Below are 72,089 nucleotides of genomic sequence, written 5' to 3' on the forward strand. Positions count from 1 at the left end.
CAGATGAAATATGTTCAAAGGCAAGTTTTATGAAATTTTGTTTGTTGCATTGGGTCCTACACACCTTGTCTCAGTATGAGTCTACTACTATATTTCATGCTTTACATGCTCAGTACATATTCCGTACTGACCCCCTTTTCTTCGGGGGGCTGCGTTCATGCCCGCAGGTACAGACGCTCGTTTCGGAGATCCGCCAGCCTAGGATATCTATTCAGCTACTTTGAAGTGCTCCTTTGTTCCGGAGCCTAGCTTGTGGTATAACTCCCTTTTGTTGTATATGTATGTGTTTATTTGGGGTACGGTGGGGCCCTGTCCCATCATATGATACTGTCATTACTCTTAGAGGTCTGTGGACACATGTGTGGGTCTGTATATAGTTGTTGTTGCATTGTATGAATATGACTTATGTTATGTTTGGGGCGTACCCATTCGTAATGGCAGCCTTGTCGGCTTGCATATATATATATATATATGTTTGGGATGTTGCGTGTAGTGGCAGCCTTGTCGGCCTGCGTAAACATATATATGTTGTTGTTGATGATCGTAACTCCTCAGGAGACAGGTGCCTACAACATACAGATCGTAACTCCTGTCTTTGTTTTATACAAATAAGTTCATAATATGCTGGTTATAAAAATTATGGTTAACAGGTGATATAAGTGTCCAATTCGGACACTAGTCACGGCCTACGGGGTTGGGTCGTGACAAAAGTGGTATCAGAGCGGTTCAATCCTCGGAGTGTCTACAGATCGTGTCGAGTAGAGTCTTGTTTATCGATGTGTTGTGCACCACATTTATAAACAGGAAGCTACAGGACATTTAGGATGTCATCTTTCCTTCTCATTCTAGATCGTGCGATAGAGCTGTATTATCAGGATAATCTTTCCCTAACAGATTGTTATGTTTACAGCGATGCCTCCAAAGAAGGCGACAGCCGCCCAGAAGGGCAAGGCGGTAGTTGGAGAGACCAGTGAGACCCGGAGGATTACTAGGGCTTATTCCCAATATGTGCCTGAGATTAGGCTTCAGTCAGCGAGCTCCGCTACACCACCATTATCAGAGGATCCTAGGGCAGCAGCAACTGCAGGTCAGGAGACAGATTTACCACCAGCTCCTGAGGTTCCAGCACCTGAGCCTCCAGCTCCCCAGTCAGGGGCGGAGGATAGGGCTATGCGTGACGCAGTACAGTTATTGACCAGGTTGGTATCGGGACAGGCTCGCAGACGCGGGTTAGGAGGTGATTATGCGGACAAACACGATAGTTTGAGGGTTCGTGATTTCTTGACTTGTAACCCCCCAGAATTTTATGGGTCGAAGCCCGCGGAGGATCCACAGGATTTTATTCGACAGATGCTGCGTACGTTGCGGGTGACTAAAGCTTCCGAGACTGAGTCGGTTGAATTGGCTTCATATCGGTTGCGTGACGTAGCGATTAATTGGTATGAGTCCTGGGAGTTGTCCAGAGGTGAGGATGCTCCACCAGCAGTATGGGATGAGTTCGTGGAGGCTTTTCTGGGTCACTTTCTGCCTCCGGAGATGAGGCGAGCCAGAGTTGACAGATTTCTACACCTGAGGCAGAATGGTAGAAGTGTTCGAGATTATAGCCTCGAGTTTGATTCACTGGCTAAGTACGCACCCACTATTGTAGCTGACATGGCAGATAGGGTGCATCGTTACTGTTACACCTCGGAAAATTTCCCGGTGGTACGCAAGTAAATGAACTAATGATGTGTGCGAGGAGTGCGAGTGTATAATGTTTCATGGGAAAAGTATGTAAAGGGATGTGGATGATTAGAATGAAAAGTCGAGAAATGAGAAAAATTGAAAGTTGGCAAAACTGCCCAGTGGTCGTATATTGCAAAATACGGGTCGTAAAGTGCAATACGGTCCGTAAACTGGCAGACGTAAACTGCCATGCAAAGGCTTCAGCTTTGTGCCAGTGGTCGTAAAGTGCAAATACGGACCGTAAACTGGTATACGGTCCGTAAACTGCCAGGTCGTAAACTGGCATGCCAAACTTCAACTTTCTGCCAGCTGAGGAAAAGGTATAATACGACCTGGTGGACGGACCGTAAAGTGATTTATGGCCCGTAAACCATGGTCGTAAATCACCATGCATGCAGGCCAAAGTCTCTAGTCCTGCTTAAGCTTAAAGACGACCACGAGGGACGGTCCGTAAAGTGGAATACGGACCGTAAACCTCCATGGACGACCACTGTTCACCCAGCATAGATTTTCCAATTCATTAAATATGAGGATCAAGACTTATTTTATTTCATTACAACATTACACCACTTCTCTCTAAAACTTCTCTCTACATTTATTATATGAGTTTTCAAGGATTATGAGCCATCAATAACATTAAGACAAGTAAATCAAGGGTAAGGGAATCATCAAGGATCATCCAAGTCAAGAAATCTAAATGGAGAAAAACTAGGGTTTTGCTCAAAGAGGAGTATTATCAACCAAAGCTTGTTCCTACAACTTCTAAGGTAAGATTCATGATTTTTACAAGATGTTTAAGGTATTGGAGAGTTAAAATACATGGATTGTAGAAAATGTGGTCAACTAGGTCATGAATGATGAATAGTGACATTTTGAGAAATAGTTTGAATTGAGTTATGAATGTTGTTGTGTTGTGATATGAATGTGTTATAAATGGTATTAAGATCATGAACTAAACACTTTAGACGAATGGACGAAGATGGGTGTTATAATCATGAATGTGGGTGAATTAGAGGCAAATTGAGGGATCTAGATAATGTGGATAATGTGAATGACTAATGGCCATTGTTATGATATTAATGAAGGTATAAATGCTAGCATTGGAAGGGAACGTGCAAGTGTAGAATAGTTCGACGGAAAGGTATGTAAGGCTAACCCTTCTTTCATAAGGCATGGTTCTTGGCCAAATTCCTAATTCCTCTATATGAGTATGTTGTCTTCACATGGTTGACATTCCGAGCTCATAAGCTCACGACCCTTGATATGTACTATGATTATACTATGTTCCTCGTATGACGAGTAATTCTATAATGTAAATGTAACGATTATGATGATGAGAGTAAAATGAGACTAGAGATGCTTACGAGCTATGATATATGTATATGTATGCCTATGAAGGGCTATGATAAGACCCCGAGCTTATGATTCCGGGTAAGACTATATGTATATAACTATGTATAAAGTATGTATATGATTACGTAACGCGCGCGCACTTCTGCAGAAGGTACGGATAACCCTGATGCCTTGGTAGGTCCAGGTATGCATGATCTTGAGCCTTGGTTGGCCAAGTATATATATATAAAACACCGATCCTATAAGGTCGGGTATGCTATGTAAATGCTATGTATATGAAATGACTATGTATATAATATGAATATGAATGTGATAAGACTATGCATAAGAATACGAATAAGGACATGTATACGAATATGAGCACAAGTATGGTACGAGTATTATTATGGGATACGAATGACGATGTATGCAAGTAAGCGATATGATGATGATGATATTACTGTCTCCCCTCCTATGCTATCTTCATATGATATCTATTATGCTTCTATATTGATGTTGATCATGCTTTACATACTCAGTACATTCTTCGTACTGACGTCCTTTTGTTTGTGGACGCTGCGTCATGCCCGCAGGTGCATAGGGAGACAGACTTGATCCATAACTGCTTATTCAGAGATTGCATAGCAGAGCTCCATTTCTTTCGGAGCCGTAGCTTTGGGGTACTTATTCTTTTGTGTATATAATTATGGGCATAGCGGGGTCGTGTCCCGCTCATACGATATGTCATACTCTTAGAGGCTCGTAGTCATGTGTATGTGGGTAGAGATGTTCGGCCATGCCGGCCCATGTTTTGTATATCTTTTGTTAGCCACGTCGGCCTTGTACTTATGGTGTGGCCTAGATGCCTATGATATGTTAAATGATGATGGTCGTCTAATGGGATCAATATGATTAACGATAACAAAAGCACGAATTGACTTATGGCTCACCTAGATGTTATGTTATGTACGATAAGGGGGTGCTCGGGTGGGGTAGCACCGGGTGCTCGTCGCAGCCCCCTAGCTAGGTCGTGACAGTTACGTAATGGGGCTGGATAATTACTTGATTGCTAGCTGTATGGCAATGGCTTCTAAACCCGGTATGGATGTCGCTCGAGTGCAGGCATATGCACAGGGGGTTGAGGAACGACAGAGAGGGCGTCGATTTGATAGGGAGCAGGACAGGGGTCAGCGTAAGAGAGTTAGATCAGCTGGGTACTTTTCTGGTGACTTTCGGGGTAGGCAGCCCCAACAGCAGTATAGTAGATATCCTTCCCAGCCGGTACAGAGTGCACCTCCATAATTTACCGGTAGGAGGTTTGACAGCACGGGGTATTCAGGAGCTGGTCAAAGCTCCATGACTTCAGGTTCCCAGATGCACAGGAATACAGGCCAGATGAGACCACCTATACCTCTGTGTCCTTGATGTGGCAGACGCCATCCAGGGGAATGCCGTTTCATTACTGGTGCTTGTTTCTCTTGCGGCCGTCAGGGCCATACTATGAGGGAGTGTCGATTTGGGGGTGGTGCAGGTGGCGCAGCTCAGCCTATGGGATCAGTTGCTGGTTCTTCCTCTTCGGTGGCTATGCGCCCTATGGGGCAAGGTATTCCGACACCAGTAGGCCGTGGCAGAGGCCGTGGAGGGGCTTCCAGTTCTGGCGGTCCTTCAAACCGCATATATGCTTTAGCCAGCACACAGGATTAGGAGGCGTCGCCAAATGTGGTTACAGGTAAACTATCGATTTTCTCCCGAGATGTATATGCATTGATAGACCCAGGCTCCACATTATCATATATTTCCCCTTTTGTTGCTAGTAAAATTGGGATAAAATCTGAATCTATAGAGCCATTCGAGGCCGTCAAGACTTGGCCTAGACCTACGACGCCTACTGAGGTACGTAGCTTTCTGGGGCTAACAGGATATTACAGGAGATTTGCAGAAACGTTTGCCTCAATTTCAGCGCCTTTAACAAGGCTAACACAGAAGGCAGCTAAGTTCCAGTGGACCGATGCTTGTGAACGAAGCTTCCAATTATTGAAGGACAAGTTGACTACAGCTCCAGTTCTAACTCTTCCTGAGGGGCCAGATGGCTATGTTGTTTATTGTGACGCTTCAGGTGTTGGGCTAGGTTGTGTATTAATGCAGCATGGAAGAGTTATAGCCTATGCCTCCCGGCAACTCAGGAAGCACGAAAGAAATTATCCTACCCATGACCTGGAGTTGGCGGCGGTGATACATGCCTTGAAGATATGGAGACATTATCTATATGGCGTGCATGTTGATATTTATACAGATCATAAGAGTCTCCAGTATATCTTTAAGCAGAAAGAGCTGAATTTGCGGCAAAGAAGGTGGCTAGAGTTGCTGAAAGATTATGATGTCGATATTCTGTATCACCCAGGAAAGGCTAACGTTGTAACAGATGCACTCAGCCGTAAATCTATGGGTAGTTTGGCAGGTGTACAGCCAGGAAGGAAAGAATTAGTCCATGAGATTCATCAGCTAGCTAGCCTTGGAGTTCGTTTGGCTGATTCTGATGATGGCAGAATTTTTATGCGAGGTGTTGCTGAGTCCTCTATTGTAGAAGAAGTGAAGAGACGTCAATATGAGGATCCTATTCTTGTACATTACAGAGACATAGCACTTCAGAAGGACGAGACCCCACCCATTCAAGATGTCATCTGATGGAGTACTACAATACAGAAACATATTATGTGTACCTGAGGTTGCAGGATTAAGGCAACAGGTTATGGGGGAGGCACACTATGCTCGTTATTCTGTTCACCCAGGATCAACAAAAATGTATCATGACCTTAGGTGTTTGTATTGGTGGAATGGTATGAAAAAGGACATAGCAAAATTCGTGGCCCGGTGTCCGAATTGCCAGCAGGTCAAGATAGAGCACCAGAAGCCTGGAGGACTACTGCAGGAGATGGAGATTCCGACCTGGAAATAGGAGGTAATTAACATGGATTTCGTCACAGGTCTACCTCGCACTCCACAGAAATATGACTCTGTCTGGGTTATTGTTGATAGACTGACGAAATCAGCCCACTTACTTCCAGTCAGGACTACGTATTCAGCTGAAGATTATGCCAGATTGTATCTTAAGGAGATAGTGAGACTTCATGGAGTTCCCACAGCTATCACTCTGATAGAGGGGCCCAGTTTACAGCTAATTTCTGGAGATCCTTCCAGGAGGGATTGGGGACACAGGTGAGTCTCAGCACAGCATTTCACCCTCAGACTGACGGACAGGCCGAGCGTACCATTCAGATGCTACAAGATATGTTACAGGCCTGTGTCATTGATTTTAGGGGCAGCTGGGATGATCACTTGCCGCTGATCGAGTTTTCTTATAACAATAGCTACCATTCTAGCATTCTGATGGCACCATACGAAGCTCTATATGGCAGGAAGTGTAGATCCCCTATAGGCTGGTTTGAAGTTGGTGAGACTAAGCTAATAGGCCCAGATATGGTTCAGCAGGCTGTCGATAAGGTGAAGCTTATTCAGGAAAGGTTACTGGCAGCCCAGAGTCGGCAGAAGTCATATGCAGATAATCGACGTCGACACTTGGAATTTCAGGTTGACGATTGGGTGTTCTTGAAGGTGTCACCCATGAAGGGTGTTATGAGATTCGGCAAGAAAGGGAAGTTGAGCCCGAGATACATTGGACCTTACCAGATTATCCGTAGGGTAGGCCAAGTTGCCTATGAGTTAGATCTACCAGCGGATTTAGAAGCAGTACATCCGGTCTTCCATGTATCAATGCTTCGGAAGTATATAGGCGATCCTTCCAGGGTGTTTCCGGCAGATGATATCCAGGTAACAGAGGAGCTATCATACGAAGAGCAGCCTATAGCCATACTTGATCGACAAATCAGAGGGTTGTGAACAAAAGATATGGCGTCGGTTAAAGTGTTGTGGCGGAACAATAATAGGGAGGAGATGACTTGGGAGGCTGAAGAGGAGATGGAAAAGAAATATCCACACTTGTTTTCCACGCCTACAGGTAATCTAAACCCCCTTTCTTGATTGTGTTAATTGTCTGCTCAATCTATATGTTAGCGATAAGGAAAACCATTCCCAAGACTCTTATAGAACCCGACGGGATAAAATTTTCATTCGAGGACGAATGTTCTAAAGGGGAGGAGAGGATGTTATACCCCATATTTTCATACTTTGGGACGTTTTAAACTAAACGCGACAAGTTAAAGACAAGACTATTTTAAGATACGAAGTAGAGACTTTAACTTCCGGTTTCGTTTCAAGTCATAAGTTACCTACAAATTTCGTTTGGCATAGAAGCATTAATGGATAATTGGGATTAAATTAACCATGATTAGATTATTAAGTGGGATTGGAAAACTAAATCAGTCCATTAAAAATAGCCATAGTTGGCCGTGTAGTTTAGTGGGATGGTCAAAGAATATTTGACCCAAATATTGAGTGGGACACTTGTCCAACTCTTGCAACTCATATATAAGGTAAAATGCTGATTCACTATCAACTAGCTAGCTCATTTCAACATTTCAAAGTGTAGAAAATATAGTGATAGAGAGAGAGGTTGTCGGCTACAAGCTGGCCGAGAACACCCTCCTCCAAATTGCTCCAAAAAAATCAGTTTCTTGGACAATTTAACTCCCCTAAAGGTGTATTAACGTATAGCATTCATTGGAATAGCAAGATCAAGTGTTAAAATTCAAGAAGTGAAAGTGAAGGGCTAGCCGATTGAAGTGTTTAGTTACAAGGTAAGAATGATCATTTTTCTTGTTTTGTATGATGATTTGAATGTATAATTCGTGCATGTTGTTGTTGTTTTGTTGTTGTGGTTGAAGTTGAGGTGAGCCGTGAGCTTGGGTGAAGCCATGTTGGTCTCATTTTGCATGTATTGTTGATGGGTTGGACGTGTGTCAACATATGTAAATGAACTAAGATTGTAGAAGTATGTTTATGATGTTGCATGTTGGTATTGGACTGTTTTTCTTGAAGTTGAAGTGGGCCGTGTGTTGTAGACATAAATGGAATCATGCTTAATCTTCTTGTACATGTATTGAGAAGGAATTGAATGTGTTGTAGTGTGGATAAATGGATAAAAATCATGAAGTTGTTGTGGTTGTGTTGAAGCCGTGTAGGGGGCTGTTTTAGAGGAATTTATGGACTGTTTTGTGTCATGTTTTGATTGTTGTTGTTATGTACATTGTGGTGTATTGTATGCATTATGAATATGTGAATTGAGGTGTTAAAGAAATGAATCATGTTGAAGGGGGAAAACAGTCCAAACCGTGGACTGTTTTAATGTTAGGAGTGAATTAGTGTATGTTGAATGTTGGTTATTGTTATGAACGTATAGTGAAAGTGAAGTTTAATGATTCAAGTTGAAATTGAAATGGTTTGTGGGCTGTTGTAAGAGTTAATATGATGCTAAAACAGTTCCAATAATCGTATAAGTAATGTTGTAAACGTGTTGTTGTCGTTGTAGTTGAAGTTGGAAAATTGCGAAGCGAAAATGGTAATGTTGTGTGTGCTGTTTGGCCGTGGATAAGGGCCTGTTTTAAATGATGTACGGACTGTCCAAAGTTCCCTTAAGTCATGTTTAAACAAGTTCGGATTTATACATGAAAGAATGACTAACAATATTAGCTTGTAGTACTAGTTGGTTTGAATGCGAACGAAACGTCGTCTAAATGTTGGAAAGGGATTGTTAACGTTAAAATACATTTTAAATTCCCTCGTAGACTAATTGTAGCTCTTGATATCTTGATATAGGATAAGTACTATTGGGCAGCAAGTACAAGTTATATTACGACTAAACGCTAAAGGTATGTAAAGCCTATTCCTTCTTTCTTTTGGCATGTCCTAGACGTAAGTAAGAAATGATATGAACCTTGGGGTAAATTCTACTCTCTAGTTTCAAGCATGACTTATGATTCTATTCATTCCGTAATGTTATGGTCACGAGCCTACTATATGATTGACTAATGAATGATGTATAGAAGTTCCTACTTTTAAAGAATTGCATAATTAAAGGCATACTTGACTATCAAAAGTTACACCATGTCAAATTGATACATGTACATGAAATCTGAAACGTTCCTTGCTATAACTTGTAATGAGATTTGAAAAGAACTGAATATGATTATTATCCTGACACTTTAGAGCTGGTTAGTTACTTATCTATTGAGTCTCAAAAGATGAATTGCATATATGTGGTTGCTTATTATTCTGCTCGTGCTTACCGATATATCCTTCACTGAGTCCCGGGCCAGGACACGTTTTCGTGCGCATATTTACTATATTACTCACCGAGCCCCTCACTAGAGGGTCGGGACACGTTATATATATATATGGTGATATGATGATATGATGATATGATGATGATATGATTATATGATGACATGATGATATGGAGATGGCGGCCAGGAGGGCATATATTCCTTATTACCGAGTCCCTCACTAGAGGGCCGGGACACGTATATGTTTATGTTATGATGCTATGATTATAATTACCGAGTCCCTCACTAAAGGGCCGGGACACGTTATATATGTTATATACAGAATGATTATTCAGCCTTGGTTACAAAACTCTATATTGATATGAGAACGATACAGATGAAATATGTTCAAAGGCAAGTTTTATGAAATTCTGTTTGTTGCATTGGGTCCTACACACCTTGGCTCAGTATGAGTCTACTACTATATTTCATGCTTTACATGCTCAGTACATATTCCGTATTGACCCCCTTTTCTTTGGGGGCTGCGTTTATGCCCGCAGGTACAGACGCTCGTTTCGGAGATCCGCCAGCCTAGGATATCTATTCAGCTACTTTGAAGTGCTCCTTTGTTCCGGAGCCTAGCTTGTGGTATAACTCCCTTTTGTTATATATGTATGTGTTTATTTGGGGTACGGCGGGGCCCTGTCCGTCATATGATACTGTCATTACTCTTAGAGGTCTGTGGACACATGTGTGGGTCTGTATATAGTTGTTGTTGCATTGTATGAATATGACTTATGTTTGGGGCGTACCCATTCGTAATGGCAGCCGAGTCGGCTTGCATATATATATATGTTTGGGATGTTGCGTGTAGTGGCAGCCTTGTCGGCTTGCGTAAACATATATGTGTTGTTGTTGAAGATCGTAACTCCTCAGGAGACAGGTGCCTACGACATACAGAATTGTGACAGCTTTAGAATAACGTCCTGTCTTTTTTTTATACAAATAAGTTCATAATATGCTGGTTGTAAAAGATTATGGTTAACAGGTGATATGAGTGTCCAATTCGGACACTAGTCACGGCCTACGGAGTTGGGTCGTGACACATGATTCAAGAATACTTCAAACAATTCGCATAATATTCAAAACAACCCATTCAACATACTACTTCACCCGAAACCTTCCAAATTCAACAAAAACAATGACAACACATTTCCTTCCTTCAATTCATGAACTATACCAATGATTCACACACTAACAACATTATTCTTATAATTACAAGAAACCATGTTAGAATCACATTAATTCCTCCAATAATTTCTCGACGATTACAACTTCATTTCAATTCATCCAACCTTTATTTTCATCATGGAATTCACAACCACAACAATCAAATTACTAAATAAAATCAATTCATTTGTTCTACACAACACAACTATATTCGGCCACCACCAACATACCCATATTTCATGAATTTCATCCATTTCTACATACTACAACATACATAACCATCCATAACATACAAAAAGAAGATTAATTCTTACCTTTTCCCTTTGATTTCCCTCTTGTCTAGAATTATGGACTTGCAAAAAAGAGAGGTTTTCTTGCTCCAACAATTATACCACGTTAAAGAGGACCTTTGAATTAGTAGGAATACTAGAAGAAAATATTTTTTTAGAACAAAATTGAAGGCTCCAATTTTTTTCCTTCTTTGGCCGAATGGCCCTTATTTTTTCTCTTCTTCAAAGTTCTTGAAAATTCTAAGTGTAGAAATGAAATATGAGCTCTCTTTTTCATATTTTATGCATTAGTATTGGGCTACCTTGTGGGCCTTGGCCCACTTCATGTTGGCCGGCCACTTGGCCATTTTTTCTCAAGCCCAAATCTTTTTTTTTTTTTGCAATTCATGTAAAATTTATTTTTCAAATTCCAAATTTGCCCTTAGCCTTCCTCCATATTTCTATGAGTCATCTTGCGAATTTCTCTTTTTACCCTTAGCCTTTCTTAATATTTCCATACTAGTAAACAACTTATTCATCGAAATAATTTTGGAAAATAGTCTTGCCTTTGACTTTTCGCAATTGTCTCGAATTATCCGAACGTACAAAATACGGGCTATAACATCCTCCCCCCCTTTAGAACATTCGTCCTCGAATGTTCAACTGATCTTATGTGGTCTTATAACACCCGCGGGGGGGGGGGGGGGGGGGGGGGGGTCCCTCTCATAGTTGTTCTTTTCTTCAAGCCTATTCCTTATCTTTCACCCTATTTCTTTTATAATCGAACCTGTCGGTATTTACATGAATCCTCATTCCGTGTCATGGGTTTTCTAACCCACCATACCAAGTTAGTATCATTGTCCTTCCCAAGTCATCTCTTCTCTGTTATTGTTTCATCACGATACCTTAACAAAAGCCACATCTTTGGTACGTAATCTCCACTTGACGATCCGATATGGCCACAGGTTGTTTCTTGTTTTTATCTAATCTACAGTATTGCAGTCTCGCTTATCATGCTATAAATATTCGTTGGCTTTTGGTGTTCTCCTTTCTTCGCTCCTTGTTTCTTTATGTCTTTGTCACTACCCTTTTTAATCTTTCATTCCAAATATTTACCCAAAAACATATGTACGTAATGTTTCTTTGCCAATTATTATCCTTCGCAGTCCAGTTGCTCTTATAGTGACTTATGATTCGAATTTGCCTAACTTCTTAGTTCGCAACATCTTTGAGTTCTTACTACAACTTTTCTTTATTTCCTTCCCTCACATTTCTCGACACAAGTATACTTGTCTTTGATTTCTTTATATTGGCGCTCATTTCATCCTTCGTTATTCCTTGTTGGCTCTCCGGTGGGGATTCCTTACAAATATGATCGAACATCGCTTCACATCGATGATCCATATAAGTTCATAGTGTATATTCTCATGCTCCGTATAATTAATGGTCCATGAACTATTTTCTAGTATCCGATGAACTCTTTTATTTCACTCATAGGCACTGCGTCCTTTCTTTTCCTTCAAAAATTTCCAAACTACCCATCGTTGGTATTTTTGTTTAATAGTCGTTGTTGTCCGAAATATCCCTTGAGTCTTATCATTCTCTCCATTATCCTTTATGAACTTAGCTTGTAGCCCTTTCTTGCCCTTTTTGTTACTCTTTAAAACATGTCGCTGCGTACTTAGGTACGACGCAAATTTGCCCGATATGAGGGATTCAAATCATGTTCTGAACATATCATAATTCATGTTAGCATGAAGCATTCTCTTAAGGCGTCTTCCATCCTTTCCCTTCATGCTGACCTCATGGTACCCTCATTGTCAATTTGTTTTCTACTTCTTTCATGTATTCTCTTGGTATGCCGATATGTTTTGAATTCTAGCCCCGAGCTAATAAATTTCCTTTTCTGGCGCTTGAAATTGTTGTGATTCCTTTTAAGCCTAATATAATATGTCCTCCCCCCCCCCCCCCCCCTTTAAGGGGCTCTTTATATGCCAACAGTCCTTTTGTGAAGTCTTCGTTTATACCTTACTCCTCGTCTTTCCTTCCAACTCTGTGCACAACATATCGAAACTTCTTACCATAAGCTTTCCTTTTCATTTTCTGTCTACATTATCATTCTTGTCAACATTCCCATATCTTCCTATCCACTATTAATTCTTTTCACCTATTTAGCTTACTTACTCGTAGTGCTTCTTAACTACGCGCTTGTGTTGGGACAGTGCATCCATGTTGTCTCGAGCGTCCTGCTACTTTGACCTTAGCATAATATCCTTATAGATTACATTCCCTCTATCCTTGCTCATCGAACCTTTAACCATGTTTATGATGCTGTGACCGAGCGGTCTCCCATGCACGTCCCTTGGATTGCATTCCATTTCCTTTGAGATCAAATCTTCCAGACCTCACATGAATTTTCGCTCCACACCATTAATCTCCCAATCAACAATGTCGACCCATTAGTATACTTTTCCTACTTTCATCGTTAACCTTCCCTAGGTTCCTTCCTCCTTGGACACTTTTCTTCTCTTGCCATTTGTGGCATCGGCTCTGTAGTTCGTGAAATTTTTACCTTAAACGCGCAAATTCGTATTATTTCCAAGTCATCCTTTCAGGAAAGCATTTCCATGTCCGAGGCAACCACATTAATATAGCTGCACATTTTATTCCTTTATATACCTTTCAAGGACCTAAATCTCCTAGCATCGTCGCAAGGCCTAATCATTCTTTTCTTGCTTCATATCCCTCGTCATAGTCACTATTCCTTCAGTCCCACCTATTGAAATTGGTTTTCGAACTCCACACATTCCTCTTTTGTTCTATGTTACCATACTTTATCCTTTTCACGTGCCTACCTTTGAATTTTTATCCAAATAGTCTCGTACTTTTACCGGTAATTTCTCTCGAGGGCTTCATTCACTAAGGTTTCTTACCTTTCACCTTTTTCCAACATTTTAATCTCCTTGTCTTCCATTTACTCACACTCTTTCTTTTCCAAATATCGTTGTGTTAAAATTTCCAATCTTAAACTGTAGTAAAACTAATAGCAGCTTACCTTGTAACACTTATACCATTTATTTTTGTTGTCACTTGAACTTCGGTACCCTTACTCGATTGATGCCTTCCATACCGTAGCTTCGGTTGCTGGGACTCACATGTCCACCGATACAATCACATATGAGATATCATACGCATTTATATATATATATATATATATATATATATATATAATTACTATCAACTAGCAAACGCTATTCAAGCCTATCCTAATTCCAGAGCTGTGATGTACTTTCTGTCTCTTCACCAGTCTAGCCTGCCTCGTCCTGCGCGACCTCTTATGGTCTCCAACTATCCCGCACCCTCTAGTTCCCCTTAGGTTACTCTAGCTTCTCGTTTGCCTCTTATGTCTTAATTTATAGAACTTTTAGTTCAGTTCCCAGGGGGTCACCCATCCTAAAATTTCTCTCACCTCAGCACGCTTAACCTCGAAACTTTGATGAAATCCGGTGCCTTAATGCTGATATTATCGCGTCCACTTCCTCGCATGACCTTCATTACATGATCTGGAGCAAGTCGAGGTCTTACGGATTTCGAGACATTTTCGTAACACGTCTTTCTCCTTTATAATTACTATTTTACCCTTTTCAATCCTCAATATTCACTTTTCACTTATATGTGTACTACTTTTCGTCCTAGATTCCTAGATTCCCGATGGTCACAAATATACCTTCGTCGCCGTTACTTGTAAGTACTCGGATATCAGTCTGTTCGGATTCCCATTCACCATTCTTGCATAATAATTTATAGCAAAACTGATTGTCGACTTTCTGAATCCTCCAACAAACCTTGTTCCTACTAAGCCTCGAATGTTATCCATTGCAATCCTTCGGACTGCTAATCGTCCTTCTCGCTATTATTCTTCATGTCACGCCAAATCCATAGCTCCTCTAAAATATCACGTCCCACTAATGGTCTGTTTACGATATTCCCTTTCCACACTTCTTCCTGTTAGGCGTACTTAACTAAATGACCTGATTTTTGAACAATTCTGGCAGAATCTTCTTTTACCGTTCTTACTATTCAGAATCCACACACAGCAAATACCAACAATGCCTCACAGGGCATACAGTCATACGACATATTTCAGCCACCCAGAGCTTCCAATTTCCAGATAACAGAACAAATATATCAAGGCTTACTTCTATAACTTTCCATATCATTACTTACCTCCTTCCGTCGTATATAAAGCTTATATAAGGAATTCTCATTTCCTATGACTTGGCTCTATCGCACGGTCTAAGACAGAAAGAAGGTCAACAATCCCTAGATGCCCTGTAGCCTCCTGTTTATAAATGTGGCCGGCTTCACACCCATAAACAGGACTCTATTGGACACGACTTTGCAGACAGCCCCTAGGACAACCTGCTCTGATACCACTTTGTCACACCCTAATCTCCCTAGGGTGTGATGGGCACCCGACCCTTACTTAGGGCCGAGCGAACCCTCAGACCCTTAGTGCACACATAATCTTCTTAGACTTTTAAATCAAATAAAGATGAAATACATAGTACAGCTTTCAGAAATATTCTTTTTCATCGTTACTCTCAAATCAAACAAAATCTGTAATCATGTAGAATTTATCACATAACACAGAATGACATATCGGCTGATGGAGCCGCTTACAAAACTGACATTCTATACCCACGACTCTGTCTGCAAAGTCTCTAACATTAATCAGAAATCATAGCACATATACTCTGACTCGGCAGCACTCCAGGAGCAAATGGAGCTTGCCAACGCCGCTGGAACATCTTCTATAATGACTTCTACTCATCTGGGTGTACCTGCGCGGCATGAAACGCAGCCCCCGAAGAAAAGGGGGTCAGTACGGAATATGTACTGAGTATGTAAAGCATGGAATACAGAAAACAGAACCATAATCAAAACAAGCAGTACAAAAGTAAGTACATTTTCAGAATACCAAAATGCTTATTTTTCAGAACGCAAATCGTGTATACCGACGTCATATGTCAGAAGAAGTACAGAAAATAGATAGATCATCCAGAGTGCCAAAATGCTTACTTTCCAAACACAGACCATGCGTGCCAACATCGTATGTCATCATATGCATATACATATAACCGATTCATATGTAACATAATAGTGTCGAGGAACGTACGGCCCGATCCATATATAACATATTAGTGCCGAGGAACGTTCGGCCCGATCCATATATAACATATTAGTGCCGAGGAACGTTCGGCCCGATTCATATATAACATATTAGTGTCGAGGAACGTTCGGTCCGATCCATATATAACATATTATTATATTGCTGCGGAACGTGCAGAAGATTAGTACAGACAATAAGCACGATATGCAGAATAATAAAGACAACTTACTGGAAACACGAATCATGCATGCCAGGAACGGTATCCGGCCCCATGGGGGACCCGGGGAACGTGGCGCCACCCTGCCTTTGGTGCCACACACATCATACTCCAGAAGATTTGCTCCGTAATCTCCGTCACACATCATAATATCACATCACAAGATCAAAAATATACATATACACATATATGGTTCGGCGAACCATGAACACATCATAACACCGTAACACATCCTACTCCGGAATACATATATGGCACACGGCCCTCAAGCAAGGGACCCGGCGAACCATGCGCATGATATATACCGGCCCGGGACTCGGCGAAAGAGGTAATGACACATGCACGAGCAGAGTAGTGAGAAACTATATGCATATAAATCAAGACTCGATAGATAAGTATACTTGCCAACACCTGAAGGCTCAGAAACAAGTTTCGGGTCAATCCGACTTAGTATAAGAAATTTATGAGCGTTTGAAGTACAGAACCTTCTACGAACGTTTTAGAAGCCTTTTTTGGAAAATCAAAGCAACAATCATATCAAGTACCTTTCGAATATCGTTATGGATCAAATCAAATAGAGCTTTTGGGACCATATGTACGTATCAATGTATATCAACGTCTCAATGGAATAATCGAACGTGCTAGCATTTGAAAATCAAGACTTTAGTCATATCGATTATCTTTCGAATGCCATTCGGAAACATATCAAATACAACTTCGAACATCACGGATACGCATCAAAACCATATGAAATAGCTTATGGAAGTCAAGAATATTAGCCATCTTAGTGACTCTAAGAATAGGAGTTTCTTTGGAATCATATACATATCGTCTGTTCGTTTCACAAAGATCATGCCAAAAGAAAGAAAGGGTAAGCCTTACATACCTTGTCTGCTTCCTTAGCTAATCCGAACTTAAGTCTTGGCCTTTCCAAAATCTATAACAATATTAGTGAATAACAAATGTCCAAGAACCTTATCCTGAACTAACACTTTATCTACAAAAATTTTGGCAGCATTTCCCCTGTAAATACACCATCCCCGAGAATCCAACACGCCAAATCAACAATCCGAGAATTCAACTCGGCCAAATTATTAACAACATTACCGACAATCATACTAACAACTTCAACAATCAATCCCAAAATATATTCTAACATTAACAACTCTTGTCACACAATTCACGGCATTTCATTTATATCCAATTTAATCACATATATTCAAGCTAACACCAAGGATCCTACATTCAAATATAAATCCGAAATCATTCTAACATGATTCAAGAATACTTCAAACAATTCGCATAATATTCGAAACAACCCATTCAACATACTACTTCACCCGAAACCTTCCAAATTCAACAAAAACAATGACAACTCATTTCCTTCCTTCAATTCATGAACTATACCAATGATTCACACACTAACAGCATTATTCTTATAATTACAAGAAACCATGTTAGAATCACATTAATTCCTCTAATAATTTCTCGACGATTACAACTTCATTTCAATTCATCCAACCTTCATTTTCATCATGGAATTCACAACCACAACAATCAAATTACTAAATAAAATCAATTCATTTTTTCTACACAACACAACTATATTCGGCCACCACCAACATACCCATATTTCATGAATTTCATCCATTTCTACATACTACAACATACATAACCATCCATAACATACAAAAAGAAGATTAATTCTTACCTTTTTCCTTTGATTTCCCTCTTGTCTAGAATTATAGACTTGCAACAAAGAGAGGTTTTCTTGCTCTAACAATTATACCACGTTAAAGAGGACCTTTGAATTAGTAGGAATACTAGAAGAAAATATTTTTTTAGATCAAAATTGAAGGCTCCAATTTTTTTCCTTCTTTGGCTGAATGGCCCTTATTTTTGCTCTTCTTCAAAGTTCTTGAAAATTCTAAGTGTAGAAATGAAATATGAGCTCTCTTTTTCATCTTTTATGCATTAGTATTGGGCTACCTTGTGGGCCTTGGCCCACTTCATGTTGGCCGGCCACTTGGCCATTTTTCTGAAGCCCAAATCTTTTTTTTTTTTTGCAATTCATGTAAAATTTATTTTTCAAATTCCAAATTTGCCCTTAGCCTGCCTCCATATTTCTATGAGTCATCTTGCGAATTTTCCTTTTTACCCTTAGCCTTTCTTAATATTTCCATACTAGTAAACAACTTGTTCATCGAAATAATTTTGGAAAATAGTCTTGCCTTTGACTTTTCGCAATTGTCTCGAATTATCCGAACGTACAAAATACGGGCTATAACACATGATTCTCTTCATCTTTAAGACTTGCTAAAACTCTTAATCAACTCAACATAAGTAATAGGATGAAGAACATACCTTATACTTGAAGAACTTCAACTCACAAAACTTGCTCCAAAGCTTGGTCACCACAACTCCAACTAGAAGCAAGAAGAAACACTTTCTATGAACTAATTGAGGATTTTAGAGTTTGATCTTCTCTTAATATGATTTGGGCTGTTTATGGATGGTCGAGAGAACTTAAAGAGTCACTAGGGATCTGTTTTGGTGAAACAAATGAGCTCCAAACCGTGCCAATCAATTTATAACAAAAGGGCAAAACTCCCCAGTCCGTGGAAGTGACCGTGAAACACTTCCAGTGTCTCCATCCCACTGCCACCATTCTACAGTGGCCAACCATCACTTTCACGGTCGGTGACGTTATTCACGGTCCGTGGAAGTGGCCGTGAAATGGTCTCAATCTAAATTTTCTGACGAAACATATTCTTTCTGATTCGTTTAACATCTAACCTTCATACTCTTTTCCAAACACGTTTAAGAACTTATACATCTCTGAGATACACCCATAGTCCTCATGCAAAACTTCCCAAATGGTTCCCAATATGAACCTACGACAATCATCTTAAAACGAAACTTTGACATATGTAAAAAACGAGGTGTAACATTTTCATAACTTGAAATACAACCTTTTATCGAATAGGAATGAGCCAATATTTCTTTTCTCCCAGTTGGCATGAAATTTCTCTTTGACAGTCTACAGTGTTGCATAATAGGGATCAGTTCCTTTGCGTAGTTCCTCTGATATTGTGTTACACCTCGAAAATTTTCCGTTGACGCACAGTGAATAGACTAATGGAGGGCACGAAGTATATGATGTTTCAATAAGTAAGAAATAGCATTTGATGATCCTAATTGAGATTTCAAAGACATTCGAGGTAAGAGAAGAAAGTTGGCCAAGAAATGCAAGGTATACGTTATGTATCGGAAGAGACTTACGAGTAACAAGTCAATGGTGACTTAATTATGTCTCGGAGAAGAGTTATAATGTCCCTTAGGTTGTTAATGAGGTGTTAAACAAGTGTTAAGAAGGTTCCATAAGGATTGGAGATCAAACGAGTCGACGAGAACGAGTTCGGAAAAGCTGGGCATTATACGGTCCAACATACTGGCCGTATGTTAGGCCATATATCCCGCCCAGAATGGCAGCCCTCACTGGACCAAATGTACGGACAAATATATGGTCCATATAAATTATACGGACCGTATGTTGGTCTGTAGAACTGAGCGGGACAGATTTTTTTAAGTTATTAAAAAGGGGACCAAGTTCATTCCATTCATTCATTTTCTCACTCCACATTTCAAGAAATCTCTAGAAAGCTCTACACACTTCTTCCACAAGAACTCAAGAGAAATTCATGATCAACTCCATCAAACCAAGAGAATCAAGTGTAAGAAACTCATTAGGGTTCATCCAAGTCAAGAAATCTCATTGGACGTGAACTAGGGTTTTGGCTCAAGTGAAGTTTTTCCACTCAAAGCTCATTCCCACACTATCTAAGTTAAGTTTCATAATCATTCCATGTTGTTTCAGGTATTGAGAGGTTGAAAGACATAGACTATGAAAGGAGATAGAAGATGGGTTACAAAGATGAGAATAATCAGATTTTGAGTAGTAGTTGGGAATGAGTCATGATTCTTGATATGTTGTGATTATAAATATGTTATAAATGACATTAAGAACATGGGATAAGAATTATATGTGAGAAAACGTACTAGTGTACTATGACGATGATTATGGATGAATTGAAGTGAAATTGTGAAATGTGGATAATGTAGATGAATGAAGATTGTTGGTTATAATATTGTGAATGTATTATAGACGTTTGGGAGTTGATACATGATATGGGGAAATTTGCATAAACAAAGGAAATGCTGCCCAATTTTCTATAGCCTTAGTTGAACATGTTCATATGATCGATTAACTAATATTAATACAAATTCTCTTGAATGTAGAATCGTGAACATTGGAAGGAAGCGTTGAATTGAGAAGGTTAAACAGACAAAGAGGTATGTAAGGCAAACCCTTCTTTCTAAAGGCATGTTTCCCTCATTTTGTGTCTATACGAGATGTTCACGCCATTCCTATTCTTATAAAGGCTGTAAGCTCATGACCCTCGAGATTCTCTTGATATTGTTGTCAACGTTTCTTGTGATGATAATGATAATGATTATGATGATGAGATCAATTCTAGAGATGCCATCTAAGATAGTCAAAATGTCCAAATCTTTGAGACGCTAGGAGTTCATAAATTATAATATTCTTGAGATACTTTGGCAGAAGCTCCTAGTAGTGATAATCATAATGATGATGATGATAATAGTGATGATGATAATGATGACGATGGTAATAGTGATGATAATAACGATAATAGTGATGATGATAATGATGACGATGGTAATAGTGATGATGATAACGATAATAATGATGATGATAATGATGACGATGATAATAGTGATGACGATAAAGATGATGGTGATTTAATAATAAAAATCAGGAGTTTATAGACTTTGTGTCACCCCGATAGTGTTGAAATGCTTCTCTTGGGTACATATGTATGCTATAAATCTATGAATGTTATGTTGTGACACCGAGCCTACATGGTCCGGTATGATATCTATTGCACGCACACCACTGCAGTTGCGTACGTATAACACTGAGCCTTGGTAGGGCCAGGTACGGATAACACTGAGCCTTGGTAGGGCCAGGTACGTATAACACCAAGCTTTATTATGGTTGGGTACTGTTACACCTCGGAAATTTTTTGTGAGCCAACAATGAATAGACCAACGAAGGGCATGACTGTGCGATGTTTTATTATGTAGGGAATGACTATTTATGAACTTTGGAATTAAGAAAGTTGTAGAATTCCATTTCAGCCAGTGGTCGTAAAATGGAATACGGCCCGTAAAGTGATTTACGGACCGTAAAGTGCCATCGTCCTTCAACATTTCAAAAATTTCAATTTTCTGTCAAATGCTTCAAATGGTTAAAAACGACTTGGAATACGGTGGTAAATTGAATACGGCTCGTAAACTGAGTCGTAAACTGCCATGATCTTCCACCAACCTTTCTGTTTCTGATATGCTTAAATACGGTCGCGAAGGACGGACCGTAAACCAGTATACGGCCCGTAAAGTGGGGTTTACGACCACTGTGCATTTCGACCACTGTTCATAAAAATCAGATTTTAGCTATTAAAAAGGAGGGACCCAAGTTCATTTTCTCATTTCATCTTCACGAAATTCCTCCCTAGAAATCTCTAGAACACTTCAACCACAAGAATACCAAGGAAATCAATGATAATCAACACCAAATCTATGAAACAAAGTGTATGAAACCTAATTGGAAGTCATCTCCTTCAAGAAATTCCAAAAGAGGTGAAGAAGGGTTTTGGTGCTAAAGAAGTGATTCCACTCTAGGCTTGTTCCACCACCATCTAAGGTAAGTTTTATGACTTTAGCATGTTGTTTAAGGTATTGGAAAGCTAAGATGCTTGAATTATAGAAAGACATGGAAAATGGGTCTTAAATGGGAGAATAGTATCATAATTGAATAGTAGTTGAATGGAACCATAAACGTTAATGTGCCATTATTATGAATATGTTGTAAATGATGTTTAGACCAGGAAATAAGCATTATATATAAGAAAACACGATAATGAACTACAACTATAAATGTGGAGAAAATAGAGAAAAATAGTGGATTTTGCTCAAAGTATATGAATGACGATTGTTGATACGATATTGTGAAGTGCTGTTATAAATGTTTGGGAGTTGATATAGACTATGAGAAAAGTAGTATAAATACAGGAAGTGCTGCCCAATTTTCTCTAGAAATAATGACACATTCCCGTAGTCGATTAACTAACGTCAATACGAATTCTTTCGTGAAGGTAGCGACATGACATCAAAGGAGGGCAAGTGAACGATACCTTAGCTAAACGAACAAAGGTATGTGAGACTAATCCTTTTCTTTCTATGGCATAAATCCCATGATATGATTCTTCTTCCTTTCCATGATTCTCCTATAACCCGGAAAGCCAAGAGCCTAAGATCATGAATAGCTATATGAGTTAAGAGATATGATATGGCATTCTTATAAAGTAAATGATGTTGTTCCTTGTATACACTCACCTTATATACTAATCCCTTCAAGGTGAGGCAGAATGTTCATATATGTTCATAATGAAATCGAGGGTTCATGACCTTATGTCACCTCGATAGAATGCAGCTGTTCTAGAGTCTTTATGCATGTACGATGACAAGTATATTTTGATAAGCATAATTATTACAAGTATTTTATGATGAGCATGTCACGATTGCATCACACCGGGCCTAGTTGGCCGGGCAATTATCGCGAAAGCGGGCAGCTATACGATACACCATGGCCAGTTGGCATGGGCACACCACTAGTGGGCGGCATGAGAAGGTACCCCGGACGCGGGAGGCCTGGACGCGGGCTAATGTTACTGATTATCACACCGCACCTATATGGTCGGGTAGTTTATATATATGTACATATGACATGCATACATGAGATGATGATAAGCATAAAAGTAAGTCAGCATGCAGTACTTTTCATATGATTCCTAGTCAGGTACAGTTGCTCCATACTTGATGCCTCATTTACTTTCTTGATGTGTTGTTTTTGTTCATACCTCTCATACTCAGTATAACATTCGTACTGACGTCTGTTTTCTTTGGACGCTGTGTTTATGCCCACAGGTAGACAGGGAGGCGAGCTCGATCTGGATTCTTAGGAGCTGTCAGCTGATTGAAAGCACTCCATTGTCCGGAGGTGCTTATGATTATCCTTTTGGTACATATGGATATTTTGGGCATGACGGAGTCTTGTTCCGTCTACATGTATAGTATGTCAGTAGAGGATCGTAGATGCGTAGTGTGGGTTAGATGGTCTCACAAGTTTATTACAGCATGCATGTATATATTATATATATTATTTTGATGGCCTAATGAGTCATTTGTATATATATATATATATATATATATATATAGACTAATTGTGTTTTCCAGCCAAAAATGATTTTCGTACAATCTGGAATGATAAAGAAGCGTAAATGACTATGACAAGTGAGGAAATAAGGGGTGCTCGGTGGTCAGCCTCGGGTACTCGTCGCGGCCCCTAGCTGGGTCGTGACAGAAGTGGTATCAGAGCAGTTCGTCCTAGGAAGTGTCTACGAGCCGTGTCTAGTAGAGTATTGTTTATGGTGTGTTGCACGCCACATCAATAAACAGGAGGCTACCGGGCATTTAGGAAAAATGACCATTCTTCTTCTATGAGATCGTGCGATAGAGCCATGTGTAAGATTTTATCCTCCCTAATAGTGCGTTATGATTTCAGAATGCCGCCAAAGGGAAAAGCTATAGCCGCCCAAAGGGTAATACTACGACAAATAGGCGGGCAGAAAGAGAGCCTCCGATGAATGCAGAGGAGGGCGAATCACAAAATGAGGCCTCGCCCGATGTGGGAGAGCAAGGAGGAGCTCCAGCTCCAATCCCTCCGCCGGCTGCTTCGGGTCAACAAATGACCGAAGCTATTCATCTATTGACGCAATTGGTTGCCGCCCAGGCACAGTGACAGAGTGCGGGCCCGAGTGATCGTTCCGCCAATATGAGAGCCCGTGATTTCCTGACTTTAAATCCTCCGGAATTTTTCGGGTCGAAGCCAGATGAGGACCCACAAGGCTTCATTGAAGAGATGTTGAGGACGTTGAAACTTATGCATGCGTTTGAGACCGAATTGGTAGAGTTGGCTTCTTATAGACTTCGTGATGTGGCGGTATTGTGGTACAACAACTGAATAGCATCGAGGACAGAAAATGCACCTCCCCCCGTTTGGAAAGAGTTTGCTGATGCTTTCATTCGCCATTATTTGCCGCCCGAGGTCCGCCGAGCTAGAGCGGACAGGTTCATGAATCTGAAGCAAGGAAGCATGAGTGCTCGGGAGTATAGCATGCAGTTTAATTCTCTGGCCAGGTATGCCCCAACTATGGTGGCCGATATGGGCGATCGTGTACACAGATTTGTGAGTGGTTTGGGGCCACATTTGTTTAGAGATTGTCTGACGGCCTCTTTGCAAGACGGGATGGATATTTCCCGAATACTGGCACATGCTCAGAATCTTGAGGAACGACAACGGCTGCAGAGAAGGGATCGTGATAATGACAGAAGGCAAGGTAAGAGAGCTAGATCTATGGGAGCGAGCAGTGAATATAGAAGGGGACCGAGACAGATGCATTCTAGGCACTCAGGTCAGTCAGCGACTAGTGCGCCTCCCAGATTCTCAGATAGGAAGTTTGATCGTTCTTTTCAGACAGGACAGGGCCAGAGTTCGAGGGCCTCAGATTCTCAGTTTAGGGGAGATTCTAGTCAAAGGAGACCCTCAGTACCGCGGTGCAGCCAGTGCGGTAGAATGCATTCCGGATAGTGCCGTCAGGGTTCGGATGCTTGCTACGCCTACGGGCAGGTTGGTCATATGATGAGAGATTGCCCTTCAGCTAGGGGTAGAGTTGGAACTCAGCCTACGGGATCAGCAGCTGGGTCTTCTTCAGTACGTTCGATAGCACAGACTCCTCAGACTACTACAGGTAGAGGCAGAGGCAGAGGGGGAGCATCTACCTCAGGTGCCATTTAGCCCCGCTGTCACGACCCAACCCCGTAGGCCGTGACTGGTGCCCGAACTGGACACCCGTATACATGTTCTTTAGCTATATGTTCTTTTCACAACAAACTCAATATGGATCATATAACAGCCAAACCATGGTCTCAGAACTGTCGCATAAATATTCATATAAATGCAAGTCGACAAGGCTGCTACCACAACATGATAATATTTGCAAGCCGGCGAGGCTGCTGCCATGATAGAATAATCATACTGATAACACACACGCAACTGATCACGTCTGAATACGACCCACACACATGTCCACAGACCTCTAAGAGTTTCAACAGTAAAATATGACGGGACAGGGCCCCGTCGTACCCTTAGCCAACATATGCATAAATTTAGATCAAGAAGGATCTGTACCAAAGTCTGGGCTCCGGAACAACGGAACTCTCCAAAATAGCAGAAGGTAAATCTTAAGCTGTCGGATCACCAAAGCGAGTATCTGCACCTGCGGGCATGAAACGCAGCCCCCCGAAGAAAGGGGTCAGTATGGAATATGTACCGAGCATGTAAAGCGTGAAATATAGTAAAAGGATCATAACTGAAATATGGAGTACAGTAAATGTGTACAATATCCAGAATGCCAAAACACTTTCCTTTGTAACATAATCATGTATCATATGCACGTATATATCGTACCCGGCCCTTTAATGAGGGACTCGGTGAATAAGGTCATCATATGCCCTCCTGGCCACCATATCATATCATCATTTCATGATATCATCACATCATCATACCATCATATCATCATATCATCATATCGTCATATCATCATAGCATCATATACATATATATACCGTACCCGGCCCTTTAATGAGGGACTCGGTGAGTAATGCAGTGAACTGTGCACGATAACATAACATTCCCGGCCCGGGACTCGGTGAAAGATATATTGAGACATGCACGAGCAGGGTAATGAGAAACTATATGCAATTCAAAACATTTTTAAGGACTCAATGGAATAGTCAACACGAACCATCGTTCGCAATTTCAAATAATAATCATATCATATACCTTTCGGATGTCCCTGTGGATTATATCAAAATGGAACTTTGAAATCATGTGTACATATCAATATGTATAAAACATAACATAAGTTATGGGAATCAAGATCAATAGCCATCCTAGTGGCTCTAGGAATAGGAGTTCCCTTGGAATCGTATATATATATATATCGTATATTCATTTCACAACGATCATGCCAAAAAGAAAGAAGGGTTAGCTTCACATACCTTTAGCGCTTATTCGTCACACAATATGTATATGCTGCCCAATAATACTTCAACCTATATTAAGATGCCAACAACTACGTTTAAGTTACGGGGAGATTCAAAACGTATTCTAACGTTAGTAACTCCTTTCTAGATGTTTAGACGACGTTTTCTCTTGTATCCAAACCAACCACATACAACCAATCCAACATCAATAATTATGCGTTCAATACCAATCCGGACAGCCCACACAATATTCTAAACAGCCCACATTCACAACATGCAATAATGATTCACATACGGCTACTACATTTTCAAGTTACTTCTAATAGTTCGTAGCCTTAACGTTTGCATGTAAAATCTTATAATAGCCCATCCAACATACAACATGATGTATACTCTTAAATTATAATTAGTCTTTCCAACTTAATTAAAACACAAGTCCAAAACAGTCCCTAACCAACAACACATCCAAAACAGTCCCTAACCGACAACATAACAATGTTCGGAATTCTTGCAAACGTTTACGAACATACTAAGCCAACCACATACGATTTTTACACATTATTTCATGTCTTCTTTTCATATAATTTCAGTAAGTTATGACCAGCTATCCACACGACAAGTACAACATCAATTCATACGCAACTAAGCTATATCGTCATTTCTATAATCCTTACAGCAACTCACAAACGACTTTAGTTCCAACTCCACCCATTAAACACCTTTATTTCCATCATAAAATTCATGAAAATAACAATCAAAATATCAAGTAAAATCAGTTCTCTAACTTCCACACAAAACAGTCCATACACGGTTTCAACATGCTTCAACATCACTCACATAAAATCATAGATTCAATTATTTTCATACTAACACAACTTCACCTTTAACCTTCCAATTCTTTTCATTGTTTTTACCATGAGATCTATGATAGTAACAACCCTATTTATTAAATAAAATTAGTTCATTACTTCCACCAAAACAGTCCCCTCGGCCACATAGTCATTCCAACACCAACATTCATGATTTTATGCATGCGATTCATGTTCTTCAAGTTACAACCATACTTCAACATCAACACCTATAACCTCATGGTTACTATCATGTTCCAACATCAACACACCTTATTTCATGCATACAACTTATATTTACACATCTACATCACCCTTAATACATGAAAAAGAAAGTTAGATCTTACCTTGACAACTTGACTTCTCAACTTGGCTAGAGTTTGTGAAATGAACCAATACTTGTTCTTGCTGCTCCAATAACTATCTTCAAGTTTCTAGGGACCTTCTAAAGGGTTGAAACACCTTGGAAAATAATTTTTGTATCAAGACTCAAGGAGCTCAAAATCAGCCAAGCTTGGCCGAGAGCTTTCTCTCTCTAGGTTTAGGTTTTCTTTCTTTGTGTTGTGTAGTTGAAATGAATGTATTTTCTGATCTCCTTAGTCCTTATTTTGTTAAATTATGATTCCTAAAAGTTGGACACAACACATGCTCCACTCTTGACCTTGAGCACTCAATTAACTTTGCATTAAATTCTATTTCTTTCCTACAACTTTCGGCTACCTTGTTGGCCGACCCTCCCTCTTGTTTCCTTTCTTCTTCTTTTCTTTCAATTGTTTACAAGACATATGCATGTGTAGTGGATGATTCATACACTACTCTTTGTCCATTGTAATCATACAAGATGAATGGTCATTATTTAATGTGAAATGATTCCTCCACCATGTTATGTCTTCATAGAATAATGCATGCTTTCATAAAGTAATGGATGCTTCAATATTCAATTGCATGCTTCAACTTTTTGTCCTCCAATTTCAGCCACCTTGGCTGAAATACTACATGTATATTTCTTCCAATTTAATTTTCCACATTATAATGAAAGTGTAGTGGATGAATCAACATTAAATGCATATTTGTATGTCTTCCATAATAGCCTTGTTTTAGATGACTTTGAGTCATCTTTTGTGTATTGCACGTTGGTGTTCCTTCTTGGTTCATGGTTGTCACAAAATTTTAATTAACACCACAATTAAGTAGTTCCTAATCTCCAATTACATTTTTATACTAAGTAAAATTTATAACCGATTAGTTCTAGTTTAGAAATTAAAAATCCGAGGTTTCTATCTCACGTCGATTCCTTCGCGAATAACTCGACGTATAAAATACGGGGTCTAACATTCTCCCCCCCCCCCCCCTTTAGAACATTCATCCTCGAATGTTGAATTGGTCCCATAAGGTCCTATAAGAATTTTTGGAAAAGTTTCCCTTATCATCATAACATAGAGTCTTATCGGACAATCAATATAATCAAGTGAGGAGTCGAAGTTACCTATTGGCGTAGAGAACAAGTAAGGATACTTGTATTTCATCTCCTTCTCGGCTTCCCAGGTCATCTCTTCTCTATTGTTGTTTCGCCATAATACTTTGCGGAAGCCACGTCCTTAGTTCGTAACCTCCTAACCTGCCGATCAAGTATGGCTATAGGCTGCTCCTCGTAGGATAATTCCTCTGTCACTTGGACATCATCTACGGGGAATACTCTGGAAGAATCGCCTATACATTTGCGAAGCATTGACACGTGGAAGACTGGATGCACTGCTTCCAAATCAGCCGGTAGGTCTAACTCGTAGGCAACCTGTCCTACTCTACGGACAATCTGATAAGGTCCAATATATCTCGGGCTTAGCTTCCCTTTCCTGCCAAATCTCATGACACCTTTCATGGGCGACACCTTCAGGAACACGCAATCACCAACCTGAAACTCTAAGTGTCGACGTCGATTATCTACATATGATTTCTGCCGACTCTGGGCTGCCAGTAATCTCTCCTGGATAAGCTTCACTTTATCAACAGCCTGCTGAATCATATCCGGGCCTATAAACTTGGTCTCACCAACATCAAACCAGCCAATAGGTGATCTGCACTTCCTCCCATACAAGGCCTCATACGGTGCCATCTGAATACTCGAATGGTAGCTGTTATTATAAACGAACTCAATAAGTGGAAAATGATCATCCCAGCTACCCCGGAAATCCATAACACAGGCTCGTAACATATCTTGTAATGTCTGAATGGTACGCTCGGCCTGTCCATCAGTCTGAGGGTGAAACGCCGTGCTGAGACTCACTTGTGTCCCCAATCCCTCCTGGAAGGATCTCCAGAAGTTAGCTGTGAACTGGGTTCCTCTATCAGAGATAATAGATGTGGGAACCCCGTGAAGTCTCACTATCTCCTTGATATACAACTTCGTATAGTTCTCAACTGAATGGGTAGTCCTGACTGGAGGAAAGTGGGATGATTTTGTTAGCCTATCCACAATAATCCATATAGAGTTATACTCCCTTGAAGTGCGAGGTAAGCCTGTAATGAAGTCTACATTCTGGAATCTTCAACCTCATGTATTATCTTTAAAAAGCTTTTAACTGGCACTCTACCTTTTGGCTTTTAACCTCAATCCTTAGAGTTGGCTATCGAGTAGCGCTGGAGTTCCCTCATATAATAACTTACATAGCCGCTCTGTGCTCTGTCTATCATTAACTGGTATAATTCTGAAAGAATTTGACATATGAATTCACCATCTTTTAGTAATCAGCTAATTTTGATTGTCTTGCTTAAATCATCTTATAATTCTCTTAATCCAACTTGTAACACTCTAGGCACATTATCTCGTGTCACTCCTTTATCTTTAATTCAAACTTCTTCTATTGCCTCTTTACTTAGATTTTTACTCTTGGTTCTCCTCTCACGCGCCTTATTGCAATTTTTACACGAATAGGCATAGGTACTCAAATTAGCCCCAGAAATACCTTAGCGTCGTCTCACCAGTCTTTGTGCTTTACCCTGCCTTCTTCTCTCTTAGCTTACAATCGATGTCAGGATAAATCTTTGGCTCAACCATGGCCATGTCCCATTTGCCCTCAGCACTAATTCTATTTCGGTAATTTAGCTTAAACCATCTTTACATCTTTCTGTAACGTACCCAACATACCACAACTGCATTGTTATTACTGAATCCTTACTCCTCTTATCAAGTACTCACTCACTTGGTCTTACGCTTAACATACAAATATTCGTAGGTTGCATAACTATTCTTGTACAATTTGTATAAGGTATATTCAATCTTAGACATAGTTTTTCCATTTCCTGGTTCATTCTGCCTTACATATCTCATTCATACTAACACTCGTTTGTCCTATTTTGTCATACTACTTTCCTTTCCTTTATTTACTCGTTGGTTTTCTCATTTCCTACCATAGGAGATTTTCTATTCCTTCTCCTTTGTTACTTATAAGTCGTAACGTCATTAGCGAACAACCCTATAGCCAACATCTTAACCTTTAATTCAGTATAGCATGGCTATCCTTTATAATATCTCTTAAATTACTCGTTACCATTCTCTTGTCATATTCTTCCTTTTTATACGCATCCACCTTCTGATGTCATTTTATCCAAGATCTTTACCAATAATTCTCAGCACTGTCTCAAACACCATCCTGACTTCTATCCGTTTATCGCTGGCTTTCAAATCTTACTAACCTGCTTCAGCAAGGGATCTCACTTGAAGTTTAAGCATCCATACCAAATATATTGCAGGATCAATTGCTTCCATCTCATACTTGCATCTCTCTCACCCGCTTCCCCCCTTAAGGGTGTACTTATACCGTTATCTGCTTATATTCTATTCTATGTCCCATTTCCAAACTCAATTTCATATGATCCCCCCTTTTTTTTCCAATTCGCTTGATATACTGTACAATATCTATGTCTTTTCTTTATAATTTATAACTTTGATAACCGGGGTACGGAACCTTAACAAAATCACGAAGCGACGAGAACCTTTCTATCTCTAGTACAAAATTTTATATGACCATCTGTACTCGAGTAATGCAACCCATGTAGCAACTCATCCAAGGCCACATTCCACTTACTCCAATCAGTAATTAATTAGTACTTATAGTCGTTCCAAATTCTCAATTAGGTAGCACTTATGTTCCGACGATAAGTGTCCAAAGTTTTCTTGAAATATTATCTTTATCCCAACCTATATCATTTGTTTCCTTTGATGAATTTATAATACACCATTTGTTCTTCAAGCCTACCGTCTTTGTCCCTTAAGGATTTCCGCTATTTTAGAGGTGAAGTCGTGTACAAGCAGTATTCCTTTATGCGTTATGCCCCTTTTTTTTTGTTGTGTGCTCAGTACCGACTTCCAACTTACCTAAAATCATATCAAATTCATTTTAATGATAGCCTTATCTTATCACTTTGTCATCGTACTACACCTTTATGTTCATAACTATATATTCCCCTTTCGTTCCCTGCTCGTACTCAATTAATTACGTCTATCTTGGATGCTTCCTTTAGAATTCCCTTATCATTTCTCCCGTTTATGTCTATCTTTTATTCTGTACACGAGGAATCTTATGCTACCTCTGTATCCTTCAGAACACATTACTTCCGCATAATCTTTTTCTTATTTTCAGAGCGTATTTTGTTCCTCCACGTCTATTCTTATTATATCAGTCATTTTCTAGCACTCATTCTACCCCGTTACTCCTCTTTCTATAACTTGGCCTTTCACAGTTCCGTCACTTATAATACTCGTGTTCTCGGCTGTACATGTCATAACCTATTGCTACACTGTCATCTCGCTTTCTTCTTATTTCCTCCCTTTCAATTACTCTTTCTTTTCTCGTACTCGCTATCATTTCTGTTATCGTGTACCCTTTATTTTAAACTTTCCCTATAGAACTTGATAAGTCTTTCTTATTTGTACTATAGCTCGCTTTTCCGTTTTACACTTACCTTTATATTCTAGTCACACGGATCACGTCATGTCTTTGGCCACTTCCTCACTAGGCTTTACTTATTTTCATAACAATCCTCCTTATTATACCCTGTTCGTATTCGATCCCCTAGCGCAACACTTTTTAATCTTATTCACAATTCTTATTATGGTTTAATTACACTCTGTGGAGTAGGCGTACTTAACCCTTTTTACCCTTTCTGATTAATCTTTTATTATCACAAGCCCTTCCAGATTGTCTTTACATTTCCTTTTTTTTTTACCATATTGATCTTGACCTCATAATTACTATTACCATCTATTCAGCAGTTAACGTATTTCTCGAGGTCAGCCGTACTCGCAACTTAGTCAAATCCTGTCATTACTATTGACAGGACCTTTCAGGACATATTACAAACCTACATCTCATTCTTTTTTTATTTCTAGGAAAATTTTGGCAGAGTTTCCTCTGTATTTCTTATTATCTCAAAACCTGCACGCAGGAAATACCAACAATGCCTCACAGGGCCAACATATATACACATATATCATTTCGTATCTTAGCCACACATGACTCCCAACTTCAAGTGAAAGGCATAAAGGTGTCGGGACTTACTTCACATATCGCACCTCGAGACGTACCTGATCCTTTAACGATCTGTTCTGTTATACTTTCCTACCCACCTTCTCTTTCGTCCTCCAATTTTACATTTCAATCATATTTCAACATTCTTACCTTATCCGACATGCCTCTTTCGTACCGTTACTTACCTGTGTACTTTGTAATTTCCAATATCGTCAATCGCTTCTTTCTGTCGATGTTGTTCTTTAGCTGAAATCAAAGGTTAGTACAAGGAATTTCATTTCCTATGGCTGGGCTCTATCGTACGATCTGAGATATGAAAGAAAGATAACATCCTAAATGTCCTGTAGCTTCCTGTTTATAGATGTGGTGCACAACACACCGATAAACAAGACTCTACTAGACACGGTCTGTAGACACTCCGAGGATAAACCGCTCAGATACCACTTTTGTCACGACCCAACCCCGTAGGCCGTGACTGGTGCCCGAACTGGACACCCGTATACATGTTCTTTAGCTATATGTTTTTTTCACAACAAACTCAATATGGATCATATAACAGCCAAACCATGGTCTCAAAACTGTCGCATAAATATTCATATAAATGCAAGCCGACAAGGCTGCTACCACAACATGATAATATTTGCAAGCGGGCGAGGCTGCTGCCACGATAGAATAATCATACTGATAACACACACGCAACTGATCACGTCTGAATACGACCCACACACATGTCCACAGACCTCTAAGAGTTTCAACAGTAAAATATGACGGGACAGGGCCCCGTCGTACCCTTAGCCAACATATGCATAAATTTAGATCAAGAAGGATCTGTACCAAAGTCTGGGCTCCGGAACAACAGAACTCTCCAAAATAGCAGAAGGGAAATCTTAAGCTGTCGGATCACCAAAGCGAGTATCTGCACCTGCGGGCATGAAACGCAGCCCCCCGAAGAAAGGGGGTCAGTACGAAATATGTACCGAGCATGTAAAGCGTGAAATATAGTAAAAGGATCATAACTGAAATATGGAGTACAGTAAATGTGTACAATATCCAGAATGCCAAAACAGTTGCCTTTGTAACACAATCATATTTGTCAATATCATATATCATATGCATGTATATATCGTACCCGACCCTGTAATGAGGGACTCGGTGAATAAGGTCATCATATGCCCTCCTGGCCACCATATCATATCATCATTTCATGATATCATCACATCATCATACAATCATATCATCATATCATCATATCGTCATATCATCATATCATCATATACATATATATACCGTACCCGGCCCTTTAATGAGGGACTCGGTGAGTAATGCAGTGAACTGTGCATGATAACATAACATTCCCGGCCCGGGACTCGGTGAAAGATATATTGAGACATGCACGAGCAGGGTAATGAGAAACTATATGCAATTCAAAACATTTTTAAGGACTCAATGGAATAGTCAACACGAACCATCGTTCGCAATTTCAAATAATAATCATATCATATACCTTTCGGATGTCCCTGTGGATTATATCAAAATGGAACTTTGAAAACATGTGTACATATCAATATGTATAAAACAAAACATAAGTTATGGGAATCAAGATCAATAGCCATCCTAGTGGCTCTAGGAATAGGAGTTCCCTTGGAATCGTATATATATCGTATATTCATTTCACAACGATCATGCCAAAAAGAAAGAAGGGTTAGCTTCACATACCTTTAGCGCTTATTCGTCACACAATATGTATACGCTGCCCAATAATACTTCAACCTATATTAAGATGCCAACAACTACGTTTAAGTTACGGGGAGATTCAAAACGTATTCTAACGTTAGTAACTCCTTTCTAGATGTTTAGACGACGTTTTCTCTTGTATCCAAACCAACCACATACAACCAATCCAACATCAATAATTATGCGTTCAATACCACTCCGGACAGCCCACACAATATTCTAAACAGCCCACATTCACAACATGCAATAACGATTCACATACGGCTACTACATTCTCAAGTTACTTCTAATAGTTCGTAGCCTTAACGTTTGCATGTAACAACTTATAATAGCCCATCCAACATAAAACATGATGTTTACTTTTAACTTATAATTAGTCTTTCCAACTTAATGAAAACACAAGTCCAAAACAGTCCCTAACCAACAACACATCCAAAACAGTCCCTAACCGACAACATAACAATGTTCGGAATTCTTTCAAACGTTTACGAACATACTAAGCCAACCACATACGATTTTTACACATTATTTCATGTCTTCTTTTCATATAATTTCAGTAAGTTATGACCAGCTATCCACACGACAAGTACAACATCAATTCATACGCAACTAAGCTATATCGTCATTTCTATAATCCTTACAACAACTCACAAACGACTTTAGTTCCAACTCCACCCATTAAACACCTTTATTTCCATCATAAAATTCATGAAAATAACAATCAAAATATCAAGTAAAATCAGTTCTCTAACTTCCACACAAAACAGTCCATACACGGTTTCAACATGCTTCAACATCACTCACATAAAATCATAGATTCAATTATTTTCATACTAACACAACTTCACCTTTAACCTTCCAATTCTTTTCATTCTTTTTACCATGAGATCTATGATAGTAACAACCCTATTTATTAAAGAAAATTAGTTCATTACTTCCACCAAAACAGTCCCCTCGGTCACATAGTCATTCCAACACCAACATTCATGATTTTATGCATGCGATTCATGTTCTTCAAGTTACAACCATACTTCAACATCAACACCTATAACCTCATGGTTACTATCATGTTCCAACATCAACACAACTTATTTCATGCATACAACTTATATTTACACATCTACATCACCCTTAATACATGAAAAAGAAAGTTAGATCTTACCTTGACAACTTGACTTCTCAACTTGGCTAGAGTTTGTGAAATGAACCAATACTTGTTCTTGCTGATCCAATAACTATGTTCACGTTTATAGGGACCTTATAAAGGGTTGAAACACCTTGGAAAATAATTTTTGGATCAAGACTCAAGGAGCTCAAAATCAGCCAAGCTTGGCCGAGAGCTTTCTCTCTCTAGGTTTAGGTTTTCTTTCTTTGTGTTGTGTAGTTGAAATGAATGTATTTGCTGATCTCCTTAGTCCTTATTTTGTTAAAATATGATGCCTACAAGTTTGAAAAAACACATGCTCCACTCCTGACCTTGAGCACTCAATTAACTTTGCATTAAATTCTATTTCTTTCCTACAACTTTCGGCTACCTTGTTGGCCGACCCTCTCTCTTGTTTCCTTTCTTCTTCTTTTCTTTCAATTGTTTACAAGACATATGCATGTGTAGTGGATGATTCATACACTACTCTTTGTCCATTGTAATCATACAAGATGAATGGTCATTATTTAATGTGAAATGATTCCTCCACCATGTTATGTCTTCATAGAATAATGCATGTTTTCATAAAGTAATGGATGCTTCAATATTCAATTGCATGCTTCAACTTTTTCTCCTCCAATTTCAGCCACCTTGGCCGAAATACTACATGTATATTTCTTCCAATTTAATTTTCCACATTATAATGAAAGTGTAGTCGATGAATCAACATTAAGTGCATATTTGTATGTCTTCCATAATAGCCTTGTTTTAGATGACTTTGAGTCATCTTTTGTGTATTGCACGTTGGTGTTCCTTCTTGGTTCATGGTTGTCACAAAATTTTAATTAACACCACAATTAAGTAGTTCCTAATCTCCAATAACATTTTTATACTAAGTAAAATTTATAACCGATTAGTTCTAGTTTAGAAATTAAAAATCTGAGGTTTCTATCTCACGTCGATTCCTTCGTGAATAACTCGACGTATAAAATACGGGGTCTAACACCCGCGTATATGCTTTAGCTGGGCGACAGGAGCTTGAGTCTTCCCCAGATGTTGTCACAGGTACATTGACTATATTTTCCCGTGATGTATATGCTTTGATCGATCCGGGTTCTACTTTCTCTTACATTACTCCATATGTCGCGAATTGTATTGGGGTGAAATCCGAGCCCATTAAAACTTTTGAGGTATTCACTCCGGTTGGTGATCCGGTAATAGCGAGGAAAGTATACAAAAATTGTGTCATTGTGATATGTGATCGCCATACTAAAGCCGATTTGATTGAGCTTGAAATGGTAGATTTTGATGTAATTATGGGTATGGATTGGTTGGCCTCATGTTTTGCTAATGTCGATTGCCGAACGAAAATGGTTCGATTTCAATTTCTGGGAGAGCCCGTACTTGAATGGAAGGGTAATACGGCATCCCCAAAGGGTAGGTTTATTTCCTACCTTAAGGCAAGAAAGATGATAGCTAAAGGCTATATTTATCATCTAGTTCGGGTTCATGACACCGAGGCAAATTCGCCAGCGTTCCAATCTGTTCCGGTAGTGAATGAATTCCCAGATGTATTTCCAGACGAACTACCAGGTCTTCCCTCTGAGAGGGAAATTGACTTCACTATTGATGTATTGCCGGACACTGAGCCCATTTCTATTCCTCCTTATCGAATGGCTCTGGCAGAATTGAAAGAGCTGAAGGCACAGTTGAAGGACTTTCTCGAAAAGGGGTTTATAAGGCCCAGTTCATCGCCGTGGGGAGCACCAGTATTGTTCGTGAGAAAGAAGGACGGATCTCCACGGATGTGCATCGATTATAGACAGTTGAACAAGGTAACAATAAAGAACAAGTATCCCCTCCCCAGAATTGACGATTTGTTTGACTAATTACAGGGTGCTAAGTGGTTCTCCAAGATAGATCTGAGATCTGGTTATCATCAAGTGAGAATTAGAGAAGTAGATATTCCCAAAACAGCCTTCAGAACGAGGTATGGCCACTATGAGTTCCGAGTGATGTCATTTGGGTTGACAAATGCCCCGGCAGTGTTCATGAATCTAATGAATAATGTGTTCAGGCCATTTTTGGATCTCTTCGTGATAGTATTTATTGATGATATTCTAGTGTATTCTCGCACAGAAACAGAACATGCAGATCATCTAAGAATTGTTCTTGGCATTCTTCGAGCTCGGGAATTATATGCAAAATTCTCAAAGTGCGAGTTTTGGCTAAATTCTGTGGCATTCCTAGGTCATGTTATTTCAGATGATGGCATCCGAGTTGACACTCAGAAAATAGAAGCTGTGAGGACTTGGCCAAGGCCTACAAGGTTATTATAGAAGGTTTGTAGAGGGTTTTTCATCTATTTCAGCTCCATTGACGAAGCTAACCCAGAAGTCGGCGAAATTTCAGTGGAACGATGCATGCGAGCGTAGTTTCCAAGAGTTGAAAGACAGGTTGACCTCAGCTCCAGTACTAACACTTCCAGAAGGGCCAGATGGCTATGTTGTGTATTGTGATGCTTCTGGTGTGGGACTTGGATGTGTATTGATGCAGCATGGGAAGGTTATTGCATACGCTTCGAGACAGTTACGGAAACATGAGAAGAATTATCCAACTCATGATCTCGCATTGGCCGCGGTTATTCATGCCTTAAAGATATGGAGGCATTATTTGTATGGTGTGCACGTCGATATCTATACATATCACAAGAGTCTCCAGCATATCTTCAAACAGAAGGAGTTGAACCTCGTGCGGCAGAGGCGATGGTTAGAATTGTTGAAAGACTATGATGTGGACATTTTATACCACCCCGGAAAAGCTAACGTAGTAGCCGATGCGCTTAGCCGTCGATCAATGGGTAGCTTATGTGAAGTTCCTTCAGAAAAGAAGGAGATGGTTCGGGAGCTCCATCGATTAACAAGTCTTGGAATACGTGCAATTGATTCGGGTAGTACAAGCATTAGCATTAATGACCCCACAGTTTTATCCTTGAATATGGAAGTGAAAGAACGGCAGTGCGAAGATCCGCAGATATGTCGTTATAGAGACACATCTCCTGGGAAAGAAAAGTCTCCGTTTGAAGTTTCTATGGATGGAATTCTTAGGTACCGAGGCAGGTTATGTGTGCCGAATGTGGTGGATTTGCGCCGACGAATTTTAGAAGAAGCACATTGCTCTCGATATTCTATTCACCCAGGTGCAACTAAAATGTATCGTGATCTCAAGACGATGTATTGGTGGGATGGCATGAAGAGGGACATAGCAGATTTTGTAGCACAATGCCCAAATTGCCAACAGGTAAAAGCTGAACATCAGAAGCCCGGGGGCTTGTTACAGGCAATAGAAATCCCTACTTGGAAATGGGAAGTGATAAACATGGATTTCATCGTGGGATTACCCCGTTCTCGTGGCAGGTATGACTCTATATGGGTGATCGTGGATAGGCTGACGAAAGCAGCCCATTTTCTTCCAGTCAAGACCACGTACTCAGCAGAAGACTATGCAAGGTTGTATCTCAAAGAAATTGTGTGACTCCATGGAATCCCATTATCTATCATCACAGACAGAGGGGCACAGTTTACAGCCAAATTCTGGAAATCCTTTCAAGAAGGTCTAGGCACTCAAGTGAAGCTTAGCACGGCATTTCGTCCACAGACTGACGGACAAGCCGAGCGTACTATTCAGACCTTGGAGGATATGTTACGAGCATGTGTGCTGGATTTTGGTGGAAGTTGGGACAATCATTTGCCGCTAATTGAATTTGCATATAACAACAGCTATCATTCCAGTATACAAATGGCTCTATATGAAGCTTTATATGGAAGGAAATGTAGATCTCCAATCGTATGGTTCGAAATAGGAGAAGCACAACTAGTGGGCCCTGAATTGATCCAACAAGCAATAGAAAAAGTCAAGGTGATCCACGATCGGTTGTTTACAGCTCAAAGTCGCCAAAAGTCCTATGCGGACAATCGCTGACGAGACTTGGAATTTCAAGCCGGTGATTGGGTGTTCTTGAAAGTGTCGCCAATGAAAGGGGTGATGAGATTTGGTAAGAAAGGGAAGCTAAGTCCCAGATACATTGGACCCTACAAAATCATCAGCAAGGTGGGTCAGGTAGCCTATGAATTGGATTTGCCTTCGGAGCTTGAATCAGTCCATTCAGTCTTCCACGTTTCGATGCTCCGCAAGTGTATTGGAGACCCCACCAAGATTGTCCCGGTAGTCGATGTGCAAATAATAGAAAAGCTAACCTATGAAGAAGTACCTATTGCCATCCTAGATAGGCAAGTGCGCAAACTTCGAAATAAAGAGGTAGCGTCAGTCAAAGTCTTATGGCGAAGTAGCAATCGGGAAGAAATGACTTGGGAAGTAGAAGAGAGCATGAAATCCAAGTACCCACTCTTATTCCAACCCCCGGGAGAGATCCAAGACGAAACGCCGACGATATGAGGTATGTATGCTTCATTTTTTATGCTTTTGGTCGTGTGTGGCCATGGGTATGTTGATATTGTGATGTAGCCCTGTGAGGGGATGATATTATGGGTTGTTGTGACAGGTTAGTAGTGTCAAATTACAGGGGAAACTCTGGCGAAAGTTTTGTAGAATCCCGAGTGTTTAACATTCGAGGACGAATGTTCCAAAAATGGGGGAAGAGTGTTACACCTCGAAAATTTTTCGTGAGCCAACAATGAATAGACCAAAGAAGGGCATGAGTGTGCGATGTTTTATTAAGTAGGGAATGACTATTTATGAACTTTGGAATTAAGAAAGTTGTAGAATTCCATTTCAGCCAGTGGTCGTAAAATGGAATACGGCCCGTAAAGTGCCATCGTCCTTCAACATTTCAAAAATTTCAAATTTCTGTCAAATGCTTCAAATGGTTAAAAATGACTTGGAATACGGACCGTAAATTGAAATACGGCCCGTAAACTGAGTCGTAAACTGCCATGATCTTCCATTAACCTTTCTGTTTCTGATATGCTTAAATACGGTCGCGAAGGACGGACCGTAAACCAGTATACGGCCCGTAAAGTGGGGTTTACGACCACTGTGCATTTCGACCACTGTTCATAAAAATCAGATTTTAGCTATTAAAAAGGAGGGACCCAAGTTCATTTTCTCATTTCATCTTCACGAAATTCCTCCCTAGAAATCTTTAGAACACTCCAAACACTTCAACCACAAGAATACCAAGGAAATCAATGATTATCAACACCAAATCTATGAAAAAAGGTGTATGAAACCTAATTGGAAGTCATCTCCTTCAAGAAATTCCAAAAGAGGTGAAGAAGGGTTTTGGTGCTAAAGAAGTGATTCCACTCTAGGCTTGTTCCACCACCATCTAAGGTAACTTTTATGACTTTAGCATGTTGTTTAAGGTATTGGAAAGCTAAGATGCTTGAATTGTAGAAAGACATGGAAAATGGGTCTTAAATGGGAGAATAGTATCATAATTGAATAGTAGTTGAATGGAACCATAAACGTTAATGTGCCATGATTATGAATATGTTGTAAATGATGTTTAGACCAGGAAATAAGCATTATATATAAGAAAACACGATAATGAACTACAACTATAAATGTGGAGAAAATAGAGAAAAATAGTGGATTTTGCTCAAAGTATATGAATGACGATTGTTGATACGATATTGTGAAGTGCTGTTATAAATGTTTGGGAGTTGATATAGACTATGAGAAAAGTAGTATAAATACAGGAAGTGCTGCCCAATTTTCTCTAGAAATAGTGACACATTCCCGTAGTCGATTAACTAACGTCAATACGAATTCTTTCGTGAAGGTAGCGACATGACATCAAAGGAGGGCAAGTGAACGATACCTTAGCTAAACGAACAAAGGTATGTGAGACTAATCCTTTTCTTTCTATGGCATAAATCCCATGATATGATTCTTCTTCCTTTCCATGATTCTCCTATAACCCGGAAAGCCAAGAGCCTAAGATCATGAATAGCTATATGAGTTAAGAGATATGATATGACGTTCTTATAAAGTAAATGATGTTGTTCCTTGTATACACTCGCCTTATATACTAATCCCTTCAAGGTGAGACAGAATGTTCATATATGTTCATAATGAAATCGATTGTTCACGACCTTACGTCACCTCGATAGAATGCAGTTGTTCTAGAGTCTTTATGCATGTACGATGACAAGTATATTTTGATAAGCATAATTATTACAAGTATTTTATGATGAGCATGTCACGATTGCATCACACCGGGCCTAGTTGGCCCGGCAGTCACCGCGAAAGCGGGCAGCTATACGATACACCATGGCCAGTTGGCATAGGCAGACACCACTAGTGGGCGGCATGAGATGGTACCCCGGACGCGGGAGGCTTGGACGCGGGCTAATGTTACTGATTATCACACCGCACCTATATGGTCGGGCAGTTTATATATATATATATATATATATATATATATATATATATATATACATATGATATGCATACATGAGATGATGATAAGCATAAAAGTAAGTCAGCATGCAGTACTTTTCATATGATTCCCAGTCAGGTACTGTTGCTCCATACTTGATGCCTCATTTACTTTCTTGATGTGTTGTTTTTGTTCATGCCTGTCATACTCAGTACAACATTCGTACTGACGTCCGTTTTCTTTGGACGTTGTGTTCATGCCCACAGGTAGACAGGGAGGCGAGCTCAATCCGGATTCTTAGGAGTTGTCAGCTGATTGAAAGCACTCCATTGTCCGGAGGTGCTTATGATTATCCTTTTGGTACATGTGTATATTTTGGGCATGACGGAGTCTTGTTCTGTCTACATGTATAGTATGTCAGTAGAGGCTCGTAGATGCGTAGTGTGGGTTAGATGGTCTCACAAGTTTATTACAGCATGCATGTATATATTATATATATTATTTTGATGGCCTAATGAGGCATTTGTATATATATATATATAGACTAATTGTGTTTTCCACCCAAAAATGATTTTCGTACAATCATGAATGATAAAGAAGCGTAAATGACTATGATAAGTGAGGAAATAAGGGGTGCTCGGTGGTCAGCCTCGGGTACCCGTCGCGGCCCCTAGCTGGGTCGTGACAGGTACGTAAGACACCGAACCTCTATGGTCGGGTATGATATTACTATGTGTTCAAGTGTATGAAAAGGAAGTTCCCAGTAGAAAGAGGATAAGTAAGTATAAATAATATTGCTAGAGGTATACCTAGCTCTTTCATTTCATAACTCGTCCATATTATGTTATCTCATATGCTTTCATTATGCTATTGCTGATGCTTTACATACTCAGTACATTATCCGTACTGACGTCCCTTTGACTGGGGGCGCTGTGCTTCATGCCACACAACCCCATATTGCTTTGCAGGAAAGTTATCCTGGACTTGGACTATAGGATGTTCCAGGCTATTAGCTGGATTGGTAGACTCCATTCGGTTCGGAGTAATAACGCGTCGGAGTATGTCCTTATGAGCTGAGTCATACACATTATGGGTATGTTGGGGTCCTGTCCCAACTTAGATTTTGATATCATATCTTATGTTAGAGACTTTGGAAGACAGAGCCATGTATACAGTACATTAGCCTTGTAAACCACTATGCAAGCCGATGTAGCGTTATGCATTACTTTACGGATTCATACTATTATAGATTTTTACTTGAGTCAAGAAAGACGAAAAGAATGTTTTGAAAATCTTTCATTATGCATATCATTTCATGATTAAGAGTCCAGTAAGATTATGAGTATAACGAGAACCAGCGGGTTCGCTCACTCTAAGTGAGGGTCGGGTGCACATCATGCCCTATCAGAATTGGGGTGTGACAAAGTGGTATCAGAGTAGTTCGTCCTAGGGATTGTCTGCAAAGTCATGTCTAGTAGAGTCTTGTTTATGGTGTGTTACGCGCCATATCTATAAACAGGAGGCTACAGGGCATTTAGGATGGTTACTCTTCTTTCATATATAAGATCGTGCGATAGAGCCAAGTCATTGGAAATGAGGTTCCTTATACTGACCCTTGATTTCAGCAGAAGAACGGTATCGATAGAAGAAAGTGATGGATGATATTGAAAGTTACAGAGGTAAGTCACTTCGTTAGGCTACGTTATCAAAATATGGATTTATGTGATAATGGAATGAATCAGTACAAAGGCAAGCAACTATACGAAAGATGTATGTCGGGCAAGGTAAGAATATTGCCCTGTGAGGCATTGTCGGTATATGCTGCGTACAGATTTTGGATAGTAAGAAATATAGAGGAAACTCTGCCGCAATTTTCCTAGAATTTAAAGGAGATAAGATATAGGCTTGTCATATGTCCTGACGGGAAAAGATGTTAAAAAAAATGGCAGGACGGGATTACGTTAGGGTTATCGTTGACAACCACAAGACATGAGTTAAATGCTATTGAATTGATAGTAGCGGTAACTATAAGATCGACATTAATATGGTAAAGAGAAATGCTAGAGTAAATTTGGGAGAAGGGTAGTACTAAAGCGTGACATAGAAGAGGAAGGATAACTCCAATAGAGTGTGATATTGAAGTTTTGATTGGATGGATAAGCACAAGCAAAATACGACAAGTCTATTAGAAAATAAAGTAATAGCATGACAAGGGTACGAAATACGAAGAGTTATAGCGAATGTGAATACATCGGTAAGATTACTTATGTGGTAAGTGTAGTAGGGCTGGTTAGAAAAAGTAACAGGTTAAGTATGCTTACTTCGCGAGGTTATGCTATTTTATAAGCAGGCACACGAATGAGATCAAGAAGTGGCACTCTATAGAGTTGATTATGATCAGGATATAATGGGAACGTAGCAAGAACTGCAATACAAGTAAGTAAAGTATAGCAAGGAAACGACTAAAGATGTGGCATGTTCTATATGAATAAGGAGAATGCAAGCGTAAAACCAATAAGCGAGCCATGGGGTAGTAGATCAGAAGGCTCATAAGACCTTTTTAGGGGAAAGTCCAGCATAGGGGGGTTTCACAATGACAGAAATGATAGCAAGCAAAACGAAAGAGAAAGTCAACTTGAAAAAGAAATCAGAGAAAAGTGATATGGCAAAGTAGTAACAGTTTATGATTTGTATAACCGAGATCATGAGTGATATCTTCGGTTGGATGTAAGAGACCAAGACTACGGAAAGATGAATAACGAAATAGAACGATTGTTAGGAAAAGGATCAGCATAATAAGGATGATAGGGAATGATTAGAATAAACAGAATAAGTTTTGGAAGCGAAGAATGGATTGTATTGAAGTAATATATCCTAAAGGACAAAGCAGTATTGAGTTAAGAATAGGTTTCCTTGTGTGAAGAATAAAGGATTGATTATAAACAACAGGTAACAAAATAAATTGAGGAAGAAATAATGTAAAGAATAAGTATGGGTATAGAAAGGAAAGGAAATATGTGAAGTATGCACGCTTAAGAAGGAGTCGTATTATGAGAAAAAGGAAGATGCATCTCCTACGAATATCCTATACCAAGACAGAGCGAGTAAAGCATGTAAAGGGATAATTTGAAGAGAAAAATGTGGCCATGAGTTACGAGTTTACCGCACGGCGACAAAACGATAAAGCAAGGCTATCATCCTGATATGATTACGGTTGGTTTTGAAATCAATGTTGAGTGCAACACGATAGTAAAAGAGTATGAGGCATAAAGGGTATTAGTGTGCATGAGACTTAGATCCTTGAAAACAACGATGGCGGGTTCAAGGGAAAATGCATTTATGGTTACTATAAGTCGATTATGGGAAGGATGACGCTATAAGTGAATTCTGAGCATCGAGAATGGGATAAGTGACATTGCATGGATGGTACGGACAACTAGACATACTACTATTTCGAGTATCCCTATGGGACAGAAGTCGTTAATTGGAGTGGATGTAGAGATTAAATCATTGAGTTAAATAAAATACATCCTTCTTTGGATTGCTACGTTGGTTGTATTACTTGATTACAGAACTGCAAGATGAGTATGTTAAGACTTCACACATGAATTACCGTAGCTATAAATTATGGGAAATGGCATGAATATGATCCAGTATAGTAAGAGAATTGAGGAAAAAGGGATACATGAATTCAAGATTTGAAGTGAGGAAACGGATTATAGAATGGTAGAAGTAAGATCCTTAAAAGGGGGAAGCGAGTAAGGAAAGTACCAGTGTAGAGATTGAAACGATGAACCCTAAGATGTGACAGATATAGACTCTAAAACAAAAAGTGAGAGTTATGCGGAAAGGAGTCTAATAGCTAGTAAATAAATGAACAAGAATTGAGCGGGCATCTGAGACTGTACTAGAAATCATTCGTGAAGACCTTGAACAACGTGACATTGAGAGAAAATAGCTCAAGGAAAATGGTAAAGGATAGCGATGCTATACTAGAACGGAGGCAGAGGAAATGACAGTAGAGTCGTTTGTTAATGATATTGTGATTTATGAGTGACAACTAAGAAAGGACCTAAAGTTTTCTATAGTAGAACATAAAATGTGATAATGAAGGGCCAAATAAAGGAACGAAGAGAGTATGACGAGATAAGTTACTACAGATAGACAAAAGAGTTTTGGTATGTATGACACCGAGCCTTGTCACGGCCGGGTATGCGAAACCACCGAACCTTCAAGGTGGGGTATGCTATGGATATGAATACGGACATAAATATGTATATGAATACGGATACGAATATGGATACGGATATGGATATAAGTATATGTATAGATATGTATGTACACGAATCACGCAAGAACGGTTATGTAACTTGCAAGTATTTATGTCACACCCTAATCTTACTTAGGGTGTGATGGGCACCCGACCCTTATTTAGGGCCGAGCGAACCCGCTGACTCTTATTACATACATAATCTCTTTGAACTCTTAAATCAAATAAAATGAAATACATAGTAAGACTTTCAGAATCGTTCTTTTCATCGTGCTCAAATTGACATATTGTCTGGTGGAGCCGCCTACAATACTGACATTCTATTCCCACGACTCTGTCTGCAAAGTCTCTAACTTCGAACAAGACATCATAGCATAATACTTTGACCCGACAACACTCCAGGGGCAAATGGAGCTTGCCAACTCCGCTGGAACATCTTCTATAATGGCTTCTACTCATCTGGGTGTACCTGTGCGGCATGAAACGCAGCCCCCGAAGAAAGGGGGTCAGTACGGAATATGTACTGAGCATGTAAGGCATGGAATACAGAAAAGTGGATCATAACTGAAACAAAGATTTATCAGAATCAAGTATGACTTCTTAAAAACGTCAAAGCACTTGCCTTTTGAAACGAAAATCATATATGTCATCATTATAAATCATAAATGAAAATCATGTATGTCATCATCATATATCATATAACATGCCCCGACCCTCTAGTGAGGGACGCGGTGAATAAAATCATGTATGTCAATGTCACGTATCATATATGCATGTAACGTGCCCCGGCCCTCTAGTGAGGGACGCGGTGAATAAAATCATGTATGTCAATATCATGTATCATATATGCATGTAACGTGCCCGACCCTTTAGTGAGGGACGCGGTGAATAGGATCATCATATGCCATCCTGGCCACCACCCCGTCATCATATCATCACATATATATAACGTGCCCCGGCCCTCTAGTGAGGGACGCGGTATAACATGCCCCAGCCCTTTAATAAGGGACGCGGTGAACAATGCAGTGGAGTGCGCACGAGAACAGACCCTGGCCCGGGACGCAGTGGAGGACATATTGAGGCATGCACGAGCAGATTAGTGAGAAACTATATGCACACAAACCAATTTTCTTTCAAGACTCGAAAACTAAGTACACAAACCGACACTCGAGGATCGTAAACATATTTCAAGTCAATCCGAGTTAGTATGAGAAAGTTATAGACACTTTTACCACAGAACCTCTTCGAACGTTTCTAAAGCAATCCAAGACTGTATACAAAATGTAGAGACATTAATACTTACAGAACCCTTTTAGGGACATGAACTCTTTATACTTTACTCGTTATTCAACCATACAGTAAGCTCAACTATACCGCACGTACTCATGTCAAGAAGTGAATGAGGATCATAGACAAACTCTGAAACATATCAAATAGAGCTTCGGAAATCATAGATACGTATCAAAACCATATGAAGTAGCTTATAGAAATCAAGAATATTAGCCATCCTAGTGGCTCTAAGAATAGGAGTTTCTTTGAAATCATACATATACTTTGTCTATTTGTTTCACAAGGATCATGCCAAAAGAAAGAAAGGGTAGGCCTTACATACCTGTTCCACGTCCTATTAGCTACGCTTAATTGTCCAAGCTCGCTATCGCTAGTCTACATTCAAGAAGATTTACACAATCATTAAACACATCGTCACACACTTGTCTTAGTCCTTCAAATAAACTCATTTATAATCTGCCGAAATTTCGACAGCATTTCCCCTGTAAATACAACCATCCCCGAGAATTCAACTCGGCCAAATTATCAATCAACAATCCGAGAATTCAACTCGGCCAATTTATCAACAACAGTCCCCATAATCATGCCAACAACATCAACAATCAATTCAAGAGGCATTCTAACATTAACAACTCTTGTTACACAATTCCACGGCATTTCATTTATATTCAATTCAATCACATATAGTCAAGCCAACATCATCAATACTTACACGTTCAAATACTTGCCCAAGACCTTACAAACAAAATTCAAGAACACTTCAAACAATTTACACAATATTCAAAACAACCCAACCAACATACCACTTCACCCGAAACCTTCCAAATTCAACAAGAACAATAACAACACATTTCCTTCTTTCAAATTCAATCACAACAACCCAACTTACCATCTTCCAAACACATGTCTCACTTCCAAATTCATGAATTATATTTACAACCTACACATTAGCAATATCATTCATACAAATATAAGAAACCATACTAATGTCACATTAACTTCTTCAACAATCCCACAATGATTCCAACTTCATTTCAATTCATCAAACCTTCATTTTCATCATGGAATCTACAACTACAACAATCAAAATACTAAACAAAATCAATTCATCACATCTACACAATACCCCCTCTATATTCGGCCACAACTTACACACACATACTTTCCTGAATTTCATTCATTTCTTCACTCTACAACATATACAAATCATCCATAACATATGAAAAGAAGATTAAACCTTACCTTCTTCCATCCATCCTCTTGCTCGGCTAGGGTTGGAGTTTGCACAAATGAATGGTTTGCTTGCTTCAACAACCACCCCACGTTAATTAGGGCCTTCAAATTAGTTGGAATACTAGAAGAAAATAATTTTTCTTGATCAATTTCGATGGACCAAATTTTTGAGCCATGGCCGAATGGCCCCTTCTTCTTTTTCTTTCTTTTTTCTTCTCCAAGCTTCTTGAATTTTTCTAAGTGTAAAGGTGGGGATAAATATGACTAATAAGTCATATATATATACATACATAATTCATCCATGTGGGCCAAAGCCCACCCCACTTGGACGGCCACATGGCCCTTCAAGAACTTTCTTGAGTTTTTGTGAAATTCCCATTTTGCCCCTAACCTTTCACAATATTACCATGAACCACTTTGTGAATTTTCCTTTTTACCCTTAGTCTTTCTCAATATTTCCATACTAATAAACAACTTGTACATTAAAATAACTTTGGAAAATAGTCTTGCCCTTAACTTACCACGATTTATCTTGGAATATCCGAATGTACAAAATACGGGCTATAACATCCTCCCCCCCCCCCCTTTAGAACATTCATCCTCGAATGTTCAATTGATCTTATGGGGTCTTATAACACTTCGGGGGGGGGGGGGGGGGTCCCTCTTATAGTTGTCCTTTTTTTCATGCCCATTCCTTATCTTTCACCCTATTTTCTTTATAATCTGACTCCTCGGTCTTTACATGAGTCCTCGTTCCGTGTCATGGGTTTTCTAATCCACTGCGCCAACTCATTATCCTTGTCCTCCCCAGGTCATCTATTGACACAAATATACTTGTCTTTGATTTCTTTGTATTGGCGCTCGTTTCGTCGATCGTTATTCCTTGTTGGCCCTCGGATGTGAACTTCTTACCATAAGTTTTTCTTTCATTTTGCGCCTATATCATCATTCTTGTCAATATTCCCATATCTTCCTATCCACTATTAGTCCCTTTCACCCATTTAGCTCACTTACTCGTGATTCTTCTTAACTACGCGTTCGCGTTGCAGCTGTGCGTCCATATTTTTCGAGCGTCCCGCTACTTTTGCTCTTAGCACAGAATCCTTACAGTTTACACCCTCTCTATCCTCGCTCCTCGAACCTTTAACTATATTTATGATGCTATGACCGAGCGGTCTTCCATGCACGTTCCTTACATTTCATTCCATTTCCTCTAAGATCGAATATCTCAGACTCACATGAATTCTCATTCCATACCATTAGTTTCCCAATCAACAGTGTCGACCCATGATCCTTGTTCTTTCCTCGATGCGTAATCGGATTCCTACCACTAACTCGTTAAGGTATTCTTCTTACTCCTATGGTTAAAGATTTCCAATTATTTTGCTCCCAAATGTTCTCCTCTTCCTTCGACTAATCCGTTAGTATACCTTTTCTACTTTCATCCTTAACCCTCCTTGGGTTTCTTCCTACTCGAGCACCTTTCTTCTTTTGCCATTTGTGGCATCGGCTCTGAAGTTCGTGAAATATTCCTTTAGACACGCAAATCCGTCCTATTCTTAAGTCATCCTCTCAAGACAGCTCCTTTATGCCCGCGGTGACCACATTAATATGGCTACACATTTATTCCTTTACATACCTTTCAAGGGCCTAAATATCCTGGCATCGTCGCAAGGCTTAATCATTCTTTCTGTTACTTCACATTCCTTGTCATGGTCACTATTATTTTAGCCCCACTTATTGAAATCGGTTCTCGAACCCCACACATTCCTCTTTTGTTCCATATTACCACACTTTATCCTTTTCACATGCCTACCTTCGAATTTTTACCCAAATAGTCTCGTGCTTTGCCTGTAGTTTCTCTCGGGGCCTTCACTCACTTATGTTTCTTACCTTTCACCTTTTTCCGACATTTTGATCTCCTTACCTTCCATCTACTCACTTTCTTTCTTTTCCGAATATCATTGTATTAGGACCTTCCAATCTTAACCTGTAGTGAAAATAATAGCAGCTTACCTTGTGACACTTGTACCATTTATTTTTGTTACCTCTTAAACTTCGATACCCTTGCTCGATTGATGCCTTCCATATCGTAACACCGGTTGCTAGGAAACACATGCCCACCGATACAATCACATGTGGGATATCCTACGCGTTCGTATATATGTATGTATAATTACTACTACCTCGCCTACAGAATATCTCCAAATGCTATTCAAGCCTATCCTAATTCCAGAGCTGTGATACACTCTCTGTCGCTTCACCAATCTAGTCTGCCTCGTCCTACGCGTCCTCTTATGGTCTCCAACCACCCTGTATACTCTAGTTTCCCTTAGGCTACTCTAACTTCTCATTTGTCTCTTATGTCTAAATCTATAGGATTTCTTGCACACTTCCCAGGGGGGTCACCCATCCTAAGATTTCCCCCACCTTGGCACGCTTAACCTTGAAACTCCGATGAAATCCGGTGCATTAGCGCTGATATAATCGCATCCACCTCATCGCATGACCTTCATTACATGATCTGGAGCAAGTCGAGGTCTTACAGATTTCGAGACATTTTCGTAACACGTCCTCCCCTTTACAATTACTATTTTACCCTTTTCAATCCCCAATATTCACCTTTCACTTTCGTGTATAACTACCTTTCGTCCTAGATTTCTAGATTCCCGATGGTAGTGAACACACCTTCGTCGCCGCTACTTATGAATACTCGGGTATCAGCCTGTTCGGGTTTCCACTCACCGCTCTTATATAATAATCTACAACAAAACTCATTTGGTCAACTTTCTTTGAGTCGCCCAATAGTCCTTGCTCCTGCTAAACCTCGAATGCAACTCATTTTAATCCTTCAGACTGCTAATCGTCTTTTTCACAATCATTTTTCACGCCATGCCCAAATCCGTAGCTCCTCTAAAATATCACATCCCACTAATTGTCTATTTACGATATTTCCTTTCCACGCTTCCTTTTGTTAGGCGTACCTAACTAAATGACCTGATTTTTGAAAAATTCTGACAGAGTCTCCTTTACAATCTTTACTATTCAGAATCTGCACGCAGCAAATACCAACAATGCCTCACAGGGCATACATATGTATACGACACATCTCAGCCGTCCAGAGCTTCCAGTTTCAGGTAACAGAACAAATATATCAAGACTTACCTCTATGACTTTCCATATCGTCACTCACCTTCTCCCGTCGTATGTAAGGCTTATATAAGGAATCTCATTTCCTATGACTTGGCTCTATCGCACGATCTAAGACAGAAAAAAGGTCAACAATCCCTAGATGCCCTGCAGCCTCCTGTTTATAAATGTGGCCGGCTTCACACCCATAAACAGGACTCTACTGGACACGACTTTGCAGACAACCCCTAGGACGACCTGCTTTGATACCACTTTGTCACACCTTAATTTTACTTAGGGTGTGAGGGGCACCCGACACTTATTTAGGGTCGAGCGAACCCGCTGACTCTTATTACATACATAATCTCTTTGAACTCTTAAATCAAGTAAAATGAAATACATAGTAAGACTTTCAGAATCGTTCTTTTCATCGTGCTCAAATTGACACATCGGCTGGTGGAGCCACGTACAATACTGACATTCTATTCCCACGACTCTGTCTGCAAAGTCTCTAACTTCGAACAAGACATCATAGCATAATACTCTGACCCGGCAACACTCCAGGGGAAAATGGAGCTTGCCAACTCCGCTGGAACATCTTCTATAATGGCTTCTACTCACCTGGGTGTACCTGCGCGGCATGAAACGCAGCCCCCGAAGAAAGGGTGTCAGTACAGAATATGTACTGAGCATGTAAGGCATGGAATACAGAAAAGAGGATCATAACTGAAACAAAGATTTATCACAATCAAGTATGACTTCTTAAAAGCGTCAAAGCACTTGCCTTTTGAAACGAAAATCATGTATGTCATCATTATAAATCATAAATGAAAATCATGTATGTCATCATCATATATCATATAACATGCCCCGGCCCTCTAGTGAGGGACGCGGTGAATAAAATCATGTATGTCAATGTCACGTATCATATATGCATGTAACGTGCCTCGGCCCTCTAGTGAGGGACGCGGTGAATAAAATCATGTATGTCAATATCATGTATCATATATGCATGTAACGTGCCCGGCCCTCTAGTGAGGGACGCGGTGAATAGGATCATCATATGCCATCCTGGCCACCACCCCGTCATCATATCATCACATATATATAACGTGCCCCGGCCCTCTAGTGAGGGACGCGGTATAACATGCCCCAGCCCTTTAATAAGGGACGCGGTGAACAATGCAGTGGAGTGCGCACGAGAACATACCCTGGCCCGGGACGCAGTGGAGAACATATTGAGGCATGCACGAGCAGATTAGTGAGAAACTATATGCACACAAACCAATTTTTTTTCAAGACTCGAAAACTAAGTACACAAACCGACACTTGAGGATCGTAAACATATTTCAAGTCAATCCGAGTTAGTATGAGAAAGTTATGGACACTTTTACCACAGAACCTCTTCGAACGTTTCCAAAGCAATCCAAGACTGTATACAAAATGTAGAGACATTAATACTTACAGAACCCTTTTAGGGACATGAACTCTTTATACTTTACTCGTTATTCAACCATACAGTAAGCTCAACTATACCGCACGTACTCATGTCAAGAAGTGAATGAGGACATAGACAAACTCTGAAACATATCAAATAGAGCTTCGGAAATCATAGATACGTATCAAAACCATTTGAAGTAGCTTATAGAAATCAAGAATATTAGCCATCCTAGTGGCTCTAAGAATAGGAGTTTCTTTGAAATCATACATATACTTTGTCTATTTGTTTCACAAGGATCATGCCAAAAGAAAGAAAAGGTAGGCCTTACATACCTGTTCCACGTCCTATTAGCTACGCTTAATTGTCCAAGCTCGCTATCGCTAGTCTACATTCAAGAAGATTTACACAATCATTAAACACATCGTCACACACTTGTCTTAGTCTTTCAAATAAACTCATTTATAATCTGCCGAAATTTCGGCAGCTTTTCCCCTGTAAATACAACCATCCCCGAGAATTCAACTCGGCCAAATTATCAATCAACAATCCGAGAATTCAACTCGGCCAATTTATCAACAACAGTCCCCATAATCATGCCAACAACATCAACAATCAATTCAAGACGCATTCTAACATTAACAACTCTTGTACACAATTCCACGGCATTTCATTTATATTCAATTCAATCACATATAGTCAAGTCGACATCATCAATACTTACACGTTCAAATACTTGCCCAAGACCTTACAAACAAAATTCAAGAACACTTCACACAATTTACACAATATTCAAAACAACCCAACCAACATACCACTTCACCCGAAACCTTCCAAATTCAATAAGAACAATAATAACACATTTCCTTCTTTCAAATTCAATCACAACAACCCAACTTACCATCTTCCAAACACATGTCTCACTTCCAAATTCATGAATTATATTTACAACCTACACATTAGCAATATCATTCATACAAATATAAGAAACCATACTAATGTCACATTAACTTCTTCAACAATCCCACAATGATTCCAACTTCATTTCAATTCATCAAACCTTCATTTTCATCATGGAATCTACAACTACAACAATCAAAATACTAAATAAAATCAATTCATCATATCTACACAATACCCCCTCTATATTCGGCCACAACTTACACACACATACTTTCCTGAATTTCATTCATTTCTTCACTCTACAACATATACAAATCGTCCATAACATATGAAAAGAAGATTAAACCTTACCTTCTTCCATCCATCCTCTTGCTCGGCTAGGGTTGGAATTTGCACAAATGAATGGTTTGCTTGCTTCAACAACCACCCCACGTTAATTAGGGCCTTCAAATTAGTTGGAATACTAGAAGAAAATAATTTTTCTTGATCAATTTCCATGGACCAAATTTTTGAGCCATGGCCGAATGGCCCCTTCTTCTTTTTCTTTCTTTTTTCTTCTCCAAGCTTCTTGAATTTTTCTAAGTGTAAAGGTGGGGATAAATATGACTATTCATATATATATACATACATAATTCATCCATGTGGGCCAAAGCCCACCCCACTTGGACGGCCACATGGCCCTTCAAGAACTTTCTTGAGTTTTGTGAAATTTCCATTTTTCCCCTAGCCTTTCACAATATTACCATGAACCACTTTGTGAATTTCCCTTTTTACCCTTAGCCTTTCTCAAAATTTTCATACTAAAAAACATTTTGTACATTAAAATAACTTTGGAAAATAGTCTTGCCCTTAACTTACCACGATTGGGTACTTAAAAAGAGGAGTAAGAGGTAAGCAAGAATAGTGTGGTCAAGATACTCCGGGTCAGTTGAGCGAAAATATATGGTAAATAGACAACGTCGAGTTGGAATTATCATTAAGGAAATATGGGACAATTACTCTGAATATGATATAAGTACATGTTATATGTTTCTGTCACGACCCAACCTGAGGGCCGCGACGGGCACCCGGTGCTAGCCCACCCGGCCACCCCTTAACATACCTTTACATTTACATCTAGGTGAGCCACATATTAAATTATACTTTCTATCCATCAATCATACTATTTCCGTTGGACAACCAATACATTTATCTCATCATTAGCAACTATGCCCATATCAATGTACATAAGCCGACGAGGCTAACAAAATGATATCCAAAATATAGGCCGACAAGGCCAAACACATCTAACCATACACATGTCTACGAGCCTCTAAGGAGAGTATGTCATATCGTATAGGCGAGACAGGACCCCGCTATGCCCATAAATATGTACACAAAAGAATCAATACCAAAGCTATAGCTCCGAATGAAATAGAGCTCCGCTATGCAGTCCCTGAGAAATATAGCTATGGATCAAGCCTGTCTCCCTGGCCACCTGCGGGCATGACGCAGCGTCCACAAACAAAAGGACGTCAGTACGAAGAATGTACTGAGTATGTAAAGCATGATCAATATCATTATAGAAGCATAATAAGCAACATAAGAGATAGCATAATATGGAGGATAGTAGTATCATCGTCATAAGCACTTACTTGCCTTTCATAGGGACTTTGCATTTCTAAATCGTGATTGCGTACATACATCCATATCCGTACCCGTGTTCATATCCGTACTCATTTACATTTCGTATCAATAATTGTATTCATATACATATTCTTATTCGTATTCGTATCATGTTCGTATTTATACTCAAATCTATATCATATACATATCCATATCGTATACATATCCATATCATTTACATAGCATACCCGACCACGAAGGTTCGGTGTTTCACGTACCCGACCATGGCTAGGCTCGGTTATCATACATACCTGGCCAACCAAGGCTCAGTGTTACACATACCTGGCCCTACCAAGGCTCAGTGTTAACCATACCCAACTGCAGTGGTGCGCGCGCATCGTCATATATATATATATATATATATATATATATATATACATCTATATATTCTACCTGGCCATACGAGCTCGGGGTTTCATAATAGCCATACATAGGCACACATACATGTAAGCTCATAGGCATCTTTAGCATTATCACTACTATCATCGTCATCATTATCGTTATCGCTATTATCGTCGTCATCATTATCATCATTACCATTATCGTCGTCATCATTATCGTCATTACCATTATCGTCGTCATCATTATCGTCTTTACCATTATCGTCGTCATCATTATCATTATTACCATTATCGTCATCTCATTATGATCATTCATTACGTCTATCCTTATAGGATTATTCGTCATATGAAGGATTTAGTACAATCGTAATACATATCAAGAATTATAAGCTTTGTGGCTTTTTGAAGATAGAATCATTGGGAGAGCATCATAGGCTCATAGGAGAATAGATATTTGGTCAAAGAACCATGCCTTATGAAAGAAGGGTTAACCTTACATACCTTCCCGTTCAACTATTCTACACGTGCACGTCCTCCTCCGATGCTCACTTTTTTACCTTCATTAGAGTTATATTATCATTAGAAAACCGATAGCTAGCATACATGACTAAAGCTAGAGAAAATCGGTCAGCATCTCCTTTATTTATACGACATTCCTCCATATCATAAATCAACTCCCAAACGTCAATAATACATTCACAATATCATAACAATAGTCTTTATTCGTCCACATTATCTATATTTCTCAATTCACTTCCAATCATCCATATCCATGGTCATAACACACGACTACGTTCATTCATATACAATGCCTACCCCATGTTCTTAACATCATTTATAACATAACCATATCACAACACATCAAGAATCATGACTCAATTCAAGCTGTTACTCCCAATGATACTATTCCCACATTCCTGACCCATTTTTCTATATCCTTCTACAATCCAAGTGTTTCAACTTTCAAATACCTTAAACAACATGGAAATACCATAAAGCTTACCTTAGATGGTGTAGGGATGAACCTTGGGTGAAAACACCTCACTTGAGCAAAACCCTAGTTTCACCTTCACTTGGATTCTTTGCCACTGATGAATTTTAATGGTTTTCTTGCACTTGATTCACTTAGTTTGATGTTGTTGATCACTAATATCTCTTGAATTCTTGTGGGAGAAGTGTAGAGAGATGTTTTATAGAGAAGGGGTGTGAAAGGGAAATGAAATGAAATAAGACTTGGATCCCTTATTAATACACAAATTTGTCCCGACCAGTTTCTACGGACCAACATACGGTCCGTATAAATTATACTGACCGTATGTCTGGCCGTAGATTTGGTCCAGAGAGGGGTGTTATTCTGGGCTGATTATACGGTTCAACATACGGCCCGTATGTTTTATACGACCAGTATGTTTCGCCGTATAATCCCCAGTTTCCCGACGTTCGTTTTCGTTGACTCGTTTGATCTCCAATCCTTATGGAACCTTCTTAACACTTGTTTTTCACCTTATTAACAATCTAAGGGACGTTATAACTCTTCTCCAAAGCATCATTAAATCATCATTAACTCGTTACACGCAATTCCTTTTCGATACCTATCGTATGCCTTGCCTTCTCTTGGCAAACTTTCTCCCCTATCTCGAACATCTTTGAAATCTTAATTAGGGTCATCAAATGTCATTCCTTACTTATCGAATTATCGTACACTTCGTGCTCCTCATTAGTCTATTCACTGTGCATCAACGGAAAATTTTCCGAGGTATAACATTCTTCCCCCCTTAAGAACATTCGTCCTCGAATGTTAAGTCGTCGGGGATTCTATAAGAATTTCGCCAGAGCTTCCCCTATAATATGGCACTACCATCCTGTCACAACAGCCCATAATAATAATGCCACACAGGGCCACAACATAATAGCAATAGAATTCAGTCACACACGACCCAAATGCATAAAATGGAAAACATACATACCTTATGATCTTGATATCTCATCTTGGATTTCTTCTAGGGGCTGAAATAAGTGTGGGTACCTGGATCTCATAATTTCTTCCGCTTCCCATGTCATTTCTTCTCGGTTATTGTTCCTCCATAAAACCTTAACTGAGGCCACTTCTTTGTTTCTAAGCCTCCGTACTTGCCTACCTAATATGGCAATGGGTATCTCCTCACAAGTTAACTTTTTTGTCACTTGAACATCATTTACTGGCACTATCCTAGTAGGATCTCCGACACATTTACGAAGTATCGTGACATGGAAAACTGGGTGAACTGACTCCAAATCAGGAGGTAGATCTAATTCATAGGCCACCTTGCCTACTTTGCGCACAATCTCATAAGGCCCAATGTATCGGGGACTAAGTTTCCCCTTTTTGCCAAATCTCATTACACCCTTCATTGGTGACACTTTTAAGAATACCCAATCTTTCACTTCGAACTCTAAGTCCCTTCGACGATTATCCGCATAGGACTTTTGATGACTTTGAGATGCTAATAATCGATCTTGTATGAGCTTGACTTTCTCTATGGCTTGTTGGACCAAGTCTGGCCCTATCAATTTAGTCTCTCCTACCTCGAACCACCTAATTGGGGATCTACACTTTCGCCCATATAAAGTCTCATACGGTGCCAATTGGATGCTAGAATGATAACTATTGTTATAAGCAAATTCAGTGAGTGGTAAGTGATCATTCCAATTACCTCCAAAATCTATCATACATGCCCGCAACATATCCTCAAAAGTCTGAATGGTATGCTCAGCTTGTCCGTCAGTCTGCGGGTGAAATGTCGTGCTAAGGATCACTTGAGTCCCTAAACCCTTTTGGAAAGACTTCCAAAAATTAGCTGTAAACTGGGTCCCTCTATCAGAGAAAATAGATGTTGGGACACCATGGAGTCGCACTATCTCTTTAATATAAAACTTTGCATAATCTTCCGCCACATATGTCGTTCTGACTGGTAAGAAATGAGCTGACTTCGTGAGTCTATCCACAATCACCCATATAGAATCATATCTACGTCGAGAACGGGATAAGCCTGTAATGAAGTCCATGTTAATTACTTCCCACTTCCAAGTTGGAATTTCTATAGCTTGTAGCAATTCGCCCGGCTTTTGGTGGTCGATTTTCACTTGTTGACAGTTGGGACATTGTGCTACGAATTCCGCTATATCTTTCTTCATCCCATTCCACCAATATATAGATTTAAGATCATGGTACATTTTCGTCACTCCAGGTTGAACAGAATAACGGGAACAATGAGTTTCTCTCAATATTTGGTGGCGTAAACCTGCCACATCCGGAACACATAATCTACCTCGGCATCGGAGAACTCCGTCTCCTGAAATCTCAAATGATGACTCCTCCTTTTGAGGGAGTGTATCTCTGTAATGCATTAGCATATAATCTTCGTATTGTTACTCTTTCACTTCCGCTACTAGCGACGAGACTGCTGAATTCTGAATGGTAGTTTCCCTGCTATCTGAGTCCACTACTCAAACTCCTAGGCTAGCTAACTGCTGGAGCTCACGATCCATTTCTCTCTTCTCTGGTCGTACATCATACAAACTTCCCATAGATCTACGGCTAAGAGCATCAGCCACAATATTTGCCTTTCCAGGGTGATATAAGATATCAACATCATAATCTTTTAGCAATTCCAACCATCGTCGTTGCCACAAATTCAACTCTTTCTGCTTGAAGGTTACTGAAGGATCTTATGATCTGTATAAATATCCACATGGACACCATATAAATAATGTCTCCACATCTTTAATGCATGAATCACTGCAGCCAATTCTAGATTATGGGTTGGGTAATTTTTCTCATGTTTCGGTAATTGCCTTGAAGCATACGCAATCACCTTACCATGTTGCATCAACACACAGCCTAGCCCAATGCCTGAGGCATCGCAATAAACAACATATCCTTCCAATCCCTCTGGAAGTGTCAGGACTGGGGCAGAAGTCAATCTATCTTTTAACTCTTGGAAACTACGTTCACAAGCATCTGTCCATTGAAACTTTGCTGATTTCTGGGTCAGCTTTGTGAGTGGTGCAGAAATAGAAGAAAAACCTTCAACAAATCTCCTGTAATAACCTGCTAAGCCCAGAAAGCTACGAACCTCCATAGGAGTTGTGGGCCTTAGCCAAGTCTTCACGGCCTCAATCTTTTAGCTATCTACCCGAATACCATCGGCTGAAACGATGTGCCCCAAAAATGTCACTGAGTTTAACGAAAACTCACACTTAGAAAATTTGGCGAATAGCTCTCGAGTTTGAAGAACTCTAAGGACAGTACGCAAATGTTCCGCATGTTCTGCCTCAGATCTAGAATACACCAAGATATCGTCGATGAATACAATCACAAATAGATCTAGGAAGGGCCTGAACACGTTGTTCATCAAATCCATAAATACTACCGGTGCATTAGTTAGCCCAAATGACATTACCCGGAATTCAAAATGACTATATCTTGTTCTGAAGGCTGTCTTAGGGATATCTTTCTCCCTAACTCTCACTTGATGACACCCGGACCTCAAATCTATCTTGGAAAACCATTTGGCACCTTGTAATTGGTCAAATAAGTCATCAATCCTCAGAAGAGGATATTTGTTCTTAATCATCACCTTATTCAATTGCCGATAGTCAATGCACATTATCAAGGAGCCATCTTTCTTTCGAACAAACAATACGGGTGCTCCCCACGGGGATGAACTAGGTCTAATAAAGTCTTTCTCAAGCAAGCCTTACAATTGCTCCTTCAACCCTTTCAATTCTGCGGGAGCCATTCTATAAGGAGGAATAGATATAGGCTTAGTGTCTGGCAACACATTAATAGCAAAATCAATCTCCCGCTCGGGAGGGAGGCCTGAAAGCTCTTCCGGGAACACATCCGGAAACTCATTTACTACAGGAACTGACTGAAGAGTCGGCGGTTCAGCTTCTACATCTTGAACCCGAACTAGATGATAAATGCATCCTTTTGTGATCATTTTTCTTTCCTTTAGATAGAAAATAAACCTACCTTTTGGTGACGCAGTATTCCCTTTCCCTTCTAAAACTAGTTCTTCCGGAAATTGGAAATGAATCATTTTCATTCTACAATCAACATTGGCATACCAAGAAGCCAACCAATCCATGCCCATAATAACATCAAAGTCTACCATTTTTAACTCATGCAAGTCAATCATAGTACGACGGTCACAAACCACAACTATACAGTTTCTATATACTCGACTAGCTATTACCGATTCACCAACGGGTGTAGACACCTCAAAAGGTTTGATTGACTCTAGTTTGACTCTAAACCGACCCGCAATATACGGAGTAACATATGACAATGTGGAGCCCGGACCTGTCAAAGCATATACATCATGAGAAAATACCGATAATATACCTGTGACCACATCAGGAGAAGACTCAAGACCTTGGCGTCCAGCCAAAGCTTAAATACGGTGCTGAGGACCACTAGAACTGGGGACTCTCCCTCTGCCTCTACCATGGCCGACTGGCGCATGTGAACCTTGCCTTATAGGGCGTACAGATGATGATGATCCGGCTACCGGCCCTGAAGGTTGGGTCCTATGGGGCAATCACGCATAATATGGTCGGGACGACCACATGAATAACAAACCTCTGAACCCGATCGGCACTGACCCCAATATAACTTCCCACATTGGGAACATCGTGGTACGGGTGGCCTCGCCTGACCTGAATCACCTCTGAACTGAGATCTCGAAAAACTCTGACTCGGCCCAGAACGAGTGGATCTATCGAATCTCTAGCCTGAAAACCGTGGAGGCGCACTAGTCATAGAATGGCCTGAATGCCTAGAAAACTGTTGTCTGTGCCCGCCTCTATACTCACTCATCGGACCCAAAGAACTAGCCCTCTTGCTATGTCCCCTATCATGCTCACACTCACTTTTTTGTTGTTGTAGGCTTTCTTCTAAATTTTGAGCATGAGCCTGAATGCGTGAAATATCCATATTGTCCTGAAGGGACGCAGTCAAGCACCTATCCATCAAATGTGGCCCTAGGCCTTTCACAAATCGGTGCACTCGATCACCCATATCCGCTACCATGGCCGAAGTATACCTCGCCAAAGAATTGAAGCGGAGACTATATTCTAAAGCACCCATGCTTCCTTGCCTCAAATTCAAGAACTTATCGGCTCTAGCTCGCCGAACCTCTGGAGGCAAATAATGTCGGAGGAAAGCATCAACAAATTCTTGCCATACCGGGGGAGGCGCATTGGCTCCCCGTGAAGCCATCCAAACCATGTACCAATGAACCGAAACATCCCTCAATCTATAGGACGCTAATTCCACTGATTCGGTGTCCGAAGCATGTATCAAGCAAAGCGTCCTTAACATTCCATTAATAAAATTCTGAGGGTCCTCATCCGGCTTTGATCAAAATAATTCCGGAGGGTTCAAGCTAATGAAGTCACGGGACCTTGCACTAACAGCCCTATCACCTTGCCCCGTACTTTGCCGTTGATCTGGGCAGCAACCAATTGAGTAAGAAAATGAATGGCCTCTTTTACATCTTGGCCTGAAGCATCCGGTGGAGGAGCCGGAGGTGCAGAAGCTGGGGTTGAGGCTCCCTCACGCTCCTCAGAAATAGGCACTGACTGGGAGGACTGAGATTGAGCCGTATTCTGGGACTCACTTTCCTCTACAACTGCTGGCGATGCTCTTTCAGCCCGCTTTTCTGCCACTGTCTTTCCCTTTTGGGCTGCCATAGCCTTTCTCTTTACTGACATTTCTGAAATATATAATACACGCGGTTAAGAAGAAGTAAGTCCTCATATCATAGCTCTATTACACGATGTTATGAAGAAAAAAGGTCATTCATTCCTAAAATGCTCGCAGCCTCTTATTTATAAGTGTGGCGTGCAACAGACCCATAACCAATACTCTACTGGACACGGCTCGTAGACACACCCTAGGATAAAATTGCTCTAATACCAATTTTATCACGACCCAACCTGAGGGCCGCGACGGGCACCCGGTGCTAGCCCATCCGGGCACCCCTTAACATACCTTTACATTTACATCTAGGTGAGACACATATTAAATCATACTTTCTATCCATCAATCATACTATTTCCGTTGGACAATCAATACATTTATATCATCATTAGCAACTATGCCCATATCAATGTACATAAGCCGACGAGGCTAACAAAATGATATCCAAAATATAGGTTGACAAGGCCAAACACATCTAACCATACACACATGCCTACGAGCCTCTAAGGAGAGTATGTCATATCATATAGGCGGGACAGGACCCCGCTATGCCCATAAATATGTACACAAAAGAATCAATACCAAACCTATAGCTCCGAATGAAATGGAGCTCCGTTATGCAGTGTTATATCCCGTATTTCATACGTTCGGATATCCCAAAGTGGTCGTGAAGAAGTTAAGGGAATGACCAACTTCCAAAGTTATTTTAATGTACAAATTGGTTATGAATATCATTTATGAATACTATTGTATGGAAATGTTGAGAAAGGTTAAGGGTAAAAAGAAAAAAACTGCAAAAAGGGTTCATGGAAAATATTGTGGAGGACTAAGGGCAAAACGGGAATTTTACAAAGTTCTAGAAAATTCATGGAGAGGCCATGTTGGCCGTGCAACATATGTGTGTGCATGTGACCACATTTTATTAAATGGAATTAATTAGTCAAAGCTTGCAAGGGAACCAACTAAGTCATCTTTCATGACTTAAGGAAATTTCTAGAAAATTGAAGAAAAATTGAAAAAAAAAAAAGGGAAAAACGTTCAAGAAGGGGTCATGTGCATGACCATGTGCCACTACTTATATATATAGATGCATAAGTCATGAAAAACAAGACAATTCACCCCTTAAATTTCTAGAGAATTCAAAAGGAATGGAGAAAGAAAAAGGAGAAGGAGGGACGGCCAAGAGAGGGGCTGGCCGAACCAGCCCCATGAAACCTATCATGGAAAAATTGTTTCTTCATGCTTTCATGCTAGTTGGAGGGTCCTTTTCGACGTGGAGTAGTTGTTGGAGTGAGAAAACCATTCGTTTTGCAAAGAGATGCTCCTAGTCGTATGGAAGAATAGAGTGGAGAAGGTAAGATTCAATCCTTTCTTGTATGTTTTATGGATGTTGAAACATGTTGTTATGTGTTGAAATAGATGAAACTCATGAAAATAAGGATGTTATGTGTGTTGGCCGAATGCATGGGAATATGTAGAAAGATGAAATGATTTTTATTGAGTAGTTTGATTATTGTTGTGTGCAAAGTAGAGAAATGGATGAACTATATGAAAGTATGTGTGTTGGATGTGTGGCCGTGAAATATATATATAGTTTATGGCCGTGTATGGTATGTGTAATGTTGTGTGGAAGATTGAATTAATGTAGCATGTTGTTGTTGTTATAATGTGTAGAGATGGATGAAAATGCATGAAAATATGTAAGAAGAGGTTATGGTCAAATAAGAGGCGTTTTGGTAAGTTAGGGTAAATCGATGTTATTTGACATTCCAGTTGTCGTCGTTATGGATTATGTGATGAAGAATGAAGGTTGTTGTTGAAGTTAGCATACATGAATGATAATGACATACACGGTTGTTGTCGAATTGGAGTGTTTCGGGCAAAGTGATATGTAGATTGAGTCGTTGAAAGATTATGTGAATTGAATTGAATTGAATTGAATTAAATGTTGGAATGTTGCTAGAATGAATTGCTAATATTGTTGTTGGTTTGGCCGAGTTCCATTCTCGGATTGTTGTTGCTAAATTTGGCCGAGTTAGAATCTCGGGGGTGGTGTATTTACAGGGGAGATGCTGCCGAAATTCCGGCAGAATATAAATGAATGTGCTTGAAAGGTTAAGGCAAGTATATGACAAAAGATCTAATGAATGTGTGAACTCCTTTGAATGTAGATTAACAAGTTGGACGAATAAGCGTAGCTAGTAAGGCGCGACGCAGGTATGTTAAGGCTCGTCCCTTTCTTTCTATGGCATGATCCCGATGTTATAATTTTGTAATTGTTCGCATATCATCCTTATCTTGAAAGTTAGATGTCTATGATTCTAAGGTATGCTTACTTCCCCGATAACTCGTCAATGTTTTCCAAAATGTTCGTATTTCTCCAAAATAAAGGTTATGGTGTCGTAAGCTCTTATGGCAATGACGATGGATATGTTTCACGATGACAATGATGATGTCAAGATTCAGAATGTCCTATGATGATTATGATAAGAATGATTTTTCAAAAATGACTTCTGGAATGTTCATAAAAGGTTCTAAATTTCAAACGCTCATAACTTTCGTATACTAATTCCGATTGACCCGAAATATGTTTCTGAGCCTTCATATGTTCCCCATAACGTCCTTATTTTCAAAAGCTAGAAGTTATGAATTCAAAACATGATTTCCTTTCCAACAGTTATAAATGTTTTCCAAAATATACATCTTTCTCCAAAATCCAAGTTTTACAAATTTTGAAAGTTTTTACAACTAAAACAACGACTACGAAGTTATGGTGATAATAATGAAGCCAGACATGAGAAAGTGTCTATGAAGAATATGCCAAGGATATGTTCTTACCATGAATACGACGGTATGAAATGCTAAGCTACTTTTGGATAATGACTATTTTAAAGGTTTTAAAGTACACGAGGTAATATGTTATGATCCTGTTTTATGTTTTCCCAAGATAATGTTCTTCATTGATAGTCTCGCCTTATAATTGTTCCTTCAAGGCGTGACATGACGACCATGATGATTCCATAATACAATCGGAGGTTACCGACCTTACGTCACTCCGATAGACACATGACTTTCCTTGGGCTCTCATGCATGCTATATATGTATATGGGAGGGGGAAGGGATACATGTATATGGGGATATGGGGAAGGGAAACATGTTTCATTGCCACCTGGTCAGCTGGCTTATCATCCCGGACGCGGGATGCCCGGACGCGGGACATATGGGCGAGCCGATGTATTTCGGCGCTATGTGGGCGAGCCGACTTGTTCGGTGCTATGATATGATATGACCAAATAAGCATGCATGGTTTCCGCCCTAAGTGGCATTCATATGTACAGGTATTTCAATCAGCCTATGATCCGCTATATGACTCCCTATGATATGATATGCTATGACATGATATGATATGATACGACATGATATGCTATGAGATGACATGATATGATACGGTATGACATGATATGACATGATATGATATGATACGACATGATATGCTATGAGATGACATGATATGATACGGTATGACATAATATGACATGATATGATATGACACGACAGGATATGATATGATATGATATGATATGACATGCTATGATATGATACGATATGATATGACATGACATGTACCCTATGAGATGCCATATGATTCCTTTGTGATTAACTCCACTGGTACCTCTCATTGTGTTGTCATCCATGCCTTACATACTCAGTACATTGCTCGTACTGACCCCTCTTCTTCGGGGGATGCGTTTCATGCCGCGCAGGTACACCCAGATGAGTCGAAGTCATTATAGAAGATGTTCCAGCGAAGTTGGTGAACTCCAATTGGCCCTGGAGTGTGGCCGAATCAGCGTGCTATACTATGATGTTTTGTTCTATGTTAGAGACTTTGCAGACAGAGTCGTGGGTATAGAGTGTCAGCTTTGTAGACGGCTTCGCCCGTCGATATGTTATTACGTTTCATGTCGCGGGCCCCATATGATAATAGACATTACTTATGAAAAAAAAAATATTGAGAGCTTACTATGTATTTTATTCTGAGTTGATTCCAGAGTTTATATATGTAATAAGAGTCAGCGGGTTCGCTCGGCTCCAAGTATGGGGTCGGGTGCCCATCACACCCTAGTAAGGTCGGGGTGTGACAAAGTGGTATCAGAGCAGGTCGGTCTAAGGGGTTGTCTGCAAAGTCGTGTCCGGTAGAGTCCTGTTTATGGGTGTGAAGCCGGCCACATTTATAAACAGGAAGCTGTGGGGCATTTAGGAAATGTTGACCTTCTTTCTGTCTTAGATCGTGCAATAGAGCCATGCCATAGGAAATGAGATTCCTAATATTAATCGTTAATTTTCGCAAACGTCCAATAGCGACGGAAAAAGGCGAATGACGATATGGTAAGACACAGAGGTAAGTTGGGATATTTGTTCTGTTACTTGGGACAGGAAGTTCTGAATGGCTGGAATATGTCATACAGCTGTATGTTCTGTAAAGTATCGTCGATAAATGTTACGTACAGACTGTGAAGAGTAGGAATGGTAACGGAGATTCTGGAAGAATGGATACGCCTAACAGGAAGGCGCGTGGGAAGGAAATATTGCAAACCGGCAATAGGTGAGATGCGTTGTTCCAGAAGGGTTATGGATTTGGGCGTGGCAACAAAGGTAAGGTCGCTACCATCGGGAATCTGGAAGCCCAAGACAGGAGGTAGTCATACACACAGGCGGAAGGTGAGCATCGGGAACCAAAAGGGTAAAACGGTAATTACAAAAGAAGGGACGTGTTACGAAAATGTTTTGGGAACTGTAAGACTTTGATTTGCTCCAGAGCATGCAATAAAGGTCATGTGAGGAAGCTGACGCGAAAATATCGGCATTAAGACACCGAATTTCAGTGGAGCTTTTGGGTTAAGTGTGCTCAGGTGGGAGCAATTCCATGATGGGTGACCCCCTGGGAAGTTTATAAGGAATTTTACTTACTCGGACGTAAAAGACAAATAGAAAACTAGAATAGCCTAAGTGAAACTACGGTATATGAGATGATGGGAGACCATAAGAAGACGTGTGAAACGAGGCAGACTAGCTCGGTAAAGAGCCCTGGAATTAGGATAGGCTTGAACAATGCTAGGAAGTATTTTGTAAACCAGTTGATAGTGAATATGTATGTATGTATGAATGTGTAAGATATCCCGTATATGATTGTATCGGTGGCGTGCGAGCCCCAGCAACCGAAACTACGGGGAGAAAGGTATTGATCACGCAAAGGTGCCGAAGTACGAGTGACAACAAGAATAAATGGTACAAGTGCGGCAAGTGAACTGTTATTATTTTACCATAGGTTGAGGTCGGAAATTTCAGTATAACGATACTCGGAGAAGAAAGAGAGTGTGAGTAAATGGAAGATAGAAAGCCTAAATGTTGGAAAAAGCGAAAGTTAAGAAAACCTTAGTAAGTGAAACCCCAGCGAGAAATTAATGGTAAAAGTACGAGACCACTAAGATGAAAATTCAAGTAGGCATGTGAGACGAGATAGAGTGAGGTAAAAGGAAACAAGGAGAAATGTGGAGAGGTTGAGAGTGGATTTCAACAAGTAGGTCTAAGAGAAGGAATGCTCAGGATGGTGATGGTGTTAAAGGGAAAGATCTGTAAAAGGACAAGTATGTAACTATAGTAATATGCTTAGAGGTTTGATAGACATGGACAGGGAGAAGGAAAGTTGTAAGGGTTCTGTGCTGAGAGCAAAAATAGCGGAACGCTTAAGAAATACGGACGCACAGCTACAATACGAACACGTAGTTAAGAAAGAATTACGAGCAAGAGAGCTAAGCAAGTGAAATGACGAATAAAGGATAGAAAGGTATGGAAATGTTGACAAATGAGGACCTAGACAGCAAGTAAAAGAAAAGCTTAAGATAAGAAGTTTTCGATATGTTAGGCACAAAGCTGGAAAGGAAGGCGAGGGAAAAAGAGATAAGCGAAGACTTCATAAAGGACTATGAGCACATAAGGAACCCCTTAAAGGGGGGGAGGCCATATTAGGCTTACAAGGAATGACGATAAACGAAACGAGAACCAACACATGAAGTCAAAGACAAGTGTACCTGTATTGAGGGATACGAAAAGAGATTAAAGAAAAGCTGTAGTAAGAATCTAAAGGTGTGACTTTTGTTAAGATATGGTCACGAAGCAGTAACAAGAGAAGAGATGATCTGAGGAAGACAAGGATAATACGTTGGCCCTACAAAGTAGAAAGCCCAAGACACGGGGAGAAGATTTATGTAAAAACCGAGAAGTTCGATTATAAAAGGAACGAGGTAAAGAACAAGGAGTGAGCATGAAGGAAAGGACGACTACAAAGGGATCCTCCCGAAGTGTTACAAGACCCTATAAGGTCAGTTGAACATTCGAGGACGAATGTTCTAAAGGGGGGGAGGATGTTATATCCCGTATTTCATACGTTCGGATATCCCAAAGTGGTCGTGACAAAGTTAAGGGAATGACCAACTTCCAAAGTTATTTTAATGTACAAATTGGTTATGAATATCATTTATGAATACTATTGTATGGAAATGTTGAGAAAGGTTAAGGGTAAAAAGAAAAAAACTGCAAAAAGGGTTCATGGAAAATATTGCGGAGGACTAAGGGCAAAACGGGAATTTTACAAAGTTCTAGAAAATTCATGGAGAGGCCATGTTGGCCGTGCAACATATGTGTGTGCATGTGACCACATTTTATTAAATGGAATTAATTAGTCAAAGCTTGCAAGGGAAGCCAACTAAGTCATCTTTCATGACTTAAGGAAATTTCTAGAAAATTGAAGAAAAATTGAAAAAAAAAAGGGGGGGGGGGGGGGGGGGGGGGGGGAAAACGTTCAAGAAGGGGTCATGTGCATGACCATGTGCCACTACTTATATATATAGATGCATAAGTCTTGAAAAACAAGACAATTCACCCCTTAAATTTCTAGAGAATTCAAGAGGAATGGAGAAAGAAAAAGGAGAAGGAGGGACGGCCAAGAGAGGGGCTGGCCGAACCAGCGTGCTATACTATGATGTTTTGTTCTATGTTAGAGACTTTGCAGACAGAGTCGTGGGTATAGAGTGTCAGCTTTGTAGACGGCATCGCCCGTCGATATGTTATTACGTTTCATGTCGCGGGCCCCATATGATAATAGACATTACTTATGAAAAAAAAAATATTGAGAGCTTACTATGTATTTTATTCTGAGTTGATTCCAGAGTTTATATATGTAATAAGAGTCAGCGGGTTCGCTTGGCTCCAAGTATGGGGTCGGGTGCCCATCACACCCTAGTAAGGTCGGGGTGTGACATACAGTCCCTGAGAAATATAGCTATCGATCAAGCCTGTCTCCCTGGCCACCTGCGAGCATGACACAACGTCCACAAACAAAGGGACGTCAGTACGAAGAATGTACTGAGTATGTAAAGCATGATCAATATCATTATAGAAGCATAATAAGCAACATAAGAGATAGCATAATATGGAGGATAGTAGTATCATCGTCATAAGCACTTACTTGCCTTTCATGGGGACTTTCCATTTCTAATGCGTGATTGCGTACATACATCCATATCCGTACCCGTGTTCATATCTGTACTCATTTACATTTCGTATCAATAATCGTATTCATATACATATTCTTATTCGTATTCGTATCATGTTCGTATTCATACCCATATCTATATCATATACATATCCATATCATATACATATCATTTACATAGCATACCCGACCACGAAGGTTCTATGTTTCACATACCCGACCATGGCTAGGCTCGGTTATCATACATACCTGGCCAACCAAGGCTTAGTGTTACACATACCTGGCCCTACCAAGGCACAATGTTATTCGTACCCAACTGTAGTGGTGCGTACGCATAGTCATATATGTATTCATACTCATATCTATATCATATACATATCCATATCATATACATATCCATATCATAAACATATCATTTACATAGCATACCCGACCACGAAGGTTCGATGTTTCACGTACCCGACCATGGCTAGGCTCAGTTATCATACATACCTGGACAACCAAGGCTCAGTGTTATATATATATATTCTACCTGGCCATACGAGCTCGGGGTTTCATAATAGCCATACATAGGCACACATACATATAAGCTCATAGGAATCTTTAGCATTATCACTACTATCATCGTCATCATTATCGTTATCACTATTATCGTCGTCATCATTATCATCATTACCATTATCGTCGTCATCATTATCTTCATTACCATTATTGTCTTCATCATTACCATTATCGTCGTCATCATTATCGTCTTTACCATTATCGTCGTCATCATTATCATCATTACCATTATCGTCGTCTCATTATCATCATTCATTACGTCTATCCTTATAGGATTATTAGTCATATGAAGGATTTAGTACAATCGTAATACATATCAAGAATTATAAGCTTTGTAGCTTTTTGAAGATAGAATCATTGGGAGAGCATCATAGGCTCATAGGAGAATAGATATTTGGCCAAAGAACCATGCCTTATGAAAGAAAGGTTAGCCTTACATACCTTCCCGTTCAACTATTCTACACGTGCACGTCTTCCTCCAATGCTCACGTTTTTACCTTCATTAGAGTTATATTATCATTAGAAAACCGATAGCTAGCATACATGACTAAAGCTAGAGAAAATTGGTCAGCATCTCCTTTATTTATACGACATTCCTCCATATCATAAATCAACTGCCAAACGTCAATAATACATTCACAATATCATAACAATAGTCTTTATTCGTCCACATTATCTATATTTCTTAATTCACTTCCAATCATCCATATCCATGGTCATAACACACGACTACGTTCATTCATATACAATGCCTACCCCATGTTATTAACATCATTTATAACATAACCATATCACAACACATGAAGAATCATGACTCAATTCAAGCTATTACTCCCAATGATACTATTCCCACATTCCTGACCCATTTTTCTATATCCTTCTAC

The sequence above is a fragment of the Lycium barbarum genome, chromosome 1, assembly GCF_019175385.1.
Source record: "Lycium barbarum isolate Lr01 chromosome 1, ASM1917538v2, whole genome shotgun sequence".
NCBI classification, from domain to species: Eukaryota; Viridiplantae; Streptophyta; class Magnoliopsida; order Solanales; family Solanaceae; genus Lycium; species Lycium barbarum.